General features: G+C 39.7%; 1 protein-coding gene across 1 annotated transcript; it reads left to right on the top strand.

Annotated features, from left to right (window-relative positions):
• The first annotated feature begins 5,473 nt into the window (after positions 1 to 5,473).
• On the top strand, positions 5,474 to 52,541 carry LOC125281928 (BCL-6 corepressor-like). The gene is made up of 10 exons (XM_048217590.2): positions 5,474 to 5,651; positions 22,105 to 22,329; positions 22,777 to 23,001; positions 23,893 to 24,191; positions 24,586 to 24,843; positions 25,639 to 25,805; positions 46,577 to 46,722; positions 49,378 to 49,455; positions 49,665 to 49,821; positions 51,515 to 52,541. The coding sequence occupies exons 1-10, from the start codon at positions 5,474 to 5,476 to the stop codon at positions 51,804 to 51,806; spliced, it is 2,025 nt and encodes a 674-aa protein (XP_048073547.1). The 3' UTR covers positions 51,807 to 52,541.
• Positions 52,542 to 72,089: the final 19,548 nt, after the last annotated feature.

Consider the following 72,089-nt stretch of genomic DNA (forward strand, 5'->3'; position numbering starts at 1 on the left):
ATATATCTATGAGGTCCAACTCGTCGAGAATGGCATTCAAAGCCTTTGATTCTTTGCTTAGTTTTTGCCAGGGTGTTCTGTCTATTTCTGATAGTGGAGTGTTGAGGTCCCCTACTATTAATGTATTTTTACTTATATGTCTCTTTATTCTGGTTAAGAGTTGGCTTGTGTATCTTGGTGCTCCGCTGTTGGGGGCATATATATTTATAATTGTCATATCCACTTGTTGAATGCTTCCCTTAAGAATAATATAGTGCCCTTCTGCATCTCTAACTATAGTCTGTAGTTTAAAATCCAGTTTATCTGATATGAGAATTGCTACCCCAGCTTTCTTTTGAGGTCCATTTGCGTGAAATATGGTACTCCATCCCCTTACTCTCAGTCTGAATGCATCTTGGGGTTCGAAATGAGTCTCTTGTAGACAGCAAATGGATGGGTCATTTCTTTTTATCCAATCTGCAACCCTGTGGCATTTATGGGAGCATTTAAGTCATTAATATTAAGACTGAGTACTGAGAGATATGATTTTAATGATGCCATGTTGCCAGTAGTCTTTGTTTGTATTGGCTGTGACTTTCTGTTCTGTGTCACTCCTGGGGCCTTTTTACCTTTATAGAACCCCCCTTAATATCTCCTGTAGGGCTGTTTTCGTGGTTACAAAATTGGTTAGTGACTGGCGATTCTGAAATGTCTTTATTTCTCCATCAATTCTGAATGACAGCCTTGCTGGATAAAGGATCCTTGGCTGCATGTTTTTCTCTGAAAGAGCACTAAATATGCTCCCCCAACCCTTTCTCTCATTCTAGGTCTGTGTAGACAGGTCTGACATATTTCTGATACCTTTGCCTTGGTACATGAGAGATTTCTTTACCCTGGCCGCTTTCAATACTGTATCCTTGGATCTAATATTTGCGAATTGCACTATGACATGACGTGGCGTAGGTTTGTTGTGGTTGAGCTTGGGAGGGGTCCTCTCTGCCTCTTGGACATGAATGTTTGTTTCCCTCGCTAGATTAAGGAAGTTTTCAACTAGAATTTGTTCAAATATCTCTTCTAGACCTCTGTTTTTCTCCACCCCCTCGGGGATGGCGATGATTCTAACATTGGATCGTTTCATTGAGTCAGTAATCTCCCATAGCCTACATTCGTGGGCTTGGATTTTTTTTTTTTAATGATTTTTTATTATATTATGTTAGTCACCATACAGTACATCCCCGGTTTCCGATGTAAGGCTCGATGATTCATGAGTTGTGTATAACACCCAGTGCACCATGCAATACGTGCCCTCCTTACTACCCATCACCAGTCTATCCCATTCCCCCACCCCCCTCCCCTCTGAAGTCCTCAGTTTGTTTCTCATAGTCCATAGTCTCTCATGTTTCATTCCCCCTTCTGATTACCCCCCCTTTCTTTATCCCTTTCTTCCCCTACTGATCATCCTAGTTCTTATGTTCCATAGATGAGAGAAATCATATGATAGTTGTCTTTCTCTGCTTGACTTATTTCACTTAGCATTATCTCCTCCAGTGCCGTCCATGTTGTAGCAAATGTTGAGAACTCGTTCTTTCTGATAGCTGAGTAATATTCCATTGTATATATGGACCACAACTTCTTAATCCAGTCATCTGTTGCAGGGCATCTCGGCTCCTTCCACGATTTAGCTATTGTGGACATTGCTGCTATGAACATTGGGGTGCATATGGTGGGCTTGGATTTTTTTAAGAGCAGCTTCTATTTTGGTTTTTTCCTCTATTAACCCATCCTCCAATTCACTAACCCGTTCCTCTAGTTCTGTGACCCTGGCCGTCAGAGCCTCTAGTTTTGCCTGCATTTGGCTCATAGAATTTTTAATTTCTGTCAGATTCGCTCTCATTTCTGTCCTTAGGGATTCTATATTCTCACTAATCTTTTTGTTAATAGTGTTTTCAATTCTACTCATCATTTTGACCATCGTTACTCTGAATTCCATTTCTGATAATTTGGTTACATCCATATCCATTATTTCTGTGGCAGAGGCCACAGACTCACTGTCTTTTCTTTGCTGTGGGGGGGGGGGCGCTTCTCCTTCTTGGCATTGTGATGAGGAGAGGCTGCGGGGTTGTCCAGAGCCCAAATTATTGACTGGGTCCCAGGCCGTGCCCCTTGTTTTATAGGGATCTTAGGGACGTGGGCTTCTTCTTTAAAGATTTTATTTATTTATTTATGTGGCAGAGAGCCAACCAGCGAGAGAGGGAACACAAGCAGGGGAGTGGGAGAGGAAAAAGCAGGCTCCCAGCGGAGGAGCCCGATGAGGGACTCCTTTCTGGAATGTCAGGATCACGCCCTAAGCCGAAGACAGGTGCTCAATGACTGCGCCACCCAGGCCCACCAGGTTTTGGGCTTTTGATTTTTCAGCCTGCCTTCTGTGTTCTGGGGGAGGGGCGTGCCGCGCCGATACTCAGGCAACCCTGTTTGGGTAGAGTCTCCGTGTCCCCTGCGAGGGGGGATGGGGATGGGCACTCTCTGAGCCGGTATTCTCAGGCTTTTGTTCTCTTGCGGCTTTCCCTGGCGGTTTGCTGTGCCTCTTCTGAGAGTCAGAGCAGCAGCGGCCAAATTTCAGCCTCTGGCATGGAACAGAAGGATTGCGGCCCGTTCTCTACTAATGTTCTGGCCACTTTAACTCTGTTACTGTTGGTGCTGCTCAACCCTGCAGCGACCCGGGATGTGCGCCCCACACCCGGCGTCCCAGTCCTCACTTGCAGGGCTGGTGAGTCTCTGTCCTTTGTGTTTCTAAGCTGCCAGCTGCCAGCCGCCCTGCATGTGCTCCAGAAGCTCCCGGTCTCAGTCTGGATCCTGTGAGCACACCGGGATTCCGGTGTTCTGCGAGATGCCTGATGGCATGCGCACCGGGCTCACGGTCTCAGTCTGCTGTTTTGCGGGTGCCGTCCGCGAGCCCCGCCCACTCTCCCGTGCAAGTGGGTACCGCTTCCCGGCCCCCGAACGCGGTGGCTCCCTCTCCCTTCCGTTTATCTTCCGATATCTGTGCATGGTTTCATGGCCCCCCGTTTCGTACCTCAATACTCAGCACTGGAGATGTTCATTTGTAGAGAGCCAGATGCATCTTCCTGCGTCTCAGGCTGGTTCCATGGTTGTTTAGGCTGGTCTGGTACCTATCCAGCTTGACTAGGGGGACCAGTTGAAAAAGGTGTCTCCTACTCCTCCGCCATCTTAACTCGTCTTTCTGTATTTGCCTTTTTAATCATTGACTTTTTTTCTGTGCCCCAGGGATGATGAATCTGCTTCTGGCCCCTCAGTGCTATCCTTCCTCACTGCAGTTTACAGCTTTGAGGATGTGGCTCCATGTTATTGCCTGTCATTCTGTATGTGGTCTCTATCCTTTGTTGTAGAGATGTTGTTCAGTCAGCTCTCAGTCTTTCTCAGTCAGAATTGCTCTTTTTGTAGGTACAGATTCAGTGTATTGATGAGGTGAGCTTGGGTGTTCGTATGTCACCATCTTGGATTTTTACCTATTTGTACTTTTTCTTTGTGTAGTATATTTGTTTCATGCACCTGTATGAAAAAATTGAGCTAAAAGAATTAATTTGGAAGTGTTTTCTTTTAAATTTTTGGTACAGTTTCAGGTAAGGTAGTATAAATTTTTTTTAATTGTTTGGTAGAATTATGTCGTAAAGCCACAGGATCTTTTCTTTTCTTTTTGTTAGGTTTTTGACTCTTGATTGAATTTCCTTAGTGTTCATAAATGAACCCATGAAGTCTGTTCATGTTTTTTGTTTCCTCATGGTTCAGTCATTGTACATTCTATATATTTTCTTATAGTTCTTTTTTTTATTTCCATGCAACATTTATTTCCATGCAACCATGAACCTCATGGTTCAATCATCGTACATTCTATATATTTTCTTATAGTTCTTTTTTTTTATTTCCATGCAACATTTGTAGTTGTAGTTTTTTTAAAATTTGATTTCAGTTGTTTGAATCTATTCTGTTTTTTCTTAGTTAACCTAAGGATTTATCAATTTTCCTGATACTTTAAAAAAAGGAAATTGTAGTTTCATTGATTTTTTTCCATTGTTTTTCTGTTCTCAACATTATTGATGTCTACTCACCCATATTTCAGTCAATTTCCCAGTAATGAGGTTTCTTTGAATGTGTGAGGATGAGTGGGGGAGTATGGTAGGGCAGGTCATCAGACAGATTTAATGAACCTTATGGTAATGTAAATGTATGAAATGCTTCCACTAAAGGAACATAAGTGGTAGCCCTTAGGAGGTTCATGTGTTAGGATACATTAAGTTGTCCAATAGATATTAAGAGGACTGTACTCAAATGCTGTAACAGAAGTTTTAAATATTGCAAAGTGTATCTAAACACTGCATGATGTTTACGTATCAATTTGATTTCTCTGCTCTTACTATGCATTAAAGAATGTTAAAACAGTGCTGCTTATACTGCACTTACATGATACTTAGTGGAGATGTGTATCAGCAAAATGGGATGTAACTTGTATTTCACTTGGTAGTGAATTATAATTCATTAGATTAAAAAAAATACTACATTATGTAAGTCACCACACAGTATATCATTACCTTTTGATGTAATGTTCCATGATTCATTGTTTGCGTATAACACTCAGTGCACCATGCAATACATGGATTTTTCAAATATTTTTATTTTTATTTAAAAGCTAATTTTTTTGTAATGTCATGAGAAAAGTTGTCTCATATTATTAAAAATGGATGTTTTCATGAATGTAAGTATTATGAAACTATTTTGTCTCTTTCTTTTAAAGATTTTATTTATTTATTCATTTGAGAGAGTGAGTGAGAGAGAGAGAGAGCACAAGCAGGGGGAGCAGCAGTCAGAGGGAGAAGCAGGCTCCCCACTGAGCAGGGAGCCCAATGCGCTGCTTGATCCTGGGACTCCAGGATCATGAGCTGCGCTGAAGGCAGACGCTTAACTGACTGAGCCACCCAGGTGTCCCTTATTTTGTCTATCTGCCACTAAGTATGAGGTCTAATTTATTCTTTCAAATTGCAGTTACTAGAATATTATGTAACCCTTTAGAGTTAAATTTCATTTTTAAAAATATAAGAAGTTTATATTCTCTTTATCTTTGTTCATTTTTAATTTGTTTTATTTGAATTTTTATCTCACCTTCAAAAGTGAATGTCTCTTTGCAATACTATGTACATGGATATACATATATACACACACATATTTACCATATTAGCTATATATCCAAGAGATTATAGTGAAAGAACCTTATTTCATAAATTGTGGTTATTTTGTGGCAAATTTCTCTTAAGATGAGGTAAGTAGGGTTTTTTTTAAGAAAAACTTTTTATTATATTATGTTAGTCTTAGTTTCTGATGTAATGTTCCATGCTTCATTGTTTGCATATAACACCCAGTAGGTTTTAAGGAGAAGTGTTTTTATTTGAATACATCTCCATTCTGTTTCTAGTGTGCAATGATGCACTTCTCAGAGTTGGAGATGAAAGAGAGGAAAGGTACCCTCTCAATGACCAAAGACACTGAGGTGTGCACATTTAGGTCCACTTTCTGGGAAAGGCTGAAAAGAAATGAGGACAAAAAGCCAATGTTAACAGCCCTGGAGGAGGCCATTGCTGGCCAGAAGAACAGTGAGACATGTAAGTAAACTCAAGCTGTTTGTGTGTCATGCTACGTCTTTTAGAACAGGGTGACTCAATTCTCAGAGCTAAGAGAAGTTAGGAGTATTATATTGTATTAATTTTAAATTGACAGTATTATTATAACTGCTGTTCAGTTAGTAGCTGCTGGGCTGTTCTTTCCGTCCATGGAATTAAGGCCTCATTGTCCCTTTGAATGTTGTGACATGCAGAAATGAGTCACCTAGGAACCAATTTCCTAGGACACAGTTTCTTTTCAATATAGATTTTAGTTAGTTAACATACAGTGCAATATTGGTTTCAAGAATAGAATCAATAATTCATCACTTTCATACACCACCGCATGTTCATCACAGCAAATACTCTCCTTAATACCCATCACCCATCTAGCCCATCCCCCCACCCACATCCCTTCAGAAAGCTTCAGTGTGTTCTCTATAGTTAAAAGTCTCTTATGGATTCCTTCTCTCTCTTCTTTCCCCTTCCTCTATGTTCATCTGTTTTGTTTCCTGAATGCCACATATGAGTGAGATCATAAGGTATTGTCTTTCTTTGACTGACTTATTTCACTTAGCATAATACAAACGACAACGTTTCATTCTTTTTGATGTCTGAATAATATTTCATTATATAATATACCATTTATTCTTTATCCATTTACCAGTCGATTGGCATTTGGTCTCTTTCCAGAGTTTGTCTGTTGTGGACAATGCTGCTATAAACATCAGGATGCATATGCCACCTTTGGATCACAACTTCTGTATCTTTGGGGTAAACACCCAGTAGTGCAATGGCTACGTCAAAGGGTAGCTCAATTTTTAACTTTTTAAGGGACCTCCACACTGTTTTCCACAGTGGCTGTACCAACTTGCATTCTCACCAACAGTGTAGGAGGGATCCCCTTTCTCCACATCCTCGCCAATATCTATCGTTTCCTGACTTCTTAATTTTAGCCATTCTGACTGGTGTGAGGTGGTATCGCATTGTGGTTTTGATTTGTATTTCCCTGGTAATGAGCTATGTTGAGCATCTTTTCATGTGTCTGTTAGCCATCTGGATGTCTTCTTTGGAACAGTGTCTATTCATGTCTTCTGTCCTTTTCTTAATGAGTTATTTGGTTTCAGGGTGTTGAGATTAATAAGATCTGTATGCCTTTCCCTTTCTTTCTCTTCAGCTTCTCTCATTAGTGTTTTAAGTTTTCAGAGTACAGGTCTTTTACCTCTTTGGTTAGGTTTTATTGTTAGGTGCCTTATTGATTTTGGTGCAGTTGTAAATGGGATCCATTCCTTGATTTCTTTGTTGCTTCATTATTGGTGTATAGAAATGCAGAGGATTTCTGCACATCTTGATTTTATAGCATGCAAATTTGCTGAATTCCTGTATGAGTTCTACCAATTTTGTACTGGAGTCTTTCAGGTATCTACATAGAGTATCATGTTGTTGTCTGAATGCTGAAGCTATTAAGTAGTAATGGTGAGAGTGGACATCCCTGTCTTGTTTCTGCCCCTAGGGAAAGACACTCAGGTTTTCCCCACCGGGGATGATATTAGCTGTGGGTCAATTTTGTATATGGCCTTTATGATGTTGAGGTATGTTCCATCTATCTCTACTTTGTTGAGGGTTTTATTAAGAAAGGATGCTTTCTTTTGTCAAATGCTTTTCTGCACCTATTGAGGGGATACTATGGTTCCTAACCTTTTTTTTTATTAATGCAGTATATCAAGTTGATTTATTTGCTGATGTTGAACCACCCATACAGCACTGGAATATTTCTTACTTGCTCATGATGAAAAATGCTTTTTGTAAGAGTTTATCTATTTATATTTTTGAGAGAGAGAGAGAAATCAGAAGAGGAGCACAGGCAGGGGTACAAGCACATTCCATGCTAAGCATGGAGCCCAAAGAGGGGCTACCCTACAACCCTGAAATCATGACCCGAGTCAAAATCAAGAGTCGGACGCTTAATGGACTGAGTCACCCAGGTGCCCTGAATAATTCTTTTAATGTACTGTTGAGTTTGATTTACCATCATTTTATCGATAATTTTTGCATCCATGTCTCTCAGGGATATTGGCCTATAGTTCTCCTTTGTGGTGTTTTTTTTGTTGTTGTTGTTTGTTTTGTTTTGGAATACAGGTCATGCTGGCCTCATAAAGGAGTTGAGAAGTGCTCCTCCCATGTATATGTTTTGGAACTGTTTCAGAAGAATAGGTATGAACTCTTCCTTAAATGTGTGGTAGAATTCCACTGGAAGCCATCCAGCCCAGGACTTATTTGTTGGGTGATACTTGATTACACATTCAATTATTTGCTGTTTGGGATGTGTTCAAATTTTCTATTCCTGTTTCAGCTTTTGTGGTTTGTATGTTTCTTGGAATTTGTCCTTTTCTTCCAAATTGCCCAGTTTTTGGTGTACACTTTTTCATGACATTCTCTTATAATTGTTTGTATATTTGTGGCATTAGTGTGGTCCCTCATCTTTTATTCATGATTTATTTATTTGGGTTCTATCCCTTTTATTTTTGATAAGTCTGGCTAGGGATTTATCAATCCTGTTAATTCTCTCAAAGAACCATCTCCTGGTTTCATTGATTTGTTTTTTTATTCTATATCATTGATTGCTGCTCTACTCTTGATTAGTTCTCTTATCCTGCTGGATTTAGGCTTTCCTTCTGTTGTTTTCCCAGCTCCTTTAGGTGTAAGGTCAGGCTGTGTCTTGGAGACTTTGCAAGGAAGGCCTGTTTTGCTATCTCCTTCCCTCCTAGGATGGCCTTTGCTGCATCCCAAAGGTCTTAGTTTTGGTCTCTCCCATTTTTCTGTTCATTTGCTTCCATATCTTTACATTTCCATTCTGTCTGGATTTCCTGGTTGACCCATTCATTCTTTCAGAGGACATTCCTTCACCTCCATGTAGTTGTGATCCTTCCCAATGTTGTCTTGTGGTTGATGTCAAGTTTCATAGTCTTGTAGCCTGAAAATATGCATGCAAGTATTTTGGTATTTCTGTCCTGATTGAGTACTGATTTGGTGACTTGGGATGTGATCTCTTTGGAAGAACCTTCCATGGGCACTGGAAATGAAGGTGTATTCTGCTTCCTTAGTCAGAAATGCCCTGAATAGATGTGTTAAGGGCATCTGGTCCAGTGTGTCATTCAAAGCCCTTGTTTCCTTGTTCATCTTCTACTTAGATGATCTATGCTTTGCTGTAAATGGGCTGTTCACGTCCCCTACTATTATTATTAGCTTATTATCTATGAGTATCTTTAAGGTGGTGATTAATTGTGTTTACTGAGTGGCTGCTCCCATCATAATAAGGGCATATATACGTACACTTGTCAGACCTTCTTGTTGGGTAGGCCCCTTTCATGGGATATAGGGTCCTTCTCCATGTCTTCTCACAGGCTTAATTAGGTTGAACATCTCATTTGTCTGAGAGAAGTCTCAGCTACTCTAGCTTTCTTTGGATGTCTGTTAGTGTGGCAAATGCTTCCCCACCTATCTCTGTCAATGAACAGGTGTCTTAGGGTCGGAAATGAGTATTTTGTACGACAGCTATCCACGGGTCTTGTTGCATTTGGGTTAGGTTTGGTGTGGTGTAGTGTGGTTTTTATTATTCTGATACCGTGAGTCTGTCTACCGGAGTGTTTGGGCCGTTTACATTTAAATTAATGATGGAAAGATAGGAATTTAGCATCGTTGTATAAGCTGTAAGGTCTATGTGTCTGTAGATTGTCTCTGTCCTTTTCTGGGCTTTGTGACTTTTGTTGTCTCTTTCTGCTTAATGGGTCCCCTTTACTATTTATTCTTGCAGGGCTAGTTTAGTGTTCCCAAATTCCTATCATTTTTGTTGGTTGTGGAAATTCTTTTTTTGTTAATAATAATAATAATTTTTATTATATTATGTTAGTCACCATACAGTACATCCCCGATTTCCGATGTAAGGCTCGATGATTCATTAGTTGCGTATAACACCCAGTGCACCATGCAATACGTGCCCTCCTTACTACCCATCACCAGCCTATCCCATTCCCCCATCCCCCTCCCCTCTGAAGCCCTCAGTTTGTTTCTCAGAGTACATAGTCTCTCGTGCTTCATTCCCCCTTCTGATAACCCCCCCATCTTTATCCCTTTCTTCTCCTACCGATCTTCCTACTAGTTCTTGATCTCTCCTGTTCTGAATAACAACTTGTTGGATCAAGGATCCTTGGCTGCATATGTTTCTCATTTAGCACATTGAGTCCATCATGCCAGTCCTTTACTGGCCTGCCAGGTCTCTGTGGACAGATGTGCTGCAAGCCTTCCGTGTCTAATGTTGTTGGTTCAGGACCTCTTCTTCCGAGCTACTTTCAGACTCTTCTTTCTCCTTGTCATTTGCAAGCTGCACTCTGATAGGTCATGGCGTTGCCCTATTTTTGTTGATTTTGTGGGGATTTCTCTGTGCCTCTTCGACTCAAATGCCCATTTCATTCCCTGGATTAGGGAAATTCTTAGCTATAACGCTTTTGCCCTCTTTCCACGCTCATCTTCCTCTGGGTCTCCTACAATAGGGATATTAGGTTTGTTTATGGGATGGCTGAATTCCCTAAGACAACTTTCATCATCTAATAGTCTTCTTGCCCTCTTCTTTTCGGGTTCATTTTCCCTGTAATCTCTTCTAGCTAACTGATCACTCTTTTGTTCATTCATACTTGTTTTGATGCTCTCCACTTGGTCCTGCCTCTCGGTTATAGTGTGTCCCATTTTGGCCAGACAAGATTTGAGTTGTTTTTCCTCTATGGGGACAGATTCTCTAGGGTTTTTTTTTTCAAGCCTAGAGTATATCTTTTTGACAATGGTTTCATATTCTACTTCAGACATCTGACTTATATCCACAGTGATTCAATCCCTGGCTGTGAGGACAACTTCCTGTTCTTTCTGTTGGGGTAAATTTCTCCATTGGGTCCTGTTGTCCTGAAGATGAGAGGAGAAAGGACAAGAAAAAACAAAAAACAAGAAAACAACAAGCACCAGCCACCACCACCACGGCATAAAAATCACAACAAATAAGTGGATCCTGGGAGTGTTTTGTTCTGCTTGTCCAGAGAACCTAGATTGCAAGATAAGAGAGAAGGAAAATAAATACAACGAGAAGAAACAAATCTAAAACCTGTACAGTGTCCATGAAAATGAAAATCGAAAGAGGATACACGAAAAGAATTGAAAAAAATAGCTTTTTTCAGCCGGACCCCTGAGTCGAGCTGGATAGGTACCAGACCAGCCTAAATAACCACGGAATCAGCCTGAGACGCAGGATGATGCATCTGGATCTCTACAAATGAACATCTCCAGCGCTGAGTATTGGGGTACGAAGAGGGGAGCTGTAAACCGTGCACAGATATCGGAAGATAAACGGAAGGGGGAGGGAGCCGCCGCGTTTGGGCGCCGGGAAGCGGCAGCCACCTGCACGGGGGAGTGGGCGGACTCACAGAGGGCACCCGCGAGAGAGCGGACTGAGACCGGTGAGCCGTGAACGCGCGCCGCCAGGCATCTCCCAGAAGACCGGAATCCCGGTGTGCTCACGGGATCCAGACTGAGACCGGGAGCTCCTGGAGCGCGCGCGGGGTGGCTGGCGGCTGGCGGACCACCTGCACGGGGGAGCAGGCGGACTCGCGGTCGGCACCCGCGAAACAGCAGACTGAGACCCTGAACCGGGTGCATGCGCCACCAGGCTTCTCCCGAAACTCCGGAATCGCGGTGTGCTCACCGGGCATAGACTGAGACCGGGAGACCCGGGAGTGCGCGGGGTGGCAGGTGGCTGGTGGCATTAGAAACACAAAGGACAGAGACGCGCCGGCCCTGGAAGTGAGGGCAGGGACGCCGAGTTGGTGCGCACATCCCGGGACGCTGCAGGGTTGAGCAGCACCAACAGTAATAGAGTTAAAGTGGCCAGAACATCAGTGGAGAACGGGCCGCAATCCCTCTGTTCTGTGACAATGCAGCCTCTGCTGCTCTGACCCTCAGAAGAGGCATAGCCGGCCACCAGGGAAAGCCGCCAGAGAACAAAAGCCTGGAAATACCGGCTCAGAGAGTGCCCATCCCCATCCTCCCTCGCAGGGGACACAGAGACTCTAACCAAACAGGGTTAGCCTGAGTATCTGCGCGGCAGGCCCCTCCCCCAGAAGGCAGGCTGAAAAATCAAGAAGCTCACAACCAGAGGCCCCTGGGTGGCGCAGTCATTGAGCGCCTGTCTCTGGCTTAGGGCGTGATCCCAGCGTTCCGGAAAGGAGTCCCTCATCAGGCTCCTCCGCTGGGAGCCTGCTTCTTCCTCTCTCACTCCCATGCTTCTGTTCCATTCTTGCTGGCTGTCTGTCTCCCTCTCTCAGATAAGTAAATAAATAAAATCTTTAAAGAAGAAGCCCACATCTCTAAGATCCCTATAAAACAAGGGGCACGGCCTGGGACCCAGTCAATAATTTTGGGCTCTGGACAACCCCGCAACCTCCTCTCATTAGAATGACAAGAAGGAGAAGCCCCCACCAGCAAAGAAAAGACAGTGAGTCAGTGGCCTCTACCACAGAAGTAACGGATATGGATGTAAACAAATTATCAGAAATGGAATTCAGAGTAACAATGGTCAAGATAATGAGTAGACTTGAAAAAAGTATTCAGGAAAATGTTACTGAGAATATAGAATCCCTAAGGGCGGAAATGAGAGCGAATTTGACAGAAATTAAAAATTCTATGAGCCAAATGCAGGCAAAACTAGAGGCTCTGACGGCCAGGGTCACCGAAGCAGAGGAAAGGGTTAGTGAATTGGAGGATGGGTTAATAGAGGAAAAAATAAAAATAGAAGATGGTCTTAAGAAAATCCATGCCCACGAATGTTGGCTACGGGAGATTACTGACTCAACGAAACGATCCAATGTTAGAATCATCGGCATCCCCGAGGGGGTGGAGAAAAACGGAGGTCTAGAAGAGATATTTGAACAAATTGTAGCTGAAAACTTCCCTAATCTAGCAAGGGAAACAAAAATTCGTGTCCAAGAGGCAGAGAGGACCCCTCCCAAGCTCAACTATGACAGACCTACACCACGTCACGTCATAGTGCAATTCGCAAATATGAGATCCAAGGATACAGTATTGAAAGCGGCCAGGGCAAAGAAATTTCTCACGTACCAAGGCAAAGGCACCAGAATTACGTCAGACCTGTCTACACAGACCTGGAATGAGAGAAAGGGTTGGCGGAGCATTTTTAAAGCTCTTTCAGAGAAAAACATGCAGCCAAGGATCCTTTATCCAGCAAGGCTGTCATTCAGAATTGATGGAGAAATAAAGACATTTCAGAATCGACAGTCACTAGCCAATTTCGTAACCACGAACCCAGCCCTACAGGAGGTATTACGGGGGGTTCTATAAAAGTAAAAAGGCCCCAAGAGTGATACAAAACAGAAAGTCACAGCCAATACAAACAAAGACTTTACTGACAACATGGCAGAATTAAAAGCATATCTCTCAGTACTCAGTCTTAACATTAATGGTTTAAAATTCTTGCTTTAAATGCCACAGGGTGGCAGATTGGATAAAAAGAAATGACCCATCCATTTGCTGTCTACAAGAGACTCATTTCGAACCCCAAGATGCATTCAGACTGAGAGTAAGGGGATGGAGTACCATCTTTCACGCAAATGGACCTCAAAAGAAAGCTGGGGTAGCAATTCTCATATCAGATAAACTGGATTTTAAACTACAGACTATAGTTAGAGATGCAGAAGGGCACTATATTATTCTTAAGGGAAGCATTCAACAAGTGGATATGACAATTATAAATATATATGCCCCCAACAGGGGAGCACCAAGATACACAGCCAACTCTTAACCAGAATAAAGAGACATATAAGTAAAAATACATTAATAGTAGGGGACCTCAACACTCCACTATCAGAAATAGACAGAACACCCTGGCAAAAACTAAGCAAAGAATCAAAGGCTTTGAATGCCATACTCGACGAGTTGGACCTCTTAGATATATATAGAACACTACACCCCAGAACCAAAGAATACTCATTCTATTCTAATGCCCATGGAACATTCTCAAGAATAGACCATGTTCTGGGACACAAAACAGGTCTCAGCCGATACCAAAAGATTGAAATTATCCCCCGCATATTCTCAGACCACAACGCTCTGAAATTGGAACTCAACCACAAGGAAAAATTTGGAAGAAACTCAAACACTTGGAGACTAAGAACCATCCTGCTCAGGAATGACTCGATAAACCAGGAAATCAAAAATCAAATTAAACAATTTATGGAGACCAATGAGAATGAAAATACAACAGTCCAAAACCTATGGGATACTGCAAAGGCAGTCGTAAGGGGGAAATACATAGCCATCCAAGCCTCACTCAAAAGAATAGAAAAATCTAAAATGCAGTTTTTTTATTCTCACCTCAAGAAGCTGGAACAGCAACAGAGGGACAGGCCTAATCCACACACGAGGAAGCAGTTGACCAAAATTAAAGCTGAAATCAATCAAGCAGAAACCAGAAGTACAGTAGAGCAGATCAACAGGACTAGAAGCTGGTTCTTGGAGAGAATCAATAAAATTGACAGACCACTGGCAAGACTTATCCAAAAGAAAAGAGAAAGGACCCAGATTATTAAAATTATGAATGAAACAGGAGAGGTCACGACCAACACCATTGAAATTGGAAGGATTATTAGAAATTTTTATCAACAGCTATATGCCAATAAACTAAGCAATCTGGAAGAGATGGAATCCTTCCTGGAAACCTATAAACTACCAAGATTGAAACAGGAAGAAATTGATTTCTTAAACAGGCCAATTAATTATGAAGAAATTGAGTGGGTGATAAAAAAACCTTCCAAATAACAACACTCCAGGCCCGGACGGTTTTCCTGGGGAATTCTACCAAACATTCAAAGAAGAAATAATACCTATTCTCCTAAAGCTATTTCAAAAAATAGAAACAGAAGGAAAGCTACCAAACTCATTCTATGAGGCCAATATTACCTTGATCCCCAAACCAGGCAAAGACCCCCTCAAAAAGGAGAATTACAGACCGATCTCCCTAATGAATATGGACGCCAAAATCCTCAACAAGATACTTGCTAATAGAATCCAACAGTACATTAAAAGGATTATCCACCACGATCAAGTGGGATTCATACCTGGGATGCAAGCGTGGTTCAATATTCGCAAATCAATCAGCGTGATACATCATATCAACAAGAAAAGACTCAAGAACCATATGATCCTCTCAATCGATGCCGAAAAAGCATTTGACAAAATACAGCATCCTTTCCTGATTAAAACCCTTCAGAGTGTAGAAATAGAAGGTACATTTCTCAATCTCATAAAAGCCATCTATGAAAAGCCTACTGCAAATATTATTCTCAATGGGGAAAAGCTGGAAGCCTTTCCCTTAAGATCAGGAACAGGACAAGGATAACCACTCTCGCCACTATTATTCAACATAGTACTAGAAGTCCTTGCAACAGCAATCAGACAACAAAAAGGGATCAAAGGTATTCATATTGGCAAAGAAGAAGTAAAAATGTCTCTCTTTGCAGAGGACATGATACTCTATATGGAAAACCCAAAAGAAGCCACTCCCAAACTATTAGAAGTTATAGAGCAATTCAGTAACGTGGCGGGATACAAAAATCAATGCTCAGAAATCAGTTGCATTTTTGTACACGAATAACGAGAACGAAGAAAGAGAAATTAGGGAATCCATCCCATTTACAATAGCACCAAAAACCATACGTTACCTTGGAATTAACTTAACCAGAGACGTAAAGGACCTTTATTCTAGAAACTATAAATCACTCTTAAAAGACATTGAGGAAGACATAAAAAGATGGAAAGATATTCCATGCTCATGGATCGGAAGAATTAACATAGTTAAAATGTCCATGCTACCCAGAGCAGTCTACACTTTCAATGCTATCCCGATCAAAATACCGAGGACATTTTTCAAAGAACTGGAACAAATAGTCCTTAAAATGTATGGAACCAGAAAAGACCTCGAATCTCCAAGGAACTGTTGAAAAGGAAAAACAAAGCTGGGGGCATCACAATGCCGGATTTCGAGCTGTACTACAAAGCTGTGATCACAAAGACAGCATGGTACTGGCACAAAAACAGACACATAGACCAATGGAACAGAATAGAGAGCCCAGAAATGGACCCTCAGCTCTTTGGGCAACTAATATTTGATAAAGCAGGAAAAAACATCCGGTGGGAAAAAGACAGTCTCTTCAATAAATGGTGCTGGGAAAATTGGACAGCTACATGCAAAAGAATGAAACTTGACCACTATCTCACACCATACACAAAAATAAACTCCAAATGGATGAAAGACCTCGATGTGAGACAGGAATCCATCAAAATTCTAGAGGAGAACATAGGCAGCAACCTCTACGACATCGGCCAAAGCAACCTTTTTCATGACACATCCCCAAAGGCAAGAGAAACAAAAGATAAAATGAATTTATGGGACTTCATCAAGATTAAAAGTTTCTGCACAGCCAAGGAAACAGTCAGAAAAACTAAGAGGCAGCCCACGGAATGGGAGAATATATTTGCAAATGACACTACAGATAAAGGACTGGTATCCAAGATCTACAAAGAACTTCTCAAACTCAATACACGAGAAACAAATAAACAAATCAAAAAATGGGCAGAAGATATGAACAGACAATTTTCCAATGAAGACATACAAATGGCTAAGAGACACATGAAAAAATGTTCAAAATCATTAGCCATCAAGGAAATTCAAATCAAAACCACACTGAGATACCACCTTACGCCAGTTAGAATGGCAAAAATAGACAAGGCAAGAAACAACAATTGTTGGAGAGGATGTGGAGAAAGGGGATCCCTCCTACATTGTTGGTGGGAATGCAAGTTGGTACAGCCACTCTGGAAAACCGTGTGGAGGTCCCTTAAAAGTTAAAAATTGAGCTACCCTATGATCCAGCCATTGCACTACTGGGTGTTTACCCCAAAGATACAGACGTAGTGAAGAGAAGGGCCGTATGCACCCCAATGTTCATAGCAGCAATCTCCACAATAGCTAAATCGTGGAAGGAGCCGAGATGCCCTGCAACAGATGACTGGATTAAGAAGTTGTGGTCCATATATACAATGGAATATTACTCAGCAATCAGAAAGAACGAGTTCTCAACATTTGCTACAACATGGACGGCACTGGAGGAGATAATGCTTAGTGAAATAAGTCAAGCAGAGAAAGACAACTATCATGATTTCTCTCATCTATGGAACATAAGAACTAGGAAGATCAGTAGGGGAAGAAAGGGATAAAGAAAGGGGGGGGTAATCAGAAGGGTGAATGAAACATGAGAGACTATGGACTATGAGAAACAAACTGAGGGCTACAGAGGGGAGGGGGGTGGGGGAATGGGATAGACCGGTGATGGGTAGTAAGGAGGGCACATATTGCATGGTGCACTGGGTGTTATACACAACTAATGAATCATCGAGCCTTACATCGAAAACCGGGGATGTACTGTATGGTGACTAACATAATATAATAAAAAATCATTATTAAAAAAAAATTTAAAAAAAAAGAATTGAAAAAAATAAACAATGAAACAACAAAAACTAAGAAAACGCATTATAGAGATGAAAACGTAAATCAAGAGAAGGAATTGAAAGAACAAGAAAGTAACTGAAAAAAGAATCACAATCCAACAAAAGCCCTAAAGTACAAAGAATGCTAGATAGTCTTTCCCCTAGAACTGAAGCTTCACAGCTCTCTGCTCAGGAAACTTGGTGGGAGCAGTTGTGTGTGGGTTCTCCTGGGGAAGGGGCCTGTTGTGCTGATTGCCAGCTGGACTTGCCCTAGGGGAAAGGCTTGTCCAGGGTGTGGGGGAAGCAGGGCTTACTTGTGAGAGTTTCTGGACTCCAGTACTGTTTTCCTTCCTAAAGGCTTTCACCAAAGATGGGTGGGATGAAAATGGCACTGCCTCTGCTCTCCAGCCCCAGGGCTGAAAATTCTCAGCCCACCACTCTTGAGTGAGCCCTCTCAGAAGAGCAATCAATCAGACTTGTGTCCCCGGCTTTCCGTCAGGACTCTGTATTCACGTGTTGTCTGAGTCTGAGTGGTTTTGTGTTTTGGTGCTTATTTATTTATTTTCTTTCCTTCCTCCCTCCCTTCCTCCCTTCCTTCCTTCCTTCCTTCCTTCCCTCCCTCCCTCCCTCCCTTCCTTCCTTCCTTCCTTCCCTCCCTCCCTCCCTCCTTTCCTCCCTCCCTCCCTCCCTCCCTCCCTCCCTCCCTCCCTTCCTTCCTTCCTTCCTTCCTTCCTTCCTTCCTTCCTTCCTTCCTTCCTTCCTTCTTCCCCTCCCTCCCTCCCTCCCTCCCTCCATCCCTCCCTTCCTTCTTTCCTTCCTTCCTCTCTCCCTCCCTCCCTCCCTCCCTCCCTCCCTCCCTCCCTCCCTCCCTCCCTCCCTTCCTCCCTCCCTCCCTTCCTTCTTTCTTTTCTTTCTTTTCTTTCCTTCTTTCTTTCTCTCCCTTTCTTCCTTTCTTCTTTGTCATCTGCTTTGTTTTTTCTCAGGCCCTTAAGTTTCCAAAGTCCAACTTTTAGGGACTCCTGTGGGCAGACCTCCACTTCTCCTCTCTCCTCACTTCTACCTTTGGCTGGACCTGACCCATGAAAGTGGTCACAGGACAGAGCAGCACTTCCCTCTTTGTGGCAACACAGAGCACAAAGCCAGTATGTAGCCTCACTGTCCCAGCGGGTTTCCACACACCTATGCCTGAGAACAGTGCAAGACCTAGGCTCCACCCATTCTTCTGGCATCACTGGGGACCATGCTGTCACACCTGGGATTCTCCTCCAGTTGGCCTCCTGAGCACCTATATGCCAGGCACAGTGGCAGACTTCCAAAAGGCCCCAGTTTGTGCTCTACTGCTTCTAATCCTTTGCAGTAGCTTGCTCCAATAGCTTCCTTCCCCGCTGTCCTATCCACAGCTCTGTCCCTGGGCTTTCAAATCTGCACATCTCCTACCTTTCAAAACGTGGTCAGCTTTCTACTTGTAGAGTGGCACTATGTCTTTGACACTCCCCCCTTTGATTTCTCAGTTAGTCACAATGTTTTGGTAACTCCCTTCTTGTATCCGCAGGATGACACAACCATACTGTCCCCCTACTCTCGCACCAGTTGAACTCCTCAGAAACATTGTTTTCAAAAAGCATTGACCCTGAAGTTAGTAATAGTTTAATGCATTATAGAAGTCTAGTCTTTTTGGAAGGGGATTAAGAAAAGCGAGTTAACTTGAAAATACAATGGTTGGGATTTTCATTTATTCTGTGATTGAACAGTCACCTGGTTTTACTTTAGAAGTTGACAAGTGATTTGGGAGTCTCCTCAAACTTGGGAAATTCATTAATAGGAACCACCAGTGGAAGGGACCAGGAGGTGTTGGTCCCTTCCTTCTTGAACATGTAACGGTAGTCTCCTTTGTCTACTATCTGGCTGCATCAGACTAGGACGTGCTCATTTACAATGCCTCGGCTTTGGAGACTGAAGGAATTGGAAGAAGCTTGAGTCAAAATCAACAAACATTTCCCGTGCCTTTTCCGTAGGGGATCATGGTTTCAACAAGATTAACCTTTGTTGAGATGCTTTCATTACCTGCAGCAGAGGAAATTTTGTAACCCTCGAACATGTCAATACTCTGGCATTTTTTTAGTGATAAGTAGGCATGCTGGAACAGAAGTTAGTTGCTACCATGGTGACATGTAAATATTGCCACGGTGATGCTTTTGTGAGGTAGCGGTATAGTACAAGTATGATAAATTATGGGATGTGTATGTTGTGAGAGAACGCTTGTTAAACTTGAACACAGCCACAGTCATATATGCCTGGATGGTACATGACAAAGGTATATGACTTCCTGTTTCTAGAAGGGCCAAAAGTAACAACAAGGACGGCAGAACTTGATGGTTTGGAGTCCTGCATATCTTTCCTTCTCCTTTGTCAACAAGGATGACCCTGAGGGTAGTTTTTGAATTGACCTTATTTGAGAAAGTCTAAGTTGAGATATACAGCAGTGTGGCATGGAGCCCCTCTGCCCCATACCTGATAGCCTATGTGTCTTAGGCACTTCGGGGTGTTGTTCCTGGTGATAATGTTGAAGGTGATGATGATATTTAATGTCTTGGGAGAACTACACTTGGTGAATCAGGATACTTGCTATTAGGGGCAGTACTAAAAACTTCTTAATTATTGCTCATTTTTTTCTTATAGCAGCTTGGAAGGCAGTTTGGGGGAAGGTATAGATGGACCTAGCTTTGAAAAGATTGTCTTGCAAAATGGGAAGAATGCAGCTACTCTTATGTGTGGGAGAGTAATTTTACTGTATCTCAACTTTAGTAATAGAGAGTTCCTGATAATACTTCAGGTCAAGTAACCGTAGTCATCACACTGAAAGTTTCCTGAAACCAAGACAGGAGGGGACCATCTGGAAGATCATGCACAGGAGTATGTCATCCCTATCTAAGCAGCAGTGCTGACTTACTTCATAGAACTTTACCTGGTGGGAAGCCTGGAGGTGACAGAGGGATAGTTTGTTTTGTCCAGATGAGCAAAGAGCACGGGGATGAAGTCCCCAGTGAGTCACTTCTGTCAATGTCTATGAAGTAAGTCAGCACAACTCTTCCAGGTGGTTTTCAATGGGCAGGAGATGGTGACTATTGTGACAAAAATTGAGGCATATTGCATATAAATTAATTTCTCTATTAGGAAGATGCAGTGAGAGTGAAAACTTCAGCAGAAAGCCTCTGTGAGAAAGATGCCTCTGTAGAGAGGGTCGAGAGTGTCAGAGATACAGGTTGTTACATTAGACCTGCGCTTAAAATGCAAAGCCTGGATGTAGAATTTAAAATACTAGGAGTTGAGAAGGGAAAAATGAAGGGGGCAAAAACAGGGGGAGATGACGGACTGTGGACTCTGGGAAACAAACTGAGGGTTTCAGAGGAGAGGGGAGTGGGGGATGGGCTAGCCCAGTGATGAGTATTATGCGCAAACAATGAATCATGGAACACTAGTACATCTAAAACTAATGGTGTCTTCTAATGAATCATCGAACTTCACATCAGAAACCAGGGATGTACTGTATGGTGACTAACATAATACAATAAAAAAAAATGTTAAAATAAAAAATAAATAAATATAGCTTTTGCTCAAAAAAAAAAAAAACCCAAAACTAATGATGTGTTGTATGGTGACTAACTAATATAATAATAAAAATTAAAATTAAAAAATAAAATAAAATATATTTGTGCTTTGAAAAAAAAATACCAGGAGTTGAGAGATTCTTATTCTAAAGATATGTAGCAGGGAAGACACAGTGAGGTTCTGTGTTGCTTAAACAGCAATTCTGTTATGGATTTAAAAGTGTTGCTTAAACAGCAATTCTGTTATGGATTTAAAAGGCAATATGATGTCACCTAGCTAATTCTGCCTTCACCCGCCTGCTTTGAGCCAGGTGTGAAAAGAGACACTGACAATGAAGGGAATGGAGCCCTGTCTTTAGAGGGACCTTAGATACTTGCATGTAAAGAAAGGCATAAAAGAAGATTGTTAGGTGTTCAAAAGAAGAATAGTGTTCTTGTGGCTCTTCATGATGTTACTGAGGTGCTGGAGTCTCAAAGACTTCCTCCTGGTTGGGAAATGGGACCACCTCTTCAATAATGTGAGAAAAGAGGACAGAAAAGGATTTACAGTAAGGAGATTGTGTCCTGTAAAGTTGCCTATAAAGTTGTACTTTTGCATATGCTAAGAAATCTTTCCTTTGGCTTTACTAGTAAGGTTTTCTCCCCAGTGCCCTTGCTCTACCCAGATTTCCTGCCTTCCTCTGCTTCTCTGGCAGGTGTCAGCAGCAGCTTGGGCTGTAGGCTCAGAGCTCCAGAGACCTTTAGGAGAGACCATTGCTTCTGTCCATCAAGGACCTGCTTTGTTTTAGCACTATTTTTCTGCCCCTGTTTATGCATCATCTGTCCTGCGTTGCAACCCAAGTAAATATTGATGTTGTCATTTGTATACCTAACATTTGGGAGATATCTCTTCATTACATTAGTTTTCCATTTATTGACAGATGATGTTCATGCCTCATGTCTCTTCTCATCTCCTTTCTTGGTTCTGTCATGCCTCCAGTTTTAAAAATGACAAAGTTACAAGTCTGTACCGTATAGGAGGTAGGGCATATATGTTTCAACCAGTTCCACTCTTGATTTCTGCTTTAACTGATAGTTGTCTTCACCTGGCTCTCCTTTGGGGGTTTCTATTTCTGAGGATTTTGTACTTCTAATGAAAGATTCCTTGTCTTTAAAGAGAAGGGTGTTTTGGTAGCAGATTATGTTGGCTATGGCAGTCCTGTGTTCTCATGATGACCTTTGGGCCCTCATTGTCTCCTCTCCCCCAGGTGAAGATAGTGCTGCAAAGAAATACAATCTGTTGAAAGCCCTAGAGGAGAAAGATATTTCTGTGAAGTACTTCATGGACAGGTGGCCCATGAGCAAGCACGACCCTACCGTCCGACTGGACAGAAAACACAAACTATCAGATGACAGAAATCACACTGAGACCACTGTGGAAGAAATTCCAGAGGACCCTCTGCAGAAAGTGAAACAAAGATGGGTCTCCAAAGGTAAGATTTGGCTTTGGCTGCCTGCTCAGTGGCCTTTGCATGTAGACAAAGTGGATGACCATGAGTCTTGCTGCCCACCCTACACATGCACAAAGGAAATCCTATTGCAGATTCCATTCCCTTCTTGGGGAAGCCACTCACATCTGTCCTTCCCCAGTTGCAGGAGCTCAAGCTCAAACATGGCCAAAGATGAATAAGTCCTCTCCCAAGACTTGGTGACATACTCAAGCAGAGGCAGTAACCACACCCCTCCCCTCTCCCACCTCCATTAATGATGGGCAAGACAGTTGGCCCCCCTCCAAAGCAGGAAGATTTTTTTTTTAATTTGTAGTTATTTCTTCATTAGATGACTCACCTTAGAGGGAAAGGGGAGACGATTCCTCCTACCACCTAGAACAACCACACTACAGTGAGCTGACCAGACTGAAGTGTGCATTGAATTAACAGGTCTCCATCCTAAGAAGCAACACCACTTGCTACACCTTAGAAAACGGTGGAAACAACAGGTATCAACGGCAGAGAGCACACCTGGCGAGAAGGTCGAGAAGAAAATGGCTCACACAGTTCAAGGTGAGGTCACTGCCCAGGGAAATAAAAGCTCCAAGGACAAGCCTTGCAGGAAAGGGGCAGAGGCCAAAAGCAATAGAAGCTGGTCAGAAGAGTCCTTCAGGGGTGCCTGGGTGGCACAGCGGTTAAGTGTCTGCCTTCGGCTCAGGGCGTGATCCCGGCGTTCTGGGATCGAGCCCCACATCAGGCTCCTCTGCTGGGAGCCTGCTTCTTCCTCTCCCACTCCCCCTGCTTGTGTTCCCTTTCTCAGTGGCTGTCTCTCTCTCTCTCTCTCTCTCTCTCTCTCTCTCTCTCAAATAAATGAATGAAATCTTAAAAAAAAAAAAAAGAGTCCTTCAAACCCAGTGACAATGAACAAGATATGCAGGATTGCCTGCCTCACAACTAGAGTGTGTATCACCTGTTCTCTGTGGGAGAGAACCCATGAGGACTTGAGTAAAGTTGACTGGCTAGGATGTGGCAGGCAGGGAGGTCTTTCCTCACATCCTTTCAGCCTGCACATTTTCTTCCACAATGTACAGTGCAGAGCACGGTTGAGAGGGAAGGAGCTTCCCTTCCTGTGATACTGCCTATCAAGCCTATCACTGACTAGGAAGGGAAGTATGATGCCGGGGGCTTGCCAACACTCTCATTCCAGCCTCAGACTGAATCTGATTGCTAGGTCTGAGCACCCAGTCTGGCCGTCAGTGTGAAAGTCCTTTACCCAGGTCCAGTGAGTTTGGGTGGGAAAGCAGGAAGGGTTAGCATTTGGTCCCTTGTCCCTGGCATTTGAAAAAAAAAATTCCAGCTTGGGATTATGGGTTAACCTAATTGTTATTTGAATGTGGGATGGTTAAAACACTTTATGCTTTGAAACATAGTTCCTTTATCTTTAAAATGTAAAGCCAGTCCAGTAATCAGCGCTAATAATGGGTTTTTCTTTCTGTGCTGGCTGCATTTGTAATACCAGCTTCTTCTCACCCATCTCTTTCTCCTGCACACCATCCCCCACCTTAGGCTTTCCTATATGCTCTACTACTCTGCCCATAAAGAGCCTTTCATCTGTCAGTACAAGTACCATACCAACATCAAGGTCGCTTTCCAAAAAGCTGAAAATTAAAGAAACTCAGAAGACGCATGTGTTGTGCACAGATGAAAAGGATCACCAAGCTGCTTCCATGCTGCAGAGATACACCAAGAACAGTGAGAAACCATCTGGGAAAAGAGTATGCAAAACAAAGCATTTGATTTCCCACAAAACAAGGCAGGGTTTGTCAGTGCCAGGGGACTGCTCTGTGGAGAACGCTGATGGCAAGGTACTCCCTGACACTTGTTGGGTACTACTTTGACAATCCCCTTCTGAATCAGGCTTGTGCAGGCACTTCACTCATCCCTCTCAGCTAGTCCATCTGCTGACTGATTCTCAAAAACAAAGTTTTCCTTTTCCTAGGCTCCTCCCCCAAAGTTACTTTCCTGTTCCAGGAGGCATGCCTCCTGTTTGTTGGTGAACTGTCAAACTGGTAAAAACAAAACCTCTTCTGAAAACTTCTCTTAACTAGCCTCCAAACCCCCACCTCCCATACTCGCTCCCTTCCCCCAAATAAAAGGAAAAGCTGCCGCCTTCCACTATGATTTTTGACTTGGGTAGGAGGGAAAGAGGCATGTCTGGAAGACAGCCTTAAATGTGTATGCTCCTTGGTTTTGTAATAGGTGAACATTGGAGGAGTCACAAAGCAGGAAGAGCCCAGTTCCAACTATTACCTGTCATCAGCCAACCAGGATCAGAAATCCTTCAATCTTTTGCAACAATTACCGCCACCTTCTGAGATCTTACAAAGGCTGCTACACTCAAGTCCCCCTCCAGAGACTGCCCAGTCACAGCCCATGCTGCCAGAAAGACAGCGATTTGTGGTCAATAAGAACGCTGGTGAGACCCTCCTGCAGCGGGCTGCCCAGCTTGGCTATGAGGTTGGTGTCCTTGTGGGTGTCTGGATTTAGAAACTACTGATGCTGCTCCTTGATGCTGGTGAGGAGGCACCCTGGCTGGGGATGGCACAAGGAAGGGCAACAAACTGAGAGTACAAACCCCCTCCAGATCAGGGACTGGGCTGGGCGTTCCAGCTTTGCACCAAAGTTATTGCCATATCCCTAGCCAACATGGCTGATGTCAGTGATAAGTTATATGGTCTCAGTACTTGATTATGTTCTTATTGTAAGCCTACATAGATCTATTATAACTTGTTTTGCACTCAGGACATATCCGTGTTATCATGCATTCACATAGTCTCTTGAAACAATAGCACTTTTTTAGTTTGGGGATAGTTTTGGTGGTTGCTTCAATGTCTTGTTTCTGTCAACATGTCTGTTTTGGAGATTTCCGGGTTATCTGGAGAGAATTCTCTGGAAGGATTTTATAGTTAGCTCAGTTGCTTGCAGATGAAATCCAGTGACAGCAGTTGGTTTATCATGAGTTGGAAGGAGCAATACCTACAAAGACAGGATAGATGTTGCATGTGGGATTGAGTAGTTCTGACATGCCAACCATTCTGTTATCACTAACTGCGGTTCAGGAAATAGATGTGCTTCTAGCAAACACATGCTTGTGCTCCCTCACCAACATGTATGCACTACCTGCCATAGCTGCAGGGGGTTCGCAAGACTAATGGTAAATGTCTTTGAAAGTGGGTACTACCAAACTATGAAGTCATCATTATGAGATTCATTGTGCAGTTCTCACAGCATTCCCCCTGCTTCTTTGCACAGGAATTGGTGTTGTACTGCCTGGAAAACAAGATTTGTGATGTGAATCATCAAGACAATGCTGGCTACTCTGCTCTGCATGAAGCTTCTGCAGGAGGATGGCTCTGCATTGTTCAACACCTTCTTAAATATGGTGCTGATGTCAACTGTAGTACCCAAGATGGAACCAGGTTAGTGGACCCTTAGTGTCTTGTTGGGACATGGGCAGTAATTCTCAGGTATGTGGAAACATTGATTGCAAAATCCTCTTTAAGTAGGAAATTTTGGAAACATACTTAAAACTTTAAAAGTGTATGACATGAGAAGAAACTTCACAGACTAGGAAGCACCAGAAATAGTCCTTTCTTAGACAGCAGGTGTACTGGCAAAATATGCCTGATATAACATAACCACTTTGAAACCATTTTGCACTGTATTGCCACTTCCAGGAAACCTTAAATAGTTAATCTTGATCAATTTCCTCTCAGCACAGTAGCAGATATCTGTCCTCTAGGAGTAGCGCAGTCCTGTGTCAGGCAGATGTACATATGTTCTTGGAGCAGCTTATCAGTCGACTTATCCGGATATTAGAAATCTGAGCTCTCATTACTGCTTCTCTTTATGGAGGGTCACAGAGAAAGGTGGGCAGCTGTTGCTATTGGACCCTCTTCGTCTGGCTGAAGTGCTTCGTAATAGATTTATTATTTTTTAAAAAGATTTTATTTATTTATTTGACAGAGAGAGACAGCCAGCGAGAAAGGGAACACAAGCAGGGGGAGTGGGAGAGGAAGAAGCAGGCTCCCAGTGGAAGAGCCTGATGTGGGGCTCGATCCCAGAACGCTGGGATCACGCCCTGAGCCGAAGGCAGACGCTTAACGACTACACCACCCAGGCGCCCCTGTAATAGATTCAAATAGTCCCCTTAACTTTGTCTTTTTCTCTTTTGGGAACCAACTGTTTAAAGACTACAACATTCCAAAGCAACCATATATACAAGTGGACTTAGGATGTCAGTATACACACCAGGGGAAAGGCACAGGCTAGAATAGTCCTGAAAGAACTTTGTTATATTTCATGTCCATTCCTAGCAATAAATAGGCTACTTAAAAAAAAAAACCAACAAGGTGGTTAGTACATTATATGATTTATACGTATGCTTTTCAACAAGGAAAAAAATCACAATATTGTCCTTGAGAAAGAATTCTGGGGACACCTGGGTGGCTCAGTCGATGAAGCATCTGCTTGCAACTCAGGTCATGATCTCAGGGTTTGGGGATCAAGCCCCACGTCAGGCTTTCTGCTCTGTGGTGCAACTGCTTCTCCCTCTGCCTGCAGTTCCCCTTGCTTGTGCTCTCTCTCGTTCTGTCTCCCTCAAGTAAATAAAATCTTTAAAAAAGAGAAAAAAAGCAGAAAGAATCCTGTCTACTAGACAATGATTGTAAAACAACTTAGCAATGCTCCAAGAGATAAAAGAAAACATGCACAGAGAAAACAATGTACAAACAAAATTGAAATGTCAATAAAGACATAGGACACATAAAAAGAAATAATTGCAGAACTAAAAAACGGAGTAACTGAAATGAAAGCTGATCAGAGGCATTCAAAGTGTGACTTCAGCAGGCAGAAGAATCAGCAAACTTGAAAATAGGACAACTGAATTATCAAATTTAAAGAACACAAAGGAAATAGAAGAAGAGCTAAAAGAACTTACTTCACTTCTTGAATATAATCCGTTGGATTAATATATACCTGATAGGAGTTCCAGAAAGAAAAGAGAAGGGAGGAGACAAATTATTTGCAGAAATTATGTTCAAAGCTTTTGCACATTTGTTGGAAGGCATGCAGACAAAGTAAGAAGCTCAGTGAGCTCCAAACAGGTTAAATTCAGAGACTCACACTAAGACATTACAGTGAAATTGTTGAGAGCCAAAAACAAAAAAAGAAATGGGGAGCAACAGAGAAGTGACCCATACACTGCTCATACACTGCTCTCCAGTAAGGTTATCGGCATAATTCTCCCTAGGAAGGTTTACAGGAAGTAGAAGTATTCAGAGTGCTAAAGGAAAAACTGTAAAGCAAGAATCCTACATCTATGAAAAGCTACCTTCAAAAATTGGGACTTTCTGAAATAAAGAAAAGCTCAGGAATTTTGTTAACTGTAGAATTAAACTGCAAAAAATAATTAATAGAAGCCGTTCAAGTCCAAATGAAACACACTAGATGATAACACCTTATAAAGAAATAGAAATTTGTTAAAGGTAAATACATGGGCCATTTTAATCTAGTTTTATAGTAACTTTGGTTTGTAGCTCTTTTGTTTTTGCTTTGTAAATGATTTAACAAAGTAATTTATACAAAACCAATTATTACTGTCTGTTTTGGAAAACATTTTGTGTGAAGATTGAAGTCTATGGCATCAATAACTGAAACATTTGTAGACTGTGCTGTATAAGAGCAGAGTTTTTTACGTTAATGACATTAGGATAGTATAAATTCAAATTAGATGGTTATAGCATTAGTATATTAAGTGTAATCCCAGAGTAACAACAAAAAGTAACTTAACTGTATTCAAAAACGAAAATGAGAAGATAATTAAAAGGGCTTAAAAAATTCTATCCAACTATATTCTATATATAAGAATCAGATTAAATCCAAAAACATAGATAATATCAGATGATGGAAAAAATATTTCAAGCAAATAGTAAATAGGAAGACAAAGAAGTGGGTGTGGTCTTAGACAAAATATACTTTAAAGCAGAAATGATTATAAGGGACAAGGAAAGAACAGTTTAATAAAGAGGATAAACACAAATCATCATGTAACAACACAAAATCAAAATATATTATATGAACCAAAACTGATGAAATTACAAGTAGAAATCAAAAGTTCTACAAAAATACTAAAGGACTTCAATACTCTCCTTTTAATAATGCACCCGCAGAGGGTAAATGAGCAAATGCAAGACTGCAATGACACAATATACCAATTAGATCTAACATACTTATACACAACACTCTACTCAACAAGAGTGGAATACACCTGTTTCTTTTGAAAGTGCACGCAGGACATTCTCCACATTACACCATATATTAGGCCACAAATGAAATTTCATTAGATTTAAGAACATAGAAATCATAGAAAGCACCTTCTCTGACCACAGTGGGATGCAGTTAGAAATAAGTAACAAAAACAAAACAGCAAAATTAGAAAATTTGTGGAAATTAAACAATATAGACTAAAGAATATGGATCAAAGAAGAAAACAGAAGGGAAATTACAAAATAATTGGATATAAACGCAAACCAAAAAAACATCAACACTTACGTGACACAACAATTATGCTAAGGGGAAAACTTGTATTTATAAATGCTAAATGCTCACATGAAAAGGTGATCTCAAATCAACACCTTACCTGAAAACTTAAGGAACTCAGAAAGATGAACAAAGTGAACCCGTGGGACGCAGAAGGAAGGAAATACAAAAGATTATAGCACAGATAAAATAGGGAGTAGAAAAACAAATGACAAAATCAACAAAACCCAGTAGTTAGTCCTTTGAAAGATTAACAAAATCGACACTTTTATTGCTGCTGATGATTTATTTATTTATTAAACAAACTTGACTAAGAAACAGACAAGTCTCAAATTATGAAAATACAAAATGAAAATTGAGTCATTACTATCCATTTTATGAAATAAGAGGACTCAACTAATATGAGAAATAAAGAGGAATTACAAATAATGCCACAAAACTAGAGTGATGATAAGGCAAGGCTATTAAAATTATATACATAGTGTTTATAAAAAAGAAAATTGTTGTCGGTTTGAGATCTTTTGATTTTTCAAGTGTGTTGACCGCCATTACTTACCTCTTAGTATTTGGTCTCACTGAATCCTATAAGTTTCACAGTTGTATTTTCATTTTCATTTGTATTGAGCTATTTTTTCTTAGTTTCCACTGTGTTTGCTTCCTTGATACATTCATTGTTTAAAATTTGGTTTCAATTTCCATGTACTTGTGAATTTTCCATTTTTCCTTCCACTCTTGATTTTAGTTTCATTCCATTATTGGGGAAGGTACATAATGTGATTTCTGTAGTAAATAAAACTTTTTCTAATAGCCTTTGTTATCCCATATAATGATGGAGATGATAATATGTGAAAACGGTGTCCATATGCATGTTCACGTAAGTAAATACAAAAGAAGCTACAGGTAGAGAGTCTTAATAAAATGTGATAATTTCATGAACAATGGTAACTTCATTGATTCTTTGCTACATTTTTCTTCAGTTGTTATACTAACAGCAGCCTCTGTTTGGAGACTAACACATTTATTTATTTGTACCTTTTTTTAAAATTTTGGGTGTAATTGACATAGTTGTTACATTAGTTTCAGGTGTATAACATGGTGATTGGACAAGTTTAAACATTATGTTATGCTCCCTACAAGTGTAGCTACCACCTGTCTCATAACATCCCTATTACCACATCACAGACTGTGCCTTTCACTCGAGACTTATTCACTCCATAACTGAAATGCTGTCATCTCCCACCCCCCTTCCCCCTTTTTCCCATCTTCCCACTCCCCTCTGGCAGCCATCAATTTGTTCTCTGTGCTAGTAGTTCTAATTCTGCTTTTTGTTTATTTTTTCATTTGTTTTCTTTTTGTTTATTGCTTTGTTTTATTTTAGATTACATATATGATATTTGTCTTTTTCTGACTGACTTATTCACTTAGCAAGATACCCTGTAGGTCCATCCATCTGGTTGCAAATGGCACAATCCCAGTCTCTTTCAAGGCTGAGTATTATTCCAGTGGATGTGTGTGTGTGTGTGTGTGTGTGTGTGTGTGTGTGTACATTCATCCACCTATGGCTGGAAACTTCAGTTCCCATATCTTGCCTATTGTAAAAAAGTGCTGCAGTAAACATAGGGGTGCATATATCTTTTCAAATATCTTTTCATTTTCTTTTGGTAAATACACAGTAGTGCAATTTCTGGATCATATGGTAATTGATTTTTAACTTTTGGAGGAACGCCCATGTTGTTCTCCACAATGGCTGTACCAGCCTGCATTCCCACCAACAGGGCAGGAGGGTTCCCCTTTCTCCACTTCTTCACCAAAGCGTATTATGTCCTGTGTTGTTAATTTGAACCATCCTGACAGGTGTGATGTGATACCTCATTCTGGTTTTCATTTCTATTTCCCTGATGATGAGTGATGTTGAGCATCTTTTCATGTGTCCGTTGGCCATTTGGATGTCGTCTTTCAAAACTCTGTATTCATGTCTTCTGCCCATTTATAATGGGTTATTTTTTTTCTTGGTGTGGAATTATTAGTTTTTTTGTATATTTTGGATATTAACCCCTCATTGAACATATCATTTGCAAATATCTTCTCCATTCAGTAGATGGTTTTTTTTATTGATTGTTTCCTTTGCTGTGCATAAGGTTATTTTTAGCCTATTTAGTTTATATTTATTTAGCATAGTTCATTTTTGCCTTTGTTTCCCTTGCCTCTGGGATGTGTCTAGTAACAAATTGCTACAGCCAAGGTCAAAGGTTACTGACTGAGTTCTTCTCTAGGATTTTGATGGATTCCTGTCTTACATTTAGATCTCTCATCCATTTTGAGTTTGCGTTTGTGTATGGTGTAAGAAAGTGGTCCTGTTTCATTCTACTGTATGTGACTGTGCAGTTTTCCCAGCACCACTTATTGAAGAGACAGTCTTTTTTCCATTGAGTATCCTTTCCTGCTTTCTTGAAGACTAGTTGACCATAGAGTTGAGGATGCATTTCCTGGTTCTCTATTCTGTTCCACTGATCTATATATCTGTTTTTGTGTCAGTAACATATGGGTGTATTTTTTTTAAGATTTTATTTATTTGAAAGAAGAGCACACATGAGTGGGAGGACGGTATGGAATGAGGGAGAAGCAGGCTCCCCCCTGAGCAGGGAGCTGGATGCGGGGCTCAATCCCAGGACTCTGAGATCATGACCCAAGCTGAAGACAGGCTTTTAACCGACTGAGCCACCCAGGCACCCCCAGTAAAATACTATATTGATCATTGAATGAATTTGATGTTTTCCTTCCATTTCTGTCTTATGGAATAGCTTTGGAAGAATAGGTATTAACTCTTCTTTAAATGTGTGATAGAATTCAGCAGTGAAGCCATCATTTCCTGGCTTTGTTTGTTATGAGTTTTTTGATTACTGACTATTTCTTTGTTTGTTATTGGTCTGTTCAGGTTTTCTGTTTCTTCCTGTTTCAGTGTTGGTAGTTTGTACGATTCTGGGAATTTATGTACTTCTTCCAGATTGTCAAATTTGTTGGCATATAGTTTTCATAACATTCTCTTATAATTTTTTTTTGTATTTTTGTGGCTTTGGTTGTTATTTCTCCCCTCCTGTTTGTGATTTTATTTATTTGGGTCCTTTCTCTTTTCTTTTTTTCAGGTCTGGCTAGAGGCTTATGTGGTTTATTGATTTTATCCAAAGAATCAGCTACTAGTATTATTGATCTGTTCTGTTGTCTTCTTTTGTTTCTATATAATTTATTTCTGCTCTCATCTTTATTATTTCTGTCCTTCTGCTGGCTTTACATTTTGCTTGTTCTTTTCCTAGCTCCTTTAGGTGAGGTTAGGTTGGTTATTTGAGATTTTTCTTGCTTCTTGAAGGAGGCTCATTATTTTGATATACTTTCCTCTTAGTACCACCTTTACTATCCCAAAGGTTTTGGGCTTTTCGTTTTCATTTGTTTTCCTTGTATTTGTCAATTTCTTCTCTCAATTCCTGGTTAACCCATTCATTCTTCAGTAGTTTGTTTTTTAACCTTGGTATATTTGTGGTCTTCCCTAACTTTCTTCTTGTGGTTGATGTCAAGTTCCATAGTGTTGTGGTCTGAAAATATGCATGGTATGATATCAATCTTCTTCTTCTTTTTTTTAAAGATTTTATTTATTTATGTGACAGAGAGACAGCCAGCGAGAGAGGGAACACCAGCAGGGAGAGTGGGAGAGGAAGAAGCAGGCTCCCAGCAGAGGAGCCTGATGTGGGGGATTTACTATCCATTGTTGTAAGTAGAGTGTTAAACTTCCCTGCTGTTGTTGTATTATTATCAATTGGTTCCTTTATGTTTGCTATTAACTGCTTTATTTATTTGCTTGAACATATATTGGGTGCATAAACATTTATAATTGTTGAATCCTCTTGTTGGATTGTCCTTTTTATTATTATGTAGTGTCTTTCTTTGTCTGTTGTTATAGTCTTTGTTTTAAAGTTTATTTTGTCTGATATAAGTGGTTCTACTCCAGCTTTCTTTTGATGTCCATTACTATGATAGATGTTTCTCCATCGCCTCCCTTTCAATCTGCAGGTGTCTTTAGGTCTAAAATGATTCTCTTGTAGGCATCATATATATGGTTCTTGTTTGTTTGCTTGTTTTTTACCCATTCTGGTATGCTGTGTCTTTTGATTGGAGCATTTAGTTCAATTACATTCAGAATAATTAATGATAGATATGTGTTTAGTGCCATTTTATTACTTGTTTTGTCATTGTGTCTGGAGATTTTCTCTGTTCCCCTCTAGTCTTTGTCACTTTTGGTTTCTCCATTCCACTCAAAAAGTCCCCTTTCATATTTCTTGCAGGGCTGGTTCGGTGTTCACAAATTCTTTCAATTTTTGTTTGTCTGGGAAACTATGTCTCTCCCTAATCTGAATGACAGCTTTGCTGGGTAGAACATTCTTGGCTGCAGATTTTTTCCATTCCATATTGACTATCTCACAAATTCTTTCAATTTTTGTTTGTCTGGGAAACTGTGTCTCTCCCTAATCTGAATGACAGCTTTGCTGGGTAGAACATTCTTGGCTGCAGTTTTTTTCCATTCCATATTGACTATCTCATGCCACTGGCTCCTGGTCTGCCAAGTTTCTGTTGACATATCTGCTAACCCTATATAGGTCTTCCCTTATCAGTTAGGGAACTCTTCTGTCTTATAGCTTTTAGGAATTTTTCCCTATCACTGTATTTTCCAAATATTATTACAATTGCCTTGGTGTTGGTCTGCTTTTGTTGATTTTGATTGGAGTCCTCTGTGCCACCTGGATCTGGATGTGTGTTTCCTTGCCCACATTAGGGACATGTGCAGGTATGATTTCCCCAAACAAATTTCCTGCCTACTTTTCTCTTCTTCTCTGGGGACTCCTTTGATATAGATGTTATTACATTTGATGGAATCACTGAGTTCCCTAAGTCTGTTCTCTTGTTGCATAATTTTTCTTTCTCTCTTTTGTTCAGTTCATTATTTTACATCATTTTGTCTTTGAGGTCACTAATTTTTTCCTTTGTTTCTTCAGCATGCTGTTCATTGCATCAAGTCTGTTTTTAATCTCATTTATTGCATTTTTAAAAATTTCTGATTGCTTGGTTTTTTTTTTTCCATTCTCCTATCTCTGTGACAAGGGTCTCCCTGATGTCTTCTTTTCCTTTCTCAAGCCCAGCAAGTATCCTATGATTGTTGCTTTAAGTTCTACATCAGGCAGGTCATGCAGATTTGCTTTACTTACTTACCTGAACATGGCCATACCTTATTCTTTCATGTGGGATGAGTTCCTCAGTCTTGGCATTTTGTCTATGTCTCTCTCTTCTTCTCTGTATTAGAAAAGCCTTTTGTGTCTTTTGGTCCTGAGAATAATGGCTTTATTAAGACAAGGTAGTGTCCAGGGCCTGTCACTTCAGGGGGTGTCCCTCCTGTGTGCTGCGTGCACTCTGCTGCTGTGTTTTGGCTGCTCTGTCCTTCACACCACTTGTCTGCAGAAGCTCTCCTTGCCTGCTGTGGGCAGTCATTGGTCCCTGGCCTGAATGTGGTGAGTTTTAACTTGGTGTGCTCTGCTCTGCTTGTGAAAATGAGACCTGACACCACCTCCACCAGAACTGAAGCCCTGCACATCTCTCTGGTTGGGAGATGAGGTATGGGCAGGGGTTTGTGCTGGTCTTTGGGGGAGGGGCCCACTGCTGGGCCTGAGGCAAGCTTCACTGACAGGGAGGGCAGGACCACCAGAGCACATGGTGTGGGGCTTGGTGTAAGCAGGTTAGGCAGCCAGTGCAGGTGCTGTGCTGCCCCCCACAGGTAGCTCCATGTTTATGCTGAGGGTTGGGGAAGGGAGATGGCACCTGCCAGCTCCTTTCTTCCTGGAGAGTCATCTCTGTGAACACTACTCGGTGAACGCTCTCTTACAGGAGTGAATAATCTCCTCATTGTGTGCCCCCATGTGTCCTTCAGGTGGCTGTTTCCGTGCTGTCTGTCCCCAGGTTGTTTGCCTGCTTTCTTTTGAAGAGCAGCACAGCACCTTCAGGGCTCTATCCCAGCCAAGTCCACTGACTTTTAAAAGTGCAGGCTTTTAAGCCCTGTTGGTTGCAAGAACTCAAGAAATCCAGTCCTCCTTGTTCTCCTGGCCAGGAACTTTGGGGAAGTGTTCTCTTTGTGTATTCTCCCTGGTGTGCTCTTCTCTCTCTCACCCTTGTCTGTGACCATGGCTCCCTTCCTTCCAAGCACCTGCAATCTGTTTCTGCCGTAAACCGTGTCTCTGCACTTTCTACTTACCTTAATGTGGCTTCTTCTCTCCCTTCAGTTATAGAGTTTGCTCTCTCATCTTCAGGTTGAATTCTGGGTATTTAGATGATTTTATAGTTATCTGGTTTTGTTCCTGGGACTAGGTGAGCTTAGGGTCCTCCTACTCTATTTCCATCTTCCTCTCTGCCACATGGAAGATGTTTGATTGCTGAATAAATCTTATTTGTTATTGGTCTGTTCATACTTTCTGTTTTCCTCTGAGTCAGTCTTGGTAGTTTTATGTTTCCAGGATTTCTTTCTGGGTTTCCATTTGTCCTGGGTTATCTGATTTGCTTATATATAATTGAGTACAGTAGTTTCTTATGATCTTATTTCTGGGGTATCTATTGTAATGTTTCCTCCTTCATTTCTGATTTTTTTTTTTTACTTAGTATTCTTTCTTTTTCTTAATGTAGCTAAAATTTTGTGTATTCAAAATTGTGATCCTTGTTTTGTTGATCTTTTCTTTTTTCTTTCTTTTTAAATTTATTTTTAATAATATTTTTATTATGTTATGTTAGTCACCGTACAGTATATCCTTAGTTTTTGTTGTAAAGCTCGCTTTACATTATTCATTACTTTATTCATTATTTGTATATCACTATATATTTATATATATATATATATTTGTATATCACAGTAATGTATATCACTATACATTATTCATTAGTTGCGTATAACACCCAGTGCACCATGCAATACGTGCCCTCCTTACTACCCATCAACAGCGTATCCCATTCCCCCACCCCCCCTTCCCTCTGAAGCCCTCAGTTTGTATCCCAGAGTCCATAGGCTCTCATGGTTCATTCCCCCTTCTGAGTACCCCCCCTTTCTTTGACATCTCTTTTTAAATTTAAATTCAGTTAGCCTATCTTTTTAGTTGGGTTTTCCTAGTCTCTATTTCATTTATTTTTTTCTCTGATATTTTGTTATTTCCCTCTTTCTGGTAATTGTGTCTTAGTTCTTCCTCTTATTCTTGTTCCTTGAAATGTAATGTTAGATTTTATCAGTAGTTTTACATGTTTGTGCATTCATTTATGCCTATTAAGCTCCCTTTTAGAATTGCTTTTGCATCCTACCTTAGCCTTTGGTGTTTTGTTTTGTGTGTGTATTTTTTTTCATGCTCATTTGTTCCATAGTTTTTTGTTTTCCTTTTGATTTCTTCCTGAACCATTAGCGATTCATGAGTATATTACTAAAGTCCATATATTTATAGGCTTTCCAGTTTTCCTTTTATTCCTGATTTATGGTTTCATACCGTTGTAGTCAGAAAAGCTATTTGCATGATAAGAGTCTTTTTAAATTTGGTAAGATGTGTTTTCTGTCCTGTTATCTGATCTGTCCTGCACAATGTTCCATGTGCACTCGAGATGATCATATTCTGCTGCTTTGGGATGGAATTTTCTAAATGTGTCTATTCTTACATACATTAGGTCTCCTTTGTCTAAAACATCGCTCAAGTCCAACATTGTTTGATGATTTTCTGTCTGAATGCCCTGGCATTGCTAAATGTGGACTATTGAAGTCCCTTGCTTGCCTTTCAGATCCGTTAGTATTTGCCTAACATTTATTTAGTTCCTCCAATGTTGGGTGCATATGTATTTACCATGGTTATGTCTTCTTGATAAGTTAACCTCCTCATCATTATATAATGACCTCCTTTGTCACAGCTTAGCTATTGGCTTAAAGAGTCTGTTTTGTCTGATACAAGCGTAGCTGTACCTAATCTCTTTTGGTTTCCAATTGCATGGAATGTGTTTTTTCAATTCTTTCATCTTGAGCCTCTGTTGTGCTTAGAACTGAAGAGTCTTTTGCTAGCAGCATGTATTTAATGCATCCAGTCTTTTCGTATTGGATAATTCAATTCAAATACCTTTATTATTGATACATAATGCCTTACTATTGCCATTTATTGGTTTGGGGTGTTTGGAACTTCCTGTTCTTTTTTTATTCTCTTAGCATGTGTGGTGTTGTTGTGGTTTGTTGTTGTTGTTTTTGTCGTTGTTGTTGTTGTTTTGTTGTGTGTGTGTGTGTGTGTGTGTGTTTTTTGTAAATTGGTGATTTTCTGTGGTGGCATGTTATGACCTCTTTTATGTATCAATAAGATTTTGCTTTGCAGTTACCATGAGACCTGCATAAAATATCTTAGAGTTGTAACAGTCTTCTTTACACTGACAACAACATAATATGTATGTATATGGTTTGTGACATACAAAAACCTTGTCCTTTTGTTGCCCCTATCCTGCAGTTAGTGTTGGAGTTTGCCTTTCTCATATTGTATATTTGTTAACAAATTATACTAGCTTCAGTTATTTTTGATAGCATTAACCTTTTTTTAGTATATTTAAGTAGGTAATGCACCTCATATACAGTATTAGAGTTTCTCAATTGGACTAAGTATTAGCCTTTACCAATGTGTTATATATTTTTGTAAGTTTTTGTTACTAGTTTGGTGGCCTTTGATTTCAGGTTGAAAAACTCCTTTCCACTTCTTGTAAGACAGGTCCAATCATCATTATGATTCCTGACTTCTGGTTTTATACCATTCTCCTAGTTCTATATGGGAAAGTATTTATCCTTTAATTCTAAAGGATAATTTTGATAGATAGAGTATTTATGGTTGGCAGTATTTTTTCTTTTAGCACTTTGAGTATATCATCCCGCTTTCTCCTGGCTTACTAAGGTTTGTACTGAGAAATCTGCTGATAGTCAAATCATTTCTGCATATATTACAATCTCATTTTCTCTTGCTGCCTTTAGGATCTTTTTTTGTCTTTGATTTTTGAGAGTTTTATTATAAAGTGTCCTGGAAAAGATCATTTGAACTGTAGAAATGGCATAGTGTATATCTTCATGAATTTGGATTTCAGATCTCTCCCCAGGCTGGGAAAGTTCTCACCCACTATTTCTTTAAATAAACTTTCTGCTGCTTCTCCCCCTCCTCCCCTTTCAGATTTCTAGGGATTTGGATATTGTGGCTTTTCAGTGGTGTCCATAGATCTAGTAGGCTTCCTTTACACTGTTTATCTCTTCATACTGGGTTATTTCAGAGTTCCTCTCCTATTTTACTGATTCTTCTGTAGTACACAAGTCTATTCTGATGTTGATGCTTTCTGTTGCATTCTCTATTTCAGTTACCGAGTTCTTCATGTCCAGAATTTGTATGCTTCCTTTTTTATGATTTCTGTTTCTGTTAATGTCACATTTGCATTATGCATTTTTTGTTGTTGTTGATGTCAATGAATTGTCTTGCTGTGGTGTTTTGTAGCCTATCAGTTTACTTAAATAACTCATTTGAATTCCTTAGCTGGCGGTACTAATCTGCATTCCCACCGAAAGTGGTTCGTTTTTCTCTATAGCCTGGCTAACGCTTCATTTCTTGTGTTGTTGATTTTAGCCATTCTGACAGGTGTAATGTGATATCTCATGGTAGTGTTGATTTACTTGCATTTCCCTGGTGGTGAGAGATGTTGAGCATGTTTTCATGTGTCTGTTGGCCACTGGGATGTCTTCTTTTGAAAAATGTCTATTCAGATCCTGTGTCCTTCTTTCAATCAAATTATTAGTCTTCTTTATGTTGAACTATGTAAGTTCTTCGTGTATTTTGAGTATTAATCCCTTATTGGATGCATCATCTGCATCTATCTTCTTCCATTCAGTGGGCTGACTTTCTGTTTTGTTTATGGTTTCCTTCTATGTGCAAGCTTTTTTGTTTTGCTGTAGTTTCCAGTGGTTTGATAGGTTTGTTCTGTTTTCCTTGCTACAGGAGGTTGAGAGTTTTTATCATGAATGGATGTTTGAGGTGGATGATCTGATTTTCATCCTTCATTTTGCTCATGTGGTGTATCCACATTGATGACTGATTGATTTGAAATTTTAAACCATCCTTGCATCCCCTACATAAGTCCCCCTGGTTGTGTTGAATGATCCCAATGGACTCCCATAATGTTTATATTACTTTGATGGTGTCCTGTAAGTCCCTTAGGTTCTGTTCACTTTTCTGACTATTTCTGTTGCTTCTTTGACTTAAGAATGTAAATAGCTTGTCTTTGTGTTCATTGATTCTTTCTCGTGCCTTTTTCTAGTGAATTTTTCAGTTATTATATTTTTCATGTCCATGCTTCTGCTTAGTTCTTATTTTATAGTTTCTCTTTTTTGCTATGTTCTCATTTTGCATGTGCATCATTCCTGATTTCATTCTATTATCTGCCTTCTCTTTTGGCTGATTGTTCACCTTTGGGATGGGTATTTTGAATTCTTTGTCAGGAATTTCTTAAGCCTTTTCTTTAGGGCCATTTCCTGGAGATTATTTTATTCTTTTGAGTGAGCCATGTTTTCCCATTTGTGTGTACGTGTTCTTCGTGATCTTTTGATGGCGCTTGGAAAAAAAACAGCCGTCTTTCTCAGTCTTTTCAGATTGGTTTCATACAAGGAAAGACCTTCACCAGTCAGCTCAAGTAGAGCATCTGGGACCCTATCAGACTTTTCTGAGAGTAAGTGTTCTCTTGAACTGTATATGGAGTTTCCCAGTGGAAGGTGCCTCTGTTCTCAAGACCCAATAATCTTTTGCTCTCACTATCTGTGGTAAAGCAGGCTCTCTGGTCTCTATCAAGAGGTGCTTTCTTGTTACCAGTTCCAAAGTATGGGCTCTGATATGAATTGTGTCTATCCGAAAGTCATATTTTGAAGCCCTAAGTCCTAATGTGACTGTACCTGGAGATTAAGCCATTAGGAGGTAACTGATGTCAAATGATGTCGTAAAAGGCATGGTTCTAATCCAGTAGGACTGAGGCCTTATAAAGGAAAAAAAAAAGACTCTTTCTTTCTCTCCATCACATGAAAACACAGTAAGAAGTTGGCCATCTCCCAAGTCAGGAAGAGTGTCCTCGCCAGAAACAGATCAGCCAGGATCCTGACTGGTACTTTCCAGCCTGTAAGAAATACAATTTAAGCATTCCAGTCTGCTTTATTCAGTTCAGGTAGGCTGAATAACTAATACAGCATCCAAAGAATGCCCCATTCAGTTCAGAGCTCTGAGTTAGCCACACAGAAAACAGTTCTTCAGTATAGCTCCCCTGCAAACCTAGAACATTTGACATACATTCCACTCGTGTCTTTCCTTATCCAGGGAGAAGCTGGGATTTTTTTTTCCTGACTATACTTCCATTGTGCTGAGTGAGGGTGCTGTCACATGTAAATTCAACACATTTTCTTAGCCGTTTCATTGCAGCTCTTTTTGACTACACTTAGCTTCATTGCTGCAACCTCTGACTGTCTCCTGGAGTTCTCATAAGGCCAGTTTATTCCATACAATGTTAAGTCACTGTCTCCATGAGGCAATGAGAGCCTGAGGATTCCAGTTCCTCTATCTTGTTGAGGTCACTCAGCTGTGTGGTTTTAATAAAGTCTTTATCAAAATCTCAACATTTACAGATAAGTAGAAAAATCCATCCTAAAGTTCATATGGAATCTCAAGGGACCTCAAATAACGAAAACCATGTGATAAAGAACAAAGTCTCTTGTCTTGATTTTTCCTGATTTCAAAATTTGTCACAAAGCTACTGTAAGCAAAGCAGTGTTTTGCTAGCATAAAGGCAGATGTATTGTACAATGGAATAGAAGAGACACCCCAGAAATAGACCATTGTATATGTGGTCAAATGATCTTCTACACATGTTCTCAGACCATTCATGGGCATATACATCTCTTCAACCACAAGTGTTAGGAAAGCTGCACATCCACATACAAAAGAATGAACTTGGGCCCTTTCCCTTATACCATCATAAAAGATTTAATTTATGATGGATTAAATACCTAAATGTAAGGCCTAAATCTATGAAACTAGAAGAAAACATAGGGTGAACCTGTGTGACATTTGATTTGGTATCAATTTCTTGGATATTCCATCAAAAGCACTGACAATAAAAGAAAAAATAGGTGAAAGGGACTACATCAATTTTCATTCATCAAAGGACAGAGTCAAGTGTGACAAGAATGAGAGAAATTATTTGCAAATTGTATATCTAATAAGGAATTAGCATGTGGAATATATAGGAAACTCCTACAACTCAATAACAAAAATACAACCCAATCATAAAATGTGTAAAGAACGTAGACACTGATGTAAAAAAAAGAAAAAAAAAGATACGCAAATGGCCAAAAAGTACATGAAAAGAGCTCAAAGTCACTAATTATTAAGGAAATGCAAATCGAAACTATAGTAAAACCCCATGACCCTGCTATTAAAAGTAACCTAGAAAATAAAAAGCATTGACAACAGTATGAAGAAATTAGAACCTTGTGTACTACTGGTGGGAATGTGGAATGGAGTAGCTATTATGGAAAACAGTAGGGTAGTTCCTCAAAAAATTAAAAATGGATTTGCCATATAATTCTGCAGTCCTACTTCTAGATGTGTGTGAATTGAGAACAATATTAAGGAGATGTTTGCATCCCCATGTTCATTTCAGCATTGTCCCCATGCTTTAATAAACCACACATTTTGCACCAAAAAAAAAAAAGAAAGAAAAGAAATAGAAAATACCTAAATATCTGTTGATGGATCAAGGATAAACAAAATATGGTATACACCTGTGAATGGAATACTACTAATTCTTCAAAAGGAAAGAAATTCTGACACATGGTACAACATGTGCTTGAAGTAAATATGCTTGAAAATGTGCGCAGTAAAATAAACGAGTTGCAGAAGGACAAATTGTATATGAAGGTACAATAGTCCTTGCCAGTGGTGATGGGAGGAGTAATGCGGTTATGGGTATACAGAATTTCAGTTTGCAGGATGAAAGAACTTCTGTGGATGGATGATTGGGATGATTGCAGAACATTGTGAATGTACTTGATGCCACTGAACTGAACACTTACAAAGTTTTTAGATGGTTAATTTTGTTATGTGTATTTGCATCTTTTTTTATTCGATGGCTTCTTTATTTTTTTGTAACATTTTTTATTATATTATGTTAGTCACCATACAGTACATCCCTAGTTTCTGATGTAAAGTTCCGTGATTCATGACTTACGTACAACACCCAGTGCTCCATGCGATACGTGCCCTCCTTAATACCCATCACCGGCTTATCCCAATCCCCCACTCCTCCCTCCCCTCTGAAGCCCTCAGTTTGTTTCCCAGAGTCCATGCATCTTTTTTTTTTTTTTAAGATTTTATTTATTTACTCGACAGAGAGAGAGACAGCCATCGAGAGAGGGAATACAAGCAGGGGGAGTGGGAGAGGAAGAAGCAGACTCCCAGCAGAAGAGCCTGATGCGGGGCTCGATCCCATAATGCTGGGATCACGCCCTGAGCCGAAGGCAGATGCTTAACACTGTGCCACCCAGGCGCTCCCCAGAGTCCATGCATCTTAAATAGTAGTTTAGAAATTATTTGTTAAGACTTCATGCGTTTGCGGTTCTTCACTCTCATTTTGTTTTTCCTGTCATTCCAAACCAGTATTCTAAATTGTTATGGCTATAGCCTTTAACTCTTCAGCTTAATGTAAACTCCATAGGTAGTGAGACTTGTAGGAATATTTCTGTCTTCTAAGTTGGTGTGTGTTTGTGTGTTTTCATAGAACAATTGGGTAGGCTTCAATGTTAGGCTGTACCTACTTTCTGATTTTCTTATTTTTTTTCCTCTTTAAAAAAAAAATATGTTCAATTAGCCAACATACAGTACATCATTAGTTTATGATATAGTGTTCAATGAATCATTAGTTGTGTATAACACCCAGTGCTCAACACCACACATGCCCTCCTTATTACCCATCACTTTGTTACCCCATCCTCCACCCTCCTTCCTTCTGTAAACCTCAGTTTGTTTTCTGGAGCCGAGTCTCTCGTGTTTTGTCTCCCTCTCTGATTTCTTCCCATTCACTTTTCCCTCCCTTGCCTTGTGGTCCTCTGCGCTAGTCCTTATGTTCCACAGGTGAGTGACACCATATGATAATTGTCTTTCTCTGCTTGACTTATTTCACTCAGCATAATCCTCTCCAGTCCCATCCATGTCAGTGCAAATGGTGGGTATTCATCCTTTATGATGGCTGAGTAATATTCCATTATGTATATGAACCACATCTTGCTTATCCAGTCATCTGTTGAAAGGCATCTTGGCTTCTTCCACAGTTTGGCTGTTGTGGACAATGCTGCTATGAACATTGGGGTGCAGTTGCCCCTTCTTTTCACTATGTCTGTATCTTTGGGGGTAAATACCTAGTAGTGCATTGCTCTATTTTTAACTTTTTGAGGAACCCCCATACTGTTTTCCAAAGTGGCTGTACCAGTTTGCATTCTCACCAAGCAGTGTAACAGGGATCCCCTTTCTCCACATCCTCTCCAACATTTGTTATTTCCTGCCTTCTTAATTTTTGCCATTCTAACTGGAGTAAGGTGGTATCTCAATGTGGTTTTGGTTTGAATTTCCCTGGTAGCTAATGATTTTGAACGCTTTTTCATATGTCTGTTAGCCATTTGTATGTCTTCATTGGAAAAGTGTCTGTTCATGTCTTCTGCCCATTTGTTGACTGGATTGTTTGTTATTTGGGTGTTGAGTTTGAGAAGTTCTTTGTAGATCTTGGATACCAGTCTTTTTTTTTTCCAATTGTTTTTATTACATTATGTTAGTCACTATACAGTACATCCCTGGTTTTGATGCAAGGTTCGATGATTCATTAGTTGCGCTGGATACCAGTCTTTTATCTATAGTGTCATTTGCAAGTATATTCTCCCATTTGGTGGGCTGCCTCTTAGTTCTGTTGACTTTACTTTGCTGTGCAGAAGATTTTTATCTCGATGAAGTTACTATTGTTGCTTTTATTATTTTTTCTTTCTTTTTTAAAATATTCAGTTAGCTTTTAAAACCCTTAGTCGTTTTCTGTGTTTTGGTCTTCGAATTTTTTTTTTCTTTTAAAAGTTTCAACCAAGCAAGTCACTTAAGCATCTGCCTTTGGTTCAGCTTGTGATCTCAGGGTCCTGGGATTGAGTCTGTCATTAGGCTTCCTGTTCAGCGGGGAGCCTGCTTCTCCCTCTGCTTCCTTCTCTCTCTATCTCTGTCTCTCATGAATAAATAAAATAAAAAATTAAAATATTTTTTGACCAAGCTATCTTAGTGCTCAAAAGTAATAAAAAAAATACACAGTTAAGACGGGGGGAGGAGTTAGTGGGATATTATGTTGGCCATTGTTTTGCTGTTTTTCCACTATATGCAACAGAAAAAGCTTCCTGTTCCATGAAGCTCTTGCTGGTCCCATAAGTCCTTCTCTTCACTTTATTCCTGGACTCTCAGCAATTCCAGCCTCATGCTTGTCATTGCCTCTCCTCTAACCTCAAGTTTTGTACTCCTCTTGGACAGTTAGAGGCAATTTGTAGTCCTCCTTTTGCCTACTTCTGCATGTGTTTCTCTTTCTCTCAATTGGCTAATAGAACCAGAGCATGAAATCTTGGCCAGTTGTATAATGGTCATGTGGCTCAGAAGCATCTGAAAATATATCAGGGCTCACATGCATAACATTGGTTAAGACTCTGGATTCTGTAATCTATTTAAGTTAGCATGCTTAATATATGAGTGGGAAAGTACTGACAATACAGAAGGCAACTGTTGGTTTTGAGTAGGAACTGCTATCATAACACACACCTTCAGACTTGGCCCCTACCCTGTCTTTGAACATGATTTGTTGGTCAGAGGAACTGAGGAACCTGGAAAGTATCTTTGTGATTCTATGCATGGGAGCTACTGGAAGGCAATGTCAGGGCTTTCCTTTCTGAAATTAGCAAAACTGAAATGTATTTGGTCTCTCACATTTCCAAAACTGTCCAGGATGGGACTGCAGGCAACATTCCATCCTGAGTGGACATTAGGGGAAAGATTGTGTATCTTCATGGGAACTCACCACAGTGAGTCTCAGTCTAGGTTAACTTTAGGCCCCATTCGTTCCTTTTCCAGAGCTTCTGGGTCAGATAGTTGGTCATTGATCTATTTTAAGGTGCTGGAGTCCAGCTTCAAGAGAGTTTACACTAATCATTCATGCTTGTACCCTGGTTCTTTAATAAGTGGAGTATTTGTTTATTTTTATGTTTTTATTTAAATTCCAGTTAGTTGAAGTATACAGTGTTTTATTAGTTTCAGATGTACAATTTAGTGATTCAGCACTTCCACACATTACTCAGTATTCTTCATGGTAAGTGCACTCTTCATTCCCATCACCTGTCTCACCCATCCCCGACCCCCCTTGCCTCTGGTAAACATCAGTGTGTTCTCTAGAGTTAAGAGTCTGTTTCTTGGTTTGTCTCTCTCTCTCTTTTTTCCCTTTGCTCGTTTGTTTCTTAAATTCCACAAATGAGTGAACTCATGTGGTGTATGTCTTTCTCTGACTGACTTGTTTCTCTTAGCATAATACTATCTAGCTCCATCCATGTCGTCACAAGTGGTAAAATTTCATTCTTTTTCATGGCTGAGTAATATTCCATCATATCTATATACCACTTCCTCTTTAGCCACTCATCAGTCGATGGACATCTGGTCTCTTGCCATAACTTGGCTATTGTTGGTAATGCTGCTATAAACATTGGTGTGCATGTATCTCTTTGAATCTGTATTTTTGGGTTCTTTGGGTAGATACCTAGTAGTGCAATTGCTGGGTCATAGGGCAGCTCTAGTTTTAACTTTCTGAGGAACCTCCATACTGTTTTCTGGTGTGGCTGCACCAGTTTGCATTTCCCACCTCCACATCCTTGCCAACACCTGTTGTTGCTTGGGTTGTAAATTTTAGCCATTCTGACATGTGTGACGTGGTGTCACTGGAGTTTTGATAACAACCCCCTGATGATGAGTGATGTTGAGCGTTTTGCCTGTGTGTGTTAGTCATCTGCATGTCTTCTGTGGAGAAATGTCTATTCATGTCTTCTGCCCATTTTTAAACTGGATTATTTGTTTCTTGAGTGTTGAGTTTGATAAGTTCATTATGTATTTTGGATACTAGTCCTGTATCAGAAATGTCATTTGCAAATATCTTCTTGTTGAAACTTTCCTTCAGTGTGCAGACACTTTTTATTCTTAGGAAGTCCCAGTAGTTTATTTTTGCTTTTTTTCCCCCTCAAATGGAGAAGATATTTGTACAAGCTGTATAGCAATGGTTTGTTCTATTGGTTTCATTTCCATTATGATGGAATCTTTCCCCACTGTGAGTTAATCTTTATACAGCCTGTCACTGCTTGATGTTCTTGAATGTTTTCCCTTTTGTCTTGAATTAGGGTCTTGGATTAATATAGATTTGCCTATTGTTAAAGGAAATAACTTCAGAAACATGTGTACACACTTTAATCGCTCTGCACATCTCCTCCTAGGCCGCTCCATGATGCAGTTGAGAATGACCACTTGGAAATTGTCCGATTGCTCCTCTCCTATGGTGCCGACCCCACTTTGGCTACATACTCAGGTAGAACCATCATGCAAATGACTCACAGTGAACTTATGGAAATATTTCTGGCAGGTACGTCACTTCAGGAAAAGGGAATGACAAAATTTAAGAAATGTTCTTTATTAAAAGTCAAATGGTAACTAAGGTGGATTTTACCGGGCAGAAATTAAAAAGCTTTAGATTTTAGGACAGTAATAATGCTGCCTTTTGTTTGGTATAATACAGCACTTTACTTCAGTTAATTATTTTGGTGATTAGCCATTGATTCTGCATTTACTTTGGTCTACTTGGACTAATGTTTAAGAAGATTTCCTAAATATTTACACATTCTACATGTGCATGTTTAACTGAGGTATTTTTACATTTCAAGTCTGGGTAAAAATGAAGATGCAGATGTCCCATTTAGGAAACTATTTGGGTGATTCCATGGGTTTTAGCAGATAAGCTATCATTTAAGCCGCAGTCACAATAGGATCCCTGAAACACACCACAAGTTTTTCATGAATGCAAAGAATGAAGTAGAGTTAAATTCTTTATAATTCACTTACTGCCAAAGATTGCCACTGACTCAGATGGTAATAAATATTTATCTAAGTTAGCCTCATGTGGCAGAAAAAACATCTTAGTGTCAAAGAAGAGAGATTGATCCCACTACCTTGAGATCATGACCTGAGCCAAAGGCAGATGCTTAACCAACTGAGCCACCCAGGTGCCCCCTATCTTACACATTTGTAAGTGTACAACTCAGTAGTGTTAAGTATATCCATATTGTGTAACAGAGCTCTAGAACATCTTCATCTTGAAAAACGGACCCATTAAACACTAATTTCACTTGTCCTTCCCTCCAGACTCTGGTAAGCAATAATCTCTTTATTTTTCAGTGATTATGACTGGTTTAGATACCTCATATGAGAGGAATCTTAAATAATATTTGCCCTTTTGTGATTGGCTTTCACCAAGCATTGAGTTTTCAAGATTCATCCATGTTGCAACGTGTCAGAATCTCTTTTTTTTTAAAAAAAATATTGAATGATATTGCATTTATGTGTGTACCACAACTGCTTATCCGTTCATCTGAGGATGGGCATTTGAGCTGTTTATTCCTCTTGAGTATTGTGAATAATGCTGTAATGAACATGGGTGTGCAAACACCTGAGATCCTGCTTTCAATTCTTTCAGATATGTTTTCAGAACTGGGATAGCTGGGTTGTAGGGTAACTATACTTTTAACTTTTTGAAGGCCCTACCCACTGTTTTCCACAGGGGCTGCACCAGCTTGCATTCCCACTAGCAGTGTAAGAGGGTCCCCTTTCTCCGCATCCTCGCCAACACCTGTTGTTTTCTGTTTATTTTCATTGTAGCCATCCTAATGGATATAAGTGATATCTGACTGTAGTTTTGATTCTCATTTCCCTCATGATGAATGATGTTGAATGTCTTTCTATGTGCTTATTAACCACTGGAATGTCTTTGGGGAGTTGTCTATTCCCCATGTTTTGATCATGGGTTTTTTGTTTGTTTGTTTGTTTTTAAAGATTTTATTTATTTATTCGACAGGATAGAGACAGCCAACGAGAGAGGGAACACAAGCAGGGGGAGTGGGAGAGGAAGAAGCAGGCTCATAGCGGAGGAGCCTGATGTGGGGCTCGATCCCATAATGCCGGGATCACGCCCTGAGCCGAAGGCAGACGCCCAACCGCTGTGCCACCCAGGCGCCCCTGTTTTGTTTTGGTTTTGAGTTCTAAAAACTCCTTATATATTGTGGCTATTAACCCAAGACATGATTTCCAAACATTTTCTCCCATTCTGGGGGTGGTCTTTTTCACTCTGTTGTTTACTTTGATGCACCACAGTTTTTAAGTTTAATGTCACATTTACCTGCTTTTTATTTTGTTGCCTCTGCTTTTAGTGTCATATCCAAGAAATTATTGGAATGCAATTTTCTGAATCTTTCCCCTAATGTTTTTATAGTTTTATGTCTCGTGTTTAGGTCTTTAATACATTTTGAGTCATTTTGTGCAACCAATGTCAGGTAAGGATCCAGGCTCATTCTTTTCCCTGTGTATATCCACCATCCCCAGCAGAATTTCTTAAAGAGATAGTCCTTACCACCCTTGTCAAGACTTTTTGGCAGCTTATGTGGGTGTTTATTTTGGGGCTCCCTGTTCTGTCCTCTTAGCCTGTATGTCTGTCCTTAAGCCAACGCAATGCTGTCTTGATTACTCTTGCTTTATAGTATGTTTTGAAATCAGGAAGCGTGAAGTAACTGTATTTGTCTTCTTTGAAGATTATTTTGGCTATTTGGCATCCCTTGATTCCATATGAATTTTAAGATGGGTTTTTCTATTTTTGCAAACAAAACAATGTCACTGGGGTTTTGATAGAGATTGCATTCAATCTGTAGATTGCTTTGGTTATGCAAATTTTAAATATTAAACCATCTAATCCACACACATGGAATATAGATATCTTTCCATGTATCTGTATTTTCTGAGATTTCTTTTAGCAAAGTTTTCTAGTTGTTACTATACAAGTGTTTTGCCCCCTTGCTTAATTTTATTCCTGAGTACTGATTCTTTTTGATGCATTGTGCTATTGTTTTATTTTCTTTTAGGATTGTTGGTGTATGGAAAAGCAACCAATTTCTGTATTTTGACTATGTATCCTGCAACTTTGCTGAAATTGTTTTAAGTTTTTTAAAATGTTATTATTTTGTTTCCTCTCCAGATTATGTAAATGACCTCCAGGGTCCCAGTGATGATGAGTTTATTGCCCCTTGGGAGTTCTATGGAAGCTCTCTGTGTGGTAAGCAATATGGTTTTCGCAGTTTACTGGGAAATGAATGTATTCCATAACATTTCTCCCTGATGTGGATGAAGGGTAGGTGGGTAGTGTGTGTCGTAAGCAGAGGTCATTAGGAAATGTTCTCTTTTTCTTTAGTATCATTTAATTAATGAGACCTAAAATGTTGATGGAACCTACTGACTCCTTTTTTTGTCTTTTCTTTCCATTAGAACCAGATAATAAAGCTGGACATAACATTTTGGCAAACCTGCCAGGACCAGAGGACCAGTATGATGAAGATAAGGCTAACAGTGATGTGTTTGAATTTGAATTTTCAGACAGCCCCCTCTTACCATGTTATAACATCCAAGTGTCTGTTTGTCAGGGGTAAGCATTTATATCATATGATTGAAAAGTATTGAGTCCTGGGGTAGCTGGACCTGAAAACCCTTTGAAGCAGGGGAGCATGGGTGAGTACCTTCTAAGTGTCCATGAACCACACTTGATCTTTTCTGGAAAAGATTAGTTATACATAGTGGGGATCAGATACATAGAACAATATAAACTGCCCTTATCAGAATACTACCAAGACTAAGAAGACCCCAGAGCACAAAGCATTAAAGTTGTCATTCACTGGACTCCATAGAAGAGTTGGTTCCTTGGGTACTTCAGTATTACATTCTAGAAGCTTCCCAACATACCCTTATAGGTGCCTTCTCAGGCACATGAAGTGTACTGCACTATGTTGTTAATCTCTCCTTTCATGTATGATTAGGAAAATCATTATTCATCATTCCTGGAATCTTTGTATACAAGATTTGCTTAAATTCAGTGTGGAGCCAACAGGCCCTGGTGACCAGTCTCTTGGGATATATGTATCAACAGACCTGTGCTCTCCTGAGTGTTAACAAAAGAGATTAGTAAATATTAACATTCTCAGTTTCTCAAATTATAAATTTGTGTGCCGTTACAAACCATAAACTTTTTAAACCATAAATTTTATTAATGATAGAAATCGTACATGTATATATATATGTATGCATATGTATGTGTGTATATATTGCATGTGTATGTTATGTATGTGTATATATGTATACATATGCGTGCATGTGTATATTCATACATATGTATGCAAGAGTACATATGTATATATGCATGCATGCGTATCTATGCAAGTGTATACGTATGTGTCCATACATATATATGCAGTGTAAATATGTATGGTTGCACATGTATATATGCATATATGTATACATATGAATGCATGTATATACATGTACATTCATATGTATGCAAGTGTATATATGTATAGACGTATACATGTGTATATATATGTTTACATATGTATGTGTATATTTGTATGCATATTTATATATGTATATAGGTATGCCTGTGCATTATGTATGCAAATGTATATATGTATATGTATATAAATGTGTGTGTATATATAGATGTATGTATATCACGGAATATATATAAATAATTTGACAGTTTGCTTCTCAAAAACATCAATCCCAAAAGACATGAGTGGTGGGGGTGGAGATACGTGAAAGTAAAGAAACAATAGATAGCCTTCTGTATTTAAAATGTCCTACTGTCAGGGGTGGGGGGAGAAGAGATCATAAAGGAGTTTGTAATCAGTCCTCTTTGGTTGGGATACAGACTTCCCTTGGTGACTACAATGCGACACATTGATAGTTATTAACTAGAATTCTGGTCAGAGCTGAGTAAGCAGGGCTTTGCCTGTTTTTATCAGCAGTGAGAACACTGAAGTGGCATTGTGATGGATCTTGTTCTGATGTTCCTCCTCCTTTATAAAAATTAGTTGGTCTTCTCTAGATGTTCTCTTAAAACCAGATGAGTCCATAATTACTCCTACTACAGGAAGATACTTTTGTTCACCTAGAAAGAACAATATTGTCCATGAGTGGTCATGGGAAGAAATGGTGGGGTCAGGGACAGAAATGGAAGAACTGGCTCTTGTTACAGCTGTACACTGGTTTATTCGGATACCAATTAGTTATTGAAAGCAACTTACATTTTGCCAGGAATTTGAACCACTTTCCTTTGTGTTTTGTAGGGCACGAAACTGGTTTTTGCTTTCAGATGTGCTTAAGAAATTGAAAATGTCATCCTGCATATTTCGCTGCAGTTTTCCAAATTTAGAAATCATCACAATTACAGAGGCAGAGTTTTACAGGCAGGTTTCAGCAAGTTTCTTATACTCTTGCTCCAAAGACCTGGAAGCCTTCAATCCTGAAAGCCAAGAACTAGTAGATTTGGTTGAATTCACAATTGAACTTCAGACTCTGCTCGGCTCCTCCGTAGAATGGTTAAATCCTAGGGACATGGCGTTGGAGAAGGACCACTGATGAGCAGTCTAGTCCCAGGGCATACAGCATGTTGTCGGGTCAATTCTATGCATATTTGCCAAAATACAACTATTTCCCTTTTTTTAAAGGCACATTCTTACTTATGAAAATATCTCTGCTTTATCTAAGACTCCAGTGGGAAGATTTCGAAGGATGCCTTTTACATTAGTTTTTATGAAATTGCTGTGTTTTACTTTTAAATGTACAGAGGCAGCTCTGTAATAGGTGTGTTTTCACTTGGAATATTTTCCTTTCTTTTTCTTCTCTTTAAGAGGAGAGGGTTAATTAGGTAAGAGAGGCTCAAGTGTTACTTTTTTTTTCCATACAAATGCGTGATGGCAGAGCTGTTAACTGTCATAAGTGAGGTCATCAACTTTGAGAACGTATTTGGGAGAACAAATTTGATAAAGGCAATTAAGATTGTAGCTTTTTATTTACAGAATATTTGCTGTTGGCCACATGTATGCTATTGGATTCAAATTTAAACCACACCCACACATAGCAATTAATTATATGAACTTTATGTCATACCACAAAAGCTACAAAATTGGTTTTCATGTTTCAACTGGATTGTTTTTTGTAATTTGTTGTCTTAATAAAGGAAACTTTGAGCTATTTTTCTGTCCACCCTCGAACATATAAAATTAGCTAGAATTTGTGCTTAAAAATGTGCAGAAACTGAACTTTTTTTTGAATGATGTGTTTTCAACTTGTATTCTAACTTTTACAAGTAATTCTGACCTTTTAACAGTTTTACAAAAATGTTCTGAAGAGGCAATAAAACTGTTGAATAAATGAGAAAAGTGAAGTATCTTGTGTTCTGTGCTCCTAAAATACGTTTTTTACTGCTATTTTTAAAAATTGGTATTCACATTCTTATATTTATATCAACTTATAGTCTCTGTAAAGCAAGCAAAGTGGAGATATCCAAGGAAATATACTTTGAAAACAATCTAGAGTTCTGTCCTAAAATCTTAACTCAGTAGGAGTGTGCATGTGTATCATACATACACATAAACATACACAAATATATGTTGCGTACATAGATGCTATTTATCTCGTTCCCCAACTTTATTGTGGTAAATTATGCAATTATATTATGTAAATTATGTAAATTGTAAATTATACAATTACATTATGAAACTTACCATCTTGTATCTTTAGGTTCAAAATGAGTCCCTTGTAGACAGCAAATGGATGGGTCATTTAACCATTTTCAAAAGTACAGCTTGTTAAATGTACAATCATAATGGTATTAAGTACAATGATAATGTTGTGCTACCATCACCACCATCTATCTCAAGAATTCTTTTCATCTTGCAAAACTGAAACTGTTAAACAACTGCCCATTCCTCCCTACCGTATTCCCTGGTACACTATTCTCTGTCTCTGTAATTTTGACAATTCTCAGTACCCCATAAAAGAGGCATTACATAATATGTGCCCTTTTTTGTTTTTCACTTTATTTCACTTAGCCTTAATATCCTGAAGGTTTGCCATGTTGTAGAATTCCCTTCTTTTTTAAGGCTGAATGGCATACTATAGTACGTATAATACCATGTTTTGCTTATCATTTCTTTCATCTGTTGGGGGAAGTTGGGTGGCTTCCATTTTAGCTATCGTGAATAATGCCACTATGAACATGGATGTAAAATAACTCTTCAAGACCCTTTCAATTCTACAGGGGGCATACCCAGAAATAGAATTACTGGTTTATAACATAATGATACTTTTAATTTTTTGGGGGGACCAACATTCTGTTTTCCATAAGAGCTAGACAGTTTTACATTACAGACAACAGTGAACAAAGGTTCCATTATCCACATCCTCACCAACAGGTGTTTTGCACAAATTTTTTTAACTTTGTAAGTCCACTTTGTCTTTTGTTGTCTGTGCTTTTGGTATCATATCCAAGAAATTGTTGCTAAACTCAATATCATGAAGTTTTTGCCCTATATTTTCATATAAGAGTTTCGTTGTTTTAGCTCTTGTGTGTATTCTGAGCTAACTTTTGTGTATGTTTGGTGTTTTGTTAGGCCCCGACTTCATTCTTTTACATGTAGATATCCAGTTTTCCCAGCACATTTGTTGAAAACACTGTCATTTCCCCCATTGAGTGGTCTTGGCACCCTTGTCGAAAGTCATTTGACCATATAGGTGGACACTTATACTGGGCTTTATTTTGTCCCATTGGCCTTTACACCTACTTCATGCAATACCACAGTTTTGATTACTGTAGCTTTGTAGTAAGATTTAAAATCAGGAAATGTTATCCCTCTAGGTCTGTTCTTTTCCAAGCTTGTTTTGGAGGTTCAGGGTCCTGTGAGTTTGCACATGAATTTAGGATGGGTGTCTATTTCTGTGGGGAAAAAAAAAGATCATTGGGAATTTGGCAGTAATTGCATTGAATCTGTAGATAGCTTTGGGTATCACGGACATCTTAACATTAACTCTACTAATCCATTAGCATGAACGTTTTCCCATTTACTTGTGTCTTTAATGCCTTTCAGCAATATTTCATCATTTTCATTATACAAATCTTTCACTTCCCTGGTTAACCTAATTCCTAACTACTTATTCTTTCTGATTCTATTATAATTTGGATTATTTTCTTAATTTTCTTTTTGGTAATGGTTACTGTATAGAAATGCAACTAATTTCTTTTTTATGTAGGTATGATTTACACACTGTAATAGTTTCAGGAGTAGAATGTAGTGATTCGTCACTTACATACAATACTTAGTGCTCATCACAACAAGTGCCCTTCTTAATGCACATCACCCACCTCACCCATCCCCCACCCACTCCCCTCTGGTAACCATCAGTTTGTTCTCTAGAGTTAAGAGTCCCTTACTGATTTGTCATCTCTCTCCTTTGTTTCATTTTGCTTGTTCCTATTTCTTGAATTCCACATATGAGTTAAATCAGATGGTATTTGTCTTTATCTAATTGACTTGTTTTGCTTAACACGATACTCTTCAGCTCCATCCACATCATTGCAAATGGCAAGATTTCATTTTTTTTATATATAATGATTTTTATTATATTATGTTAGTCACCATACAGTACATCCCTGGTTTCCGATGTAAGGCTCGATGATTCATTAGTTGTGTATAACACCCAGTGCACCAGGCTAATAGTCCATCATATGTATACACACACACACACACACACACACACACACACACTTGATATACATACATATATATATATATATATATATATATATATATACACATGTATATATAAGACATACAGATATATGATACATATATATGACATAATACGGTATACATGATACACACACACACACGATATCCAGATGTATACAGATATACACATATGTGTATATATCTTCTGTATCCATTCATCAGTTGGTGGACATTTGGGCTCTATCCATAATTTGGCTATTGTTGATAATGCAGCTATAAAGATTGGGGTGCATATATCTCTTCAAATTAGTGTTTTTATATAATTTGGGTCAATACCTAGTAATGCAATGGCTGGATCCTAGGGGTAGTTCTATTTTTAACTTTTTGAGGACCCTCCATACTGTTTGCCACGGTAAGTGCTCCAGTTCTCATTCCCACCAACATTGCAGGAGGGTTCCCCTTCCTCCACAGCCTCACCAATACCTGTTGTTTCTTGTGTTGTTAATTTTAGCCATTCTGACAAGTGTGAGGGGATGGTTCACTGGAGTTTTGATTTGTATTTCCCCGATGAGATGAATAATGTTGAACATCTTTTCATGTGTCTGATTTCCATCTGGATGTCTTCCTTGGAGAAATGTCCGTCCTTGTCTTCCGACCATTTTTTCAACTGGATTATTTGTTTTCTGGGTGTGTAGTTTTATAAGTTCTTTAAATACTTTCCATACTAACCCTTTATCAGGTATGTCATTTGCAGATATCTTCTCCCATTCCATAGGTTGGATTTTAGTTTTGTTGATTGTTTCCTTCTCTGTACAGAAGCTTTTTATCTTGATGAAGTCCCAATAATTCATTTTTGCTTTTGTATCCCTTGCCTCTGGCAACATGTCTACTAAGAAGTTGCTATGGCTGAGGTTGAAGAGGTTACTGCTTGTGTTCTCCCGGATTTTCATGGATTCTTGTCTCACATTTAGGTCGTTCATCCATTTTGAACTTATTTTTGTGTATGGTGTAAGAGAGGGTTCCAGTTCCATTCTTCTGCATGTTGCTGTCCAGTTTTCCCAGCACCATTTGTTGAAGAGACTGTCTTTTCTCCATGGGATGTTCTTTCCTACTTTATCGAAGATTAGTGGACATGGAGTTGTCATAGAGGGTCCATATCTGGGTGTTTTATTCTGTTCCATTGATGTATGTGTCTGTTTCTGTGCCACTATTCATTATAGCTTTGTAATATAACTTGAATTCTGTACTTGTGATGCCTCCAGGTTTGCTTTTCTTTTTCAAGCTTCCTTTGGCCATTCAGGGTCTTTTGTGGTTCCATACAGATGTTAGGATTGTTTGTTCCAGTTCTGTGAAAAATGCTGGTGGTATACTTAGGGTTAAGTTATATTAAATGTATAGATTGCTTTGGGTACTATAGACATTTTGACAATGTTTGCTCTTCCAGTCCATGAGCATGGACTATCTTTCCATTTTTTTGTGTGCCCTCTTCAGTTTATTTCATTAGCGTTTTATAGTTTTCAGACTACAGGTCTTTTACCTCTTTGGTTAGATTTATTCCTAGATTTTTGGTGCAATTGCAAATGAGACTGAATCCTTGATTTCTCTTTCTGTTGCTGCTTTATTGATGCAACAGATTTCTGTGCATTGATTTTTTTTTAATCCTGTGATTTTACTGAGTTTGTCTATGAATTCTAGCAATTTTTTTTTTGGTGGACTCTTTCAGGATTTCTATATAGAGTACCATGTCATCTGCAAATAGTGAAACTTTGACTTCTTCCTTGCTGATTTGGATGTCTCTCTATTTCTTTTTGTTGTCCGATTGCTGCAGTTAAGATGTCCAATATGTGTTGAACAACAGTGGTGAGAGTGGGCAGCCCTGTCGTTTTCCTGTCCTTTGAAGAAAAGCTCTCAGTTTTTCCCCATTGAGGATGATACTAGCTGAGGGTTTTCGTATATGGCCTTTATGATGTTGAGGTACATTCCCTCTACACCTACTTTCTTGAGGGTTTTCATCATGAATGGACATGTCATATTCTGTGAAATGTTTTTTCTGCAACTACTGAGAGGATCATATGTTTCTTATCCTTTCTTTTATTAATGTGGTGTGTCAGGTTGATCAACTTCTGAATATTGAACCACGTTTGCAGTGCAGGAATAAATCCCACTTGATTGTGGTGAGTTTGTACTTTTATTTTTATTTTAATTTTTTTATTATAATAATATTTTTTATTATATTATGTTAGTCACCATACAGTACATCCCTGGTTTCTGATGTAAAGTTCGCTGATTCATTCGTTGCGTATAACACCCAGTGCACCATGCAATACGTGCCCTCCTTACTACGCATCATCAGTTTATCCCATCCCCCAGCCCCCTCCCCTCTGAAGCCTTCAGTTTGTTTCTCAGAGTCCATAGTCCTTTTAATGTACTATTGGATTTGATTTGCTGGTATTTATGAACATCCCTGTTCATCAGAGATATTGACCCCCAGTTCTCTTTTTTTTTTTTTTTTTAAAGATTTTATTTATTTATTCGACAGAGAGAGACAGCCAGCGAGAGAGGGAACACAAGCAGGGGGAGTGGGAGAGGAAGAAGCAGGCTCACAGCGGAAGAGCCTGATGTGGGACTCGATCCCGGAACGCCAGGATCACGCCCTGAGCTGAAGGCAGACGATTAACCGCTGTGCCACCCAGGCGCCCCGACCCCCAGTTCTCTTTTTTAGTGAGGTCTTTGGTTTTGGAACAAAGTTCATACAGGGCTCAGAGGGGATTGGGAAGTTGTCCTTCCATTTCTATTTCTTAAAACAGATTGAGAAGAATAGATATTAACTCTTTTTTAGATGTTTGATAAAATTCCCGTGGGAAGCCATCTGTCCTTGGACTTTTGTTTGTTGGGAGATTTTTGATTACTGGTTCAATTTCTTTGCCTGGTTATTAGTCTGTTCAAGTTTTCTATTTCTTCCTGTTTCAGCTTTGGTAGTTTTTATGTGTCTCGGAATTTATCCATTTCTTCCAGATTGAGCAAGTTGTTGGTTTATAATTTTTCATAGTATTTTCTTATATTGTTTGTATTTCTGCAGTGTTGCTTGTGATCTCCTCTTTCATTCATGATTTTATTTGGGTGCTTTCTATTTTGTTTTTGGTAAGTCTGGCTAGGGCCTATTAATTTTGATACTTCAAAAAACCAGTTCCTGGTTTCATTGATCTAGTCTACTGGGTTAAGTCTCTTTATCATTTATTTCTGCTCTTATCTTTATTATTTCTCTTCTTTTGCTGGATTTGGGCTTTATTTCCTGTTCCTTTTGCAGCTCCTTTAGGTGTAAGCTTATGTTGTGCATTTGAGACTTCGTTTGCTTTTTGAGGAAGGTTAGCAGTACTGTATACGTCCTTCTTAGGACTGCTTTTGCTGCATCACAAAGGTTTTGGACTATCATGTTTTCATTTTCTTTTGCTTCCATGTACTTTTAAAATTCTTCTTTAATTTCCTGGTTGACTCATTCATTCTAACTTCCACATATTTGTGGTCCTTCCAAATTTTTTCTTGTGTTTGGCTTCAGGTTTCATAGCATTGTGGTCTGAAAATATGCATGGTATGACCTCAATCTTTTGATACCTGATTTGTGACCTAGTATGTGATCTATTCTGGAGACTGCTTCACATGCATTTGAAAAGAATGTGTATTCTTCTGCATTAGGATGAATTGCTCTGAAAATACCCATGAAGTCCATCTGGTCCAGTCCATCTGGTGTCATTTAAAGCCCTCATTTCCTTGTCGATCTTCTGCTTAGATGACTTGTCCATTGCTGGAAAGAGGGGTGTTAATGTCTCCTACTATAATCGTATTATTATCAATGAGTTCCTTTATGTTTGTTATTAATTGTTTTTATATATTTGGGTGTCCCCATATTAGGGGCATAAATATTTATAATTGTTAGTTCTTCTTATTGGATGGTCTCCTTTATAGTGACCTTCTTCATCTCTTACTATATATACAGTCTTTGTTTTAAAGTCTGTTTTGTCCAATATAAGTATTGCTACTTAAGCTTTCTTTTTAGAACCATTTTCATGGTAAACTTTCTCCTCCCAATCTGTATGTGTCTTTCAGTCTGAAATGAATCTCTTGTAGGCAGCATATAGAAGGGTCTGGTTTCTTTTATCTATTCTGATACCCAATGTCTTTTGACTGGAGCATTTAGTCCATTTATATTCAGAGTAATTATTGATACATATGTATTTAGTGACATTTTATTATTTGTTTTGTCACTGTTTCTGGAGACTTTCTCTGGTCCTTTCTTTTCTTTGTCATTATGGTCTCTCCTTTGCCCTCAAAGAGTCCTTTTGAATATTTCTTGCAGGGGTGGTTTAGGGGTCATGAACTGACTTCGTTTTTGTTTCTCTGGAAACTCTTTCTCTCTCTTTCTATTCAGAATGACAACCCTGCTGGATAGAGTATTCTTGGCTGTATGTTTTTCCGCTTCAGCATTTTGAATATATCATGCCACCTGCTTCTGGCCTGTCAAGTTTCTGTTGAGCAGTCTGCTGCTGGTGTTGTGGGTCTTCCCTTGTAGGTTAGGGACTTCCTTTGTCTTATTGCTCTTAGGATTGTTTTCTTTAACACTATATCTTGTCAATTTAATTACAATATGTCTTGGCATTGCTCTGCTTTTGTTGATTTTGATAGGAGTTCTCCGTGCCTTCTGGATCTGGATGTCTGTTTCCTATTCTGGATTTCATCCAATAAAATTTTCTGCCCCCTTTTTCTTCCTTCCTCTGGAACTCCCATGCTATGAATGTTACTGTGTCAGATGGGGTCACTGAGTTCCCTAAGTCTATTCTCATGTGAATAATTCTTCCTTCTCCATCATTCAGCTTGATTTACTATTACTCTGTCTTCTAGGTCACTAATTCACACCTCTGCTTCTTCTACACAGTTCCTTTGCATCAAGTATGTTTCTCATTTTGTTTACTGAGCCCTTTATCTCTGCTGTTATTTCTCATATCTGTGTTAAGGGTCTCACTCATGTCTTCCACTCTTTTCTCAAGTCCACTGAGTATCCTTATGATCATTGCTTTAAAGTCTCTATGAGGCATATTACATAAGTCTGTTTCCCTCAGATTTCTGGCCATGGCATTGTCCCATTCCTTTGGGACAGAATTCACCTGTCTTCTCACTGTCTGTCTCTCTGTGTCTGTTTCTGCGTTATAGGAAAGTCGGATACATCTTCTTTTTTTTTAATTTTTAATTTTAATTTTAATTTTTTTATGTCAAGTTTGATGATTCATTAGTTGCACATAACACCCAGTGCACCATGCAATACGTGACACCCAGTGCACCATGCAATATGTGTCTTTTTTTGAAAGTAGTGACTTTATGAAGACGAGATCATGAGTGCAGTGCAGTGTCCCCTGTTCACCAGAACCTGGCGCATCAGAAGAGTATTGTATGTCTGTTGGTACTGTCCTGCCGTTGTGTCTGTGTCACTTTTCCTTTCAGAGGCATTGTCTGCCCCGACTTCCCTCCTGTTGTGCACTTTGTTCTCTGTGTGGTGTTAGTGGGACCCAGGCAGGCTAGTTCTGGGGGAGGGGAGGGGGTTGCCTGCTGGGCAACCTGGGAGCAGAGTCGTCATGTTAGCAAGATTCATGCTGGGCCATTAGTCCTATGCTGGATCTCCTGAAACACTGTGACAACTGGGAGCGGCCCACAAGGTGGCTGGAGTGGGTGGCTGGGGTGTGAGGCCAGGTGCATCATGGTAGCTGGCCATGCATGTGATGGCAGCTGTGTACCCAGCAGATGGGCGGGCTTCCCATGTGACTTCAACAAAATTTGCCCTGAGCTCAGGGCTTAGGGTAGCATGTTCGAAGTACTCAGCAACCCAGTCCTGTCTCTGCAGGTATCTGTGCCTATGCTGAGGGGAGAGGACAATGGCACCTGCCAGCTTCCTTGTTTTCAGAGAAGTCCCCAACACGTTCTAAAATCAGTGGAACAGATCTGTCCCATTTGCCCATGACATTGTGTAAACTGCCATTTGTATGCTGTCTCTCCACGCAGGGTCTGTCTCCTTAAGGGCAGTGACCCTTCCCAGCTTGCCCTCCCAGCTCGCCCAGTGCTGACTCAGCTGACCTCCAAAGCTCCAGGCTCCAAGGCCCACTTGTTATATAAACTAATGGAATTTAGCTCCTCTGGTGTTTAAAGCCAACTATCATGGGATTAGTAGTCCTTGTGTGAGCATCCTGCTATGAAAGGGCCCATTGCTCTGCCCTCTCCAATTACAGTTCCCTCTCTCCTGCAAGCAATATCTCTCCCTTCTTATGACCTCCCTAACCTTTTGGATGCAGCTTCTTCTCTGTATTTAGTGGTGGAGTTTGTTCTGCCTGTTTTCACATCACTCTCTGGTTGATGGACTTGGATGTGGATAATATCTAGTTGTAAACATGGGATGGACTGAGCTCAGGGTCATCTTATTTGGCGACTTTCCTAAGCTTCCCCGTTATTTCATTTAGAATATCACTCCATGAAACAGAGATATTAATTAAACATACTTCTATGACATAATGGCATTGAGGAACCCCCAGTCTCACCTCCCTCTTGCTATCTCCTAAACTCTCCCCATTTCCCAAGCACTGTGCCAACAACAGCCTTCCTTTGAACCCTGAGGAAGATGGTTCAGGAGTTCTAACGCCCACAAGGAACCACCCCTTTTGATAGTAAGTAGATTTGAAGAGATACTAAGTTTCAGGTCCCTCTTTGATAATGGGATGGCCCAGCCTCTGGGTCCTCTTTGGCTTTATGTGTTGAACTTGGCTGAATCCAGATCCATGTTGTTGGTGATTGCAGCATTAGCTGCTACTCTGCTGCTCTGTAGCTTTATCACCAACAGGAAGACTAGCTTCTGCCCATGCACAGAGTCAGAAGGAGTAAAACCTGGCCTATGAAACCCTAGGCAAACATTTGTGGAAGAGGTATGAACTTCAGGGATCCTCTGACATGTGCGTATGTTTGTAGGAACCAGGGCAACATTTAAGGGCAGAGGACCTATAGTAAATGTTGTTTGGGGACTTTCAGGTGGAATTTTGTAATATTTTTGGAGGACTATCTCTCCTGAATTAAGATTTAGAGATGTTTGGTAGGAGGCATTTACTGCTCATGTTTGCATTGCCTACAGTATTAAGGTGGTTCTCTGAAGTGGAGGTGGAGGGTTCCCATCAAAGCAGGATTTTAGAAGTCTTTATTTTAGTAAAGGTCCTGACAAAAGTGTTTGGGAACTTGCCAAAGTGGCCTTTGTGACCTGGGTTGCATGAGGGTGTCCTTCTTGCCCTTGGAACCCTGAGGAAATGGGATTGGATACACGAGGACCCACATTTTTTGGAAGAACGGCCTCCAACTCAGGCTGAAAATGGAAACTGGAGCCCAGTCCTCTAGGTTCTTGCTGAGAACAGGGTACCATCAGGTCTCCATTGGCTGCAGTTCTTTATTCATCATTCATTCAAGATTCAGAGAAAGAAGAGTAGCTAAAAGAGTAAAGATAATGGGTGAAACTATATGAATTGGTAATTCAGGAGGGAGAGTAGATCTTCCATTTAAAGATCCTTTCTCAGGCCACTGTACATATATCATGCAATGTATGGCCTTTGTTTGTTCATATATTTAAGCTATATAAGTGTTAACCATATAGTTTATAGGGTTTTATTCCTTGCAGTTAGTGAAAGAGTGGGTGCTCTTATGTATGTGAAGGGCAAAGCCTTTTGGTCCAGTATTCCAGTTAGTGAAAAGGATCCCAGTGAAAATTCTAGCATTATTCTTTGTTAGCTCTGTGATCTTGGACAAATTATGTGGCACCCACCGGGGAATATGAAGGTAATAATAGTAACAAACACTTATTAAGCACTTTACAGTGTGTGCCTGTGGAGTAACCCTAGAATGTAAGTCTTAGCCAAATCATAATTCCATGCAATTTAATAGTACTGCTACTGGTAATGTCAATTACATAGCACCTTCTGTGTGTCTCACACTGTTCCAAGCACTTTATTCATATTTACTCCTTTAAACTCTATCACAAGTAGTTTACTAGCATTATTCCCATTTCATGGGCAAGGAAACCGAGGCCCAGAGAAGTAAAGTATCTGCACCTAGATCACACGGTTAGCAATTAATGGATGGAAAAGATTGTTGTAAGGGTCCAAGATGTCTCCTAAGTCACCTTTGAACTGAGACATAAAAGAACCTCTGTTTCTTTCACAAAAAGGATAGCTAATACTGTCAGAACATTTTGGAAGGAAGGACCTCCAAAAAGGAGGTTCTCTCCACCAAAGAGCAGAGTTCTTAGAAATAGCTTTTTCAAAGCTCTAGACATTGAAAAAAAAAATTGTGGCAAGCAGAGAAGTATTTACTTAAAATATTACACGTTTTTTAAAAACTGACTGAATCTTGGAAAGATCATCAGACTATAGATTTTGACTTGTCCTAATCCCATCCTCCTCTTTTGAGCTCCATGATAGCCTTGGAAAACAAGAGCTTGCATTCTTCTTGCATCCTTATAGCCACCAAAGAGAGGAGAACAAAACTACAAGGTCTTTTAAAACCTCACCCCCAAAGATTTTTCATTATTTTATGTGTCTGAGATGTTCCTTGGAAGACTCCACTTGCAAGGCTGCCTATATTTGACCTGATTTAGAGCTTCCCCAGTGGAAATATATTCTCCTTGGTAAGTTACCTAAACAGTTACAAGAAGAGAAAGACTATTTGATAAAGTAATGGAGAGGAGTTAAGATGATGGAGGAGCAGGTGGACAGTAATCTTGCCTCCTCCCTCAAACACAGCTAGATAAATATTAAATCATTCTGAGCACCCAAGAAAACAAGGACTGAGAGAACAAACTGCACATCTGCAGGTAGAAATATGGCCACGTCATGGAACGTAGGCGGGGCAGAGGGTTGATTTTGGGGAGAGAAAAACTGTGAGTGCTGTAGAGGGGAGGGAGGCCTGATCACAGAGACAGGAGAGGGAGAGAGAGACGGAGAGAGAGAAAGAGTGAGAGCACACACGGGGGATTGCACAGGAAAAACTCTTCCCCAAAACCATTGACTGGGAAAAGGAGAGGGGATGATTACTGCAAGTCATGATAAGCAGCGGAGCACAAAGTCTGAAGTTTTACAAGTCGGCACCATCACTGGGGGCATGCCTGGCGGCTTACTGCTACTCGAGTGGGGAAGGGGGACAGAGGCCTGGGAGCAGGCAGTATGGTCTGAAGATCCCTGGGCTGCTTGGGGGAAATTATTCCCCTTCTTGGAGGACATTTGGGAGAGGTGGCATGGCTTCTCCAAGGACAAAAGGACTGGCTGTGCCAACATACTGCCCTGTTCATTACCATAGGAAGAGAGATATCAGCTGGTGGCAGTGAAACTTGGTACTGGCTTTTTGCTGTGTTTTACCCTAAACTCTGAACTGCTGTGCAGTCCTGTGACTGCTTCTCTGGGGCAAACGGGCACTGGCCACAGCACGGTGAGACCATCTCCCAGAGGATCAGTGAGGGCCTGTGCCACGTCAGTCCCTAGAATTTGGCAGGCAGATATGTCAGACACAGACAGGATGAGGGCAGGGATCTGACAGAAGCTGGGGACACAAGAGGGGTGATGGCTCTTCTGTGAGGGCTTCCTGAAGAGTGGTGGGTGTGAACTCCTGCTCCTGGCCAACAGAGTGGGGTGATGTCATTTCCTCTGTGGCCATCATCACTGACTGACCTCAGTGATGAACAAATCACCCCCAGGTGGAAGATAGAGTCACTTACACCAAGCCCCACTGCCCTGCACACTGCAGGTGTACCTTTACTGGGCCAAGTCCAAATGAGAATCAGAACAAGCAGGCCCCTCCCTCAGAAGACCAGCACAAACCCCCTTCACACACCAGGTCTACTGATCATAGAGTGCTGCAAAGCTTCAGCTCTAGAGGAAATAGCATCTAACCTCTTTTAACAAGCAGACCAAAACATACCTAGTTAAAACTTGCCACCCATTGGACAAGGTCCAAACACTCCCATTGCAAGCAAGGAGAAACTATGCAGAGGACTGACCTGAGCAAAGGGGCAGCCAATACACAACAGCAGGGTGCACACTCTGAAACACTTCCTGAAGCACCAGGTCTCAGACAGTATAGGACCTCTTCTTAATATGGCTATTACTTTCAGGGGCAGGAATATAATAGGCTTCACACACACACACACACACACACACACACACACACACACTGACCTAAACAACATAAGACAGGGGAATTCACCCCAAAAGAAAGATAAAGATGATGTCAGAGTCAGGGATTTGATCAAAACAGTTATAATAAGGTGTCTGAATCAGAATATAAAACAACAATCATAAGGATACTAAGTGGGCTTGAGAAAGGCATAGAAGACACCAGAGAATCCCCTATTTCAGAGATAAATGAACTAAAAACTAGTCAGGCAGAAATTGAAAAATGCTATAATTGAGAGGCAAAACCACCTGGATACAATGACAATGAGTATGGACAAAGCAGAGGAAAGAATCAGCGATACAGAAGATAAAATTAAGGACAATAATGAAGCTGAAAAGAAGAGGGAAAGAAAAGTATTAGATCACGAATGTAGACTTAGGTATCTCAGTGACTCCTTAAAGCATAGTAACATTCCTAACGTGGGAGTCCCAGAAGAGGAAGAGAGGGAAAAAGGGGCAGAAGTTTTATGTAAGCAAATTATAGCCAAAAACTCCCTGAATCTGAGGAAGGACACAGATATTGAAAGCCAAGAAGCACAGGACGCTCCCATTATATTCAACAAATGCCAACATCACCAAGGGATATCATAGTCAAACTGACAAAATCTGCAGAAAAGGAAAGAATCCTGAAAGCAACAAGGCAGGCGGGGGGTTGGGGGGAGTCCTTAACCTACTAGGGGAGACAGCTCAGATTTACAGCAGATGTGTCCACAGAAACTTGGCAGGTCAGAAGAGAGTGGTAACATATATTCATTTTGAATGGGAAAAACATGCAGCCAAGAGTACATTATCAGGCAAGGCAGTCATTCAGAATACAAGGAGAGACAAAGAGTTTCCCAGACAAACAAATACTAAAGCTCATGACCACTAAAACAAACAAGCAAGAAATATTAAAGGGGACTCTTTGAGTGGGAAAGAAAGACCAAAAGGAACAAACACTAGAAAAAAAGAGAACATGACCAGAAACACTAAATTTACAGGCAGCACAATGGCACTAAATTCATATGTATCAATAATCACTCTGAATGTAAATGGAATAAATGCCCCAATCAAAACACATATGGTATCAGAATGGATAAAAAAACAAAACAAATGTATATAATGCCTACAAGAGACTCATCTTAGACCTAAATACACATTGAAAGTGAGGGGATGGAGACCCATCTATCATGTTAATGACATCAGAAGAAAGCCAGAGTAGCCATACTTAGATGAAGAAGGGCATTATATCATAATTAAGGGGTCTAGCCATCAAGATGATCTAACAGTTGTAAATATTTATGCCCCTAACTTGAGAGCACCCAAATATATAAATCAATTAATGAAGAACATGCAGGAACTCATTGAAAATAATACAATAATAATAGAGGACTTTAACACCCCAATCATGGCAGTGGACAGATCTTCTAAGCAGAAAATCAACAGAGAAACAATGGCTTTGAATGACACTCTGGAGAAGATGGACTTAACAGATTTACTCAGAACAGTTCACCCAAGAATACACATTCTTATCAAGTGGACATGGAACATTCTCCAGAATGGAGCATAGACTGGGTGACCAAGCAGGCCTCAACAAGTACGAAAGGATTGAGATCATACCATGCATATTTTCAGACCATGATGCTATGAAACTTGGAGTCAACCCTAAGAAAATACTTGGAAAGACCATAAATACATGGAGGTTAAAGAACATCCTAGTAAAGAACGGATGGGTTAACAGGAAATTAAAGAAGAAATAGAAAAAAAATACATGGAAACAAATGAAAATAAAAACACAGCAGTCCAAAACCTTTTGGATACACGCAAAGACAGTCCTAGGAGAGAAGTATCTAGCAATACTTCCCTCAAGAAGAAAAGTCTCAAATACATAATCTAACCTAACAGCTAAAGGAGCTGGAAAGAGAAAATAAGCAAATAAAGCCTAAAGCCCGCAGAGGAAGGGAAATAGTTAAGACTAGACCCGAAATAAATGATGTAGAAACAAACAAAAACAAACAGTAGAACAGATCAGTGAAACAAGAGCTGGTTCTTTAAAAGAATTCATAAGATCGATAAATGCCTGGACAGACTTATCAAATAGAAGAGACAAAAGATCCAAATAAATGAAGTCATGAAAGAAAGAGGAAAGATCAACACCACAGAAATACAAACAAACAAATAAGAGAATATTATGAAAAACTATGCACCGACAAACTGGGCAATGTGGAAGAAATGGATACATTCCTGGAAATATACAAAGTACCAAAGCTGAAATCTGAAGAAACAGAAAATTTGAACAGATCCATAACTGGCAAACAAATTGAATCAGTGGTCAAAAATCTCCCAACAAACAAAAGTCCAGGGCCAGATGGTTCCTGCGGGAATTCTACCAGACATTTAAAGAAGAGTTAATACCTATTCTTCTCCAAACTGTTCCAATAAATAGACATGGAGGGAACACTTCCCAACTCCTCCTATGAGGACAGCATTACCTAGATTCCAAAACCAGAGAAAGTTCCCACTAAAAAGGAGAATTATAGACCAACATCCCTGATGAACACGGATTCAAAAATCCTCAAGATAGTAGCAAATCAAATTCAACAGTATATTACATGAATTTTTCACCACAATCAAGTGGGATTTATTCTCTGGCTGCTGGAGTGTTTCAATATTCAGTAATCGATCAGTGTGACACACCACATTAATAAAAGAAAGGATAAGAACCATACAATCCTCTCAATAGATGTGAAAAAAACAGGTGACAAAATACAGCAACCATTTTTTTCATAAAAACCCTCAACAAAGTAGGTATAGATGGAACATTCCACAACATCATAAAGGCCATGTGTGAAAGACCCACTGCTAATATCATCCCCTAAGGGGAAAAAAACAGAGCTTTTCCTCTACAGTCAGAAATAAGACAGGGATGCCCCCTCTCACCACTGTTATTTGGCTTAGTATTGTTATTTAGCATAGTCCTAGCCTCAGCAATCAGACAACAAAAAGAAATAAACGGCATCCAAATCAGCAGGGAAGATGGCAAACTTCCACTATTTGCAGACAACATGGTATTCTACGTAGAAAACCTGAAAGACTCCACCAAAAAAATTGCTGGACCAGGAAGTCATCAAAGTTGCAGGATATAAAATCAATGTATAGAAGTCCATTGCATTTCTTTTTTTAAAAAAAGATTTTATTATTTATGTGACAGAGAGACAGCCAGTGAGAGAGGGAACACAGCAGGGGAGTGGGAGAGGAAGAAGCAGGCTCCCAGAGGAGGAGCCCGATGTGGAACTCGATCCCGGCAGGCCAGGATCACGCCCTGAGCCGAAGGCAGACGCCTCAACGACTGCGCTACCCAGGCGCCCCATCCATTGCATTTCTATAGACCAATAATGAAGCAGCAGAAAAAGAAATCAAGGATTCCATCCCACTTACAACTGCACCAAAACCAATAAGAGACTTGGAATAAACCTAACCAAAGAGGTAAAAATCTGTACTCCAAAAACTATAGAATACTTATGAAAGAAATGGAAGAGGACATAAAGAAATGGAAAGCATTTCTTGCTCATGGAGTGGAACAATGAACCCTAACTAAAACAGATGCACAGATCAATGGAACAGAAAAGAGACCCCAGAACTGGACCCTCAACTAGATGGTCAACTAATCTTTGACAAAGCAGGAAAGAATATCCAATGGAAAAGAAAAAGACAGTTTCTTCAATAAATGGTTGGAAAAATTGGACAGCCACATGCAAAAGAATGAAACTGGACCACTTTCTCACACCACACACAAAAATAAATTCAAAATGGATGAAAGATGTAAATGTGAGCCAGGAAACCATCAAAATCCTAGAGGATAACACAGGCAACAACCTCTTTGACCTCTGCCACAGGAACTTCTTGCTAGACGCGTCTCCACAGGCAAGGGAATCAAAAGCAAAACTGAACCATTGGGATTTCATCAGGATAAAAGGCTTCTGCACGGTGAAGGAAACAATCAACAAAACTAAAAGGCAGCGTACAGAATGGAAGAAGATATTTGCCAGGGACATACGTGATAAAGGGCCAATATCCAAAAATCTATAAAGAACTTATCAAACTCAACTCCTACAAAAAGAAAGGAAAAAGAAGAAGAAGGAGAAGGAGAAGAATTCAGTTAAGAAATGGGCAGAAGACATGAACTGACACTCCTTCAAAGAAGACATCAGATGGCTACCAGACACATGAAAAGATGCTCAGCATCACTCACCATCAGGGAAATACAGATGAAAACCACAATGAGATACCACCTCACACCTATCAGAATGGCTGATATTAACAACTCAGGAAGCTAGAGATGTTGGCAAGGATTGCAGTGGGAATGCAAACTGGGTGCAGCCACTCTGGAAGACAATATGGAGATTCTTCAAAACGTTAAAAATAGAACTACCTTATGACCCAGCAATTGCACTATCAGGTGTTTACTCAAAACATAGAAAAATACAGATTTGAAGGGGTGCCTGCACCCCAACATTTACAGCAGCATTATCAACAATTTAGAGAAAGGTGAACAGCCATTGACTGTTGGTGGGAATGTAAACTGATGGCAACACTCTGGAAACCGTTATGGAGGTTCCTCAAAACATTAAAAATAGAAATACCCTCAACCCAGCAGTTGCACTACTAGTTATTTATCCAAAGGATACAAGAATAGTGATTTGAAGGGGCACATGCACCCCAATGTTTGTAGCAACAATGTCTGCAATAACCAAACTATGGAAAGAGCCCAGACATCCATCAACAGATGAATGGATAAAGAGGATGTGCTGTAGATATCTATATCTACGCATACACACACACACACACACACACACACACACACACACAGTGGAATATTACTCAGCCGCCAAAAAAAAAAAAAAACAATGAAATCTTGCCATTTGCAATGATGCGGATGGAGCTAGATTGTATCATGTTAATCAAAATAAATCAGAGAATGACAAAACCATGATTTCACTCATATGTGGAATTTAAGAAACAAAACAGATGAACATAGGGAAAGGGGGAAAAAAAGAGAGGGAAACAAACCATAAGAGACTCGTAATAATAGAGAACAAACTGAAGGTTGATGGAGAGATGTGGGTGGGGGATGGGCTAAATGGGTGATGGGTATTAAGCAGTGCACTTGTTATTATGAACGCTGGGTGTTAAATGTAAGTGATGAATTACGAAATTGTACTCCAGAAGCCAATATTACATGATATGCTAACTAAGTAGAATTTAAATAAAAATTTTAATTAAAAAAAATAAAGTATCGTAAAAGCAAAAACAAAAAACAAAAACAAAAGAAGTACCCCAAATTTGATGAAAACCCTGAATCTACATATCTGGTCAGCTAAACAAGCTCAAAGTAAGATAAACTCAAAGAGATCCATGCCAAGACATATCATAATTAAACTATTAAAATAAAAGACAAAGGGAGGACCTTGGAAGCCCCAAGAAAGAAGTAATTCATCACCAACAAGAGATTCTCAATTAGAGTAATAACATATTTCTCATTAGCAATCATGCAGGTCAGATCCAGTGGGATGATATATTTGAATACTGAAAGGAAAAAAATGTCAACCAAAAATTTTAAATGCAGCAAAACTATCTTTTGTAAATGACAAAATTGGAACAATCCAACACAAACAAAAACAGAACCTTCATTGTTAACACATTTTTCTGCAAGAGGGGAAGACTCCTGAAGGGAGCCCTTCCTACTGAAATGAAAGAATATTTGACAGTAGCACAGATATACGGACAGAAAGAGCATCAGTAAAAGTGTATAGGTAAGTACAACTGATAGCTTAAATGCATTTTTTGTTTGAGTCATGGTAGACTGAAAATAGGCCCACAATATGTCCACATTCTAGACCCCAGAACCTGTGCATGTTATATTATCTAGCAAAAGGAGTGCTACAAATATGATTAAATTAAGAGCCTTGAGATGAGGAAATTATCTTCGATTATTTGAGCCATTGCAACATGTTCCTTATAAGAGGAATGAGGAGGAGTCATAGTCGGAGGAGAAAGACATAAAAAGAAAAGAGCAATGGAGTGGTGTAATTGAAGATAGAGAAAGAGGCCCTGAGTGAAGGAATAGACACAGCTACTAAATTGAAAGGGTCAAGAAAGTTTATTATCCTAGCAGAGCCTCCAGATGAGTCAGTGCTGGTGACACCTTGACTTCAGCCTAGAAAAATGGGTTTTGAATTTCTGATATCAGAACTGTAAAGAGAATAATTTGTATTGTCTTAGCCCTAGATATTTGTGGAAATTGGTTACAAGAAGAAGAATGAAGTAATGCAGTAATCATTTCTCTCTTATCTGATTTGAAACCCTGATGTACTGTGGAAAAATTATAAAGTATAGACTTATAATTTGTGATATGTCACAAAGATGTAATTTGTGCTAACAACAAACAAACAAACAAACAACAAGGGTGGAGACTTACAGAGAATCAAAGTTTTTATATATTTTTAAATGAGGTTGGCATTAAACTAATTTAAGATGTCAATTTTAATCTCCAAGGCAAACCCTAATAGCATGACTCTAAAATATGTAGTAAAAAAACAAGACCTAAGACAACAAAAGACAAAACAAACAAAAAAACCTAAGATACTTAAACAAACAAAACAAACCCTAAGATATTTAAAATGCCTCACTAGGAGATGTCTAATTAAAAGACAGAGATTGCCTACTCTCACTGTTTTTATTCAACAAAGTGCTGGAAGTCCTAGCTACAGCAATCAAACAAGAGAAAGGAATAAAAGGCATCCAAATTGGTAAAAAAGAAAAAAACTTCTACTGTTTGCATATGACATGATACTATGCAGAGAAAACTCTAAAGACACCCCCCAAAAGCTACTAAACTAATAAATGAACTC

This window comes from Ursus arctos, chromosome Y, assembly GCF_023065955.2.
Source record: "Ursus arctos isolate Adak ecotype North America chromosome Y, UrsArc2.0, whole genome shotgun sequence".
NCBI lineage: Eukaryota > Metazoa > Chordata > Mammalia > Carnivora > Ursidae > Ursus > Ursus arctos.

What these genes read in the sequence shown, in the direction of transcription:
- LOC125281928 (XM_048217590.2), top strand. Translation starts at nt 5,474, where the DNA reads ATGCACTTCTCAGAGTTGGAGATGAAAGAGAGGAAAGGTACCCTCTCA. An exon ending in CCAGAAGAACAGTGAGACAT is followed by an intron (nt 5,652 to 22,104) that starts GTAAGTAAACTC and finishes CCTCTCCCCCAG; the next exon opens with GTGAAGATAGTGCTGCAAAG. An exon ending in CAAGTGTCTGTTTGTCAGGG is followed by an intron (nt 49,822 to 51,514) that starts GTAAGCATTTAT and finishes TGTGTTTTGTAG; the next exon opens with GGCACGAAACTGGTTTTTGC.